At 42.8% G+C, this 72,089-nt stretch overlaps 1 protein-coding gene across 1 annotated transcript; it reads right to left on the bottom strand.

Moving 5' to 3' along the window:
* Nucleotides 1-52,645: 52,645 nt before the first annotated feature.
* Nucleotides 52,646-59,327, bottom strand: NPY4R2 (neuropeptide Y receptor Y4-2). Its single transcript, XM_037056657.1, has 2 exons — nt 59,205-59,327; nt 52,646-56,720 (listed from the first exon to the last, which is right to left on the bottom strand). The coding sequence occupies exon 2, from the start codon at nt 56,678-56,680 to the stop codon at nt 55,553-55,555; it is 1,128 nt and encodes a 375-aa protein (XP_036912552.1). The 5' UTR covers nt 56,681-56,720; nt 59,205-59,327; the 3' UTR covers nt 52,646-55,552.
* Between the last annotated feature and the right edge of the window lie 12,762 nt (nt 59,328-72,089).

The raw sequence follows: 72,089 nt of genomic DNA, 5'->3' as shown, positions 1-72,089 counted from the left end.
TCCTGTTCCCTGTCCTACCACCCTGGACTTTTCTTGGCTCTATTCCAGGGGGCTCGGTAGTGAGACTTGCCCTTTGCAAAATGATGTGTGAGGAGAGCTCATATTTTAAAGAAGAGCTTGGGAACCCCACCCCTTATTTTTAAAGGAGGAAACCGGTCTGGAAAGGGTGAGTGATTTGCCTAAGGTCACACAACTGACCAGGCATAGTCTTTTTGGGAATCTAAAATAATTTTTTCAGTGTTGTGGTTATATTTCCTCCTAGAGAGCTTGCAGAGACCCAATGGAATGTAACACTAATGGTGCAATTTCATGGAAGGTGGGAGTGAGGGATGTGTGTGGCATGGACAGAGTCTACCAATGGCATAATGTGTAAGCAGCACATGCCTAGTGCATGGTTAACCCTCTATGATTGCTTGTTTCCTTTCCCTTTTATCGCCTGATTTGGGACATGATGTCTAAGTTCAGGACCTTGCAGTTGTTGGTGCTCTACTAAAGTTTGCTGATTGACTTCATGAATGTTGAGGTGGGGAGGTATGTTCCATCTTACTTTCTCATCCTCAAAGAACACTCTTTATATACCTGGTTGAGGGGACAGCATAGAGGAAATAAAATTTTACCTATCCATTCTGATGCTATGATCCTACATGCGCAGGTGTACAGGCACACACACACACCTGACTTCTCAAACTTTTGGAGCCAGTGAGGAACTGAGGAACCTTGTGAGGCCTAAAATAATATATGCTGAATTTGTTTTTCTTTTTTCATTGTTCTTAAGTTTTAGTTGTCCCCATTTCTCCCCCATTACTCTCCCCTGCCCTGCCCTCCCCCACCTCCCACCATTGTCTTTGTTCATGGACCCTTTATACATGTTTCTTGACTTGAACCTTCCCCTTTCCTCCATTATGCCCCTTCCCCATCCCCTCTGGACACTGTCAGTTTGTTCTTTATTGTGCTTTAGCAGAAAAGAAAAATTCCTCCAAGCCCACAGTTGCAAAGATCTTCCTGAGCAGCCTTTAGCCTTTGGTCTTTCATCACATTGTGGAGGACAGGATGACCCGTGACTCAGGAATCTTCTTAGTTGATAACTCAGTTCTGCAGCTGGGCCACACTGTGCTATTTCCATAGGAAACCTCACGGAAACCCAGAATCCAATTAGGGGTATGGCTGCATCATTTCTCATCCCTCACTCTGCCTTCTACAGCTCTGGCCATCCATCTTTCTTGGCTGAAGGCTCCTTGAAGTCTGCAAGGCAAACTTCTGACTCATGCCTGGGATGTTCTCCTCATCTTTGCAAGCAGCGGTGGGTATTGGAATCAAAGCTTGAGGGAACAGGCTTCTCTTGGTTCCTATGACTGGGCTATTCCAGGCTTTACTTTCCTCATTTATGTCTAGTCTTGGACATCCTGGCTATTCTCAAAGCTCTCCCAGACAGAGAGCCATTAGTATGAAGCTGCATGGATTGCTAATTAGCAACAAATGTTGAAGCAGAGACTGTTAGATAATCAGACATGAGGGTTTTAACAATACAGAGAGCAAATCCCAAAGAGGTTCAGTCATCTTAATTTATACAAATTTCAAATGTGCATTTAAATAGTTTGAAATCGGGCCATAAGACCAGAACTTTCTGGATTCTTCTGAGAGTCATAGTCACCTCTAAAATTATAGAGTATTTTCTAAAAGATAGTCACCTCTAAAAATCCTGGACTATCCAGGATTTTTTTTTCTGGAAATTCTGGTGGATCATATTTGAGGGTTCAACCTCCTCATTTTATGAACTATTTAGATAAGGGACAGCACATATATCCCAACTTGCATGTCCGCTCCAATGGATTGATGGTGGCTGGTTTAAAAATTGGGTCTAGAAATATTCTGAGTCTGAACTGTGCGTGGAAGTGAAAAATGCCATATTTAATTCACGACAACTCCTGTGCCTGCCTGAGAATGAGAGGTGGCACAGGATTCTTTGCACTGGTTCAGTGCTTTCTTTGTATTGAACTATCCTAAGCTCTGAGAGGGGCCTTGTTAAAAAAGATAAATGGATCTGGTTTTTAAGTTGTTCTCGGTGTAGCAGGGGTGATGAGCTGGGAAGGGCTCCCAGGTCAGTGATTGAGGAAGATGCAAGCATCAGTATGCCCTACTGTCCAAGTGTGTGAACTTCAGAGTTGAAACTTCCTCAGTACAAGTCCTCCTTCTGACACTTAACTGCTGGGTGTCAGTGAACTAGTCACTGAAATGGTATGATCCACAGTATCTTCATCTATAAAATGAAAATAATAATACCTATCTCAATAGGTGGTGTAATCATTAAATATCAGATTTTGAAGCTTTATACACAACTTATAGTAATGGTTATTGTGATTACCATTTGGGTTGAACCACAGATGGGCCTCTAAACATTGTCTTGGATACAGAGAAGGCTTCACAGAGAAGGCCTGCTTTGAACTGGAAGCAGTACACAGGCAGGCTTCACTAGAAGGGACCAAGGCCACGCAACACAGAGGCAGAAGTTCTTCCCCATTGGTTAGGGAAATCTAAACTATGGAATAAGATGAAATATTAGGGTCAAAATTCAAAACAACTTTTCTGAAGTAGAGTATGACTTGAATTTACCAACTGGAAGGTAAATTGATACAAAGTAAATAACACCGAGAAATTTCCTAATAAATGAGTTTGACTTCAAAGTAAAAAATACTAAGGCTATCCAGTGGAAAAAAACCCCATCATTTCAACAAGTAAAACAAAACAAAAAGATACAAAAAAATCACAAACCTGGAGAATCACAAACCTCTAGAATGACAGAGTAAAGGACTTCCAAATACATGCTCTTCCATAAAAGCAATGAGAATACTGGGAGAAATGGTCAAAATCTAATTTTTCAGAGCTCTGGAAATTAACAAAAGGCTTTTAACAACCTGAGCATCATTTGTTCAAGAAAAATGACCGAGCCCTGGCTGGGTGGCTAATTTGGTTAGAGTGTCATCCTGTGTACCAAAACTTGGAGTTTCGATTCCTGATCAGGACATGTACCTAGGTTGTGGGTTCATTCCACGGTCAGGGTGTGTATGGGAGGCAACTAATTGCTGTTTTTTCCTCTCTCTCTTCCTCTCTAAAATCACTAAACATATTTAAATATATTTTTTAGAATGGCTGAATCTTGGTAAGAAAAGCAAATTTTATGGTGTTTTAACTTGCCTTATTCCTGTCCTCCTCTCAGGCCCCATGTCTGGAAAACCAGCAACCTAGAAGATGCTGGAGAGGCTGATCAAAACACTTACAAAAAAATAACTGGGGAATGAGATAATTCACAAGATCTTGGAAAAGCTCTGGCACATTCCTGAAATTCTAGAAGGCCACATGGGCCCATGGGCCATGAGCCATGGCAGGCACGCAGGTGTGCTGCAAAGAGTTTTAAAACATGCAATATCTGACTATTTAGTCAGGGGCACTGACCTTTTTCCCTTAGACTGCCAAATAGAAAATGACAACAGTCAACACAACAATAACTGTCCAGTGTGAATAAATCAAAATTACACCTGAAGTTTTGTCAGATTAGGAAAAAATATAATACATATTTTGTGTGCTTCAGAATTTTAATAATTAATTTATGTGTGCCATGAGATGAAAATCACTACTCTAAACTAACCAAAGAGAGACATCAGTAGTCACATGTGACCAAGAATACAGATGTTAGATAATGAGTCCAATGAAGTCACTAAAAAACCAAGGAGACACAGCAGGAGCAGCAACAACAAGAGTAACAAACAAAGAGAAAAAGCAACAAGAACAACCCTCAAAGAGGTTTGATTTGCAAAGTTAACTAATTTCCAGAGTTTCCACATTATTACTCAAAATGTCCAGTTTTCAAGAAAAATTGTGACAAATGCTAGATAAAATAAGTGAGAGAAAGGTGAATGCCATATGCTTTCACTACAAGATAGAATCTAAAAACAAAACAGGAAAAATGCTGTCAATAAAAACAAACCGAGGAAACCCAGACATTGAACTCACTATTAAAGGCTTTATTTTGGTAGGTCCAACATGGCTTCAGAGTAGCTGGAAACTCTGTCTGCTTGCCCCCAGACCTAGACTGAACTTGCAGCTAAATTACAGAGCAACCAACTCCAAAATCAAGCAGAGAGTGAGACTGTGTTTGAGTGAGTGCATACGTGAACAAGAGTGGGGAGTATGTGTGAGTCAGCAAGATACTATCCACCTGCAGGGCGCCCGGGAGCAGGCAGCCTGGGCTCACCAAATGGAGCAACTGCCACCACTGCTGCCCAGCCTGGCACTTCTGGCTGTGCAGATGTGGGGTGGCTGTGGATTGGCTCAGGATCCATGAACTCCGTGGAAGGAGAGAGATGGCTGGGGAAGTGCTCCAGAAACAGCTTGATGGGAGCAGGCCTACCTGCGGCTGAAAATCTCTGAAGGGAATGAGGACAGCAGCCCACCATAGCCCTCTGGTATAGCATCACCACAAGACTCTTCCCAAAGCCATCCAGGAGAGATACAGAGAGAAACTTTATCTAAAACTGTCAGAGACTCTGACAGGAGTTGGCCAGCCCTGACTGAGAGAGACTGATTTTGGGGGAAGGAGAGTGCATAGAACACAGGCCTCCCAGAGCTCAGTGCTGCAGTGTGGGGACCACCCAGGAACTCTTTTAAAAGAGGATCTGAATGTTGGGAACCACCCTGCCTGGTTTCAGAAGCTGTAATCCCCATGGCTAAGGTTGAGTGAGAGACCTTGGTACCATAAGCCACAAAAGAGAGAAAGCTTATCTCCCTGGCAGGGCTGCTCCTCTGCCTTCTTTACTCCACCCTGCCTGACCCCCAGTGCCTGACTGGTTAGCCAATGATGGATGAGATTCCTCAAGGGAGAGATGACCTAAGACAGGCATGGTCATGAGGGGCCCTCAGGGAAGGACTTGGGGAGCTATAGAAAAAGGGGGGGATGGACCCTCACCCCTCAGCTTTGACATAGCCTGAGTTCTCATTCTGTCTGCAAGAAGTCTCCTAATCTCTTGGCTCTCTTAATTCCCCTGCCTGACTTAATCCTGAAACAATGACAGAGGGTGGCACAGCACTGTGCTGGAAAGGGTGGGTTCCCTGGGGTAATCAAGCCTAATAAAGCATACCTAAAACCCTTTGAACCCTGCTTTGCTAAGAATGTTCTCAATTTTTTGATCAGGGTCTGAGCAGGAAATGAGTTTGTTTCCCAAAGTTTTATAGCCTTTTAGCTAACTGGTTCTGACTCAGAATAAGCCCTCGTAGTTCTTTGTATGTCATTTATTGTTTGATCCTTACCACCTAGCTGATTGATGAGCTTCAGTTAGATCCTGTATTCCTGTGCATATTGAACCCAATAAAAGACCATTGAGGAACAGGCTGTAGGCCCTTCTCCTTTGAGAAACTGGTCACCTTTCCCCCCCAAGAAGATGATGTCTTGGTAGACTTATTCTCATCTGTGGTGGTCTGGGTGGCGGTGGGGCCTGCAGGCAGAGCCCCCCTGAGGTGAGATTTGAGACTCCACAGGGACCCAGTGCTTGAGTGCTGGTGGGCGCATGCACAGTAGCTCTGCTAGCAAGGAACAGAATGATAGTCACACTGAAGGGACTGCAGCACCCAATCCAACACAGTTGGTGAGCAAAAGACTGTTTAGAGTGGAGAATTTGAGCCAAAGCTTCTTGGGAGGGAGTGATGGGATGGGGACTGGACAGTCAGGAGTGGAACACCTGAGATTTGTAGCAGCCAGCTAGATCCCTTCACAGACAGGTGAGCCCAGCCAACATCTATGGGATTACAGGCTCTGAAGATCAGTGAGGCCAGACTCAGGAAGCCCCCACTAGGTGCATTCCATGAGGGAAAGAAGAAAAATCTCTGAAAGAGCCCTTTATCAGACACTATAAGCTACACTGCTTCTTGGGCCCTGTGTCACTAAACCTGGCAAAGAAAATCACAAAAAGGGTCCCTCCCAACCTCAGCATCTACACAGAGCTGCCGACTGCACCAAGAAGGAAAGAGCTGCCCCTTGTACACAGATTGGTCCTTCACAGAAAATGGACAGCCAATTCACCAGAAACCATACATTATTGGAAAGAATCTGGGACAGACCAAGACATGTGATGAGAGGATGGGGAAATACTCCCACCATTTTCACTGAAGACTGAATAGTGCTCCCTGGACTGACTCAGGGTTCCCACTCTCTTGATCACACCAGAGATTCCATCTGGAGGCAGGTGAGGAAGGTGCTAGCAGTCCTTTTGGGTCATTAAAGGAATCACTCCAGGGTCCATCACTGTTGGAAGCCTGGCAGGGAAGAATAGTGGGATCCAGCTAAATCTGAAGGAGACAGCCAGACTGTGGATCGCTTATAGTCTCAAACAGGCTGCCTGGGGCCAGACTGGGACACTATCAGACATTACCAGGGGTGGATCCAGAAAGAGAAGAAAGTGGTAAACACTGGATTCTCCTGAGATGAATTCCACTGTGATCTTTTTCATGATTTGCATTATTTTCTCTCTTGCACAGCCATTTGACATTCATTTATTTTCCTTCAAGTTTGTGTCTATATGTGACTAGTTTGTATTAGTATCTTTCAAATCTCATATTTTGCCTCTCCATTCTCTTATTCCATTTTACTATTTTCCTTCCTCTTCTTATTTTTGTATTAAATTTTATTTTTTCTCTTGCTATGACTTGTTGTTCTTCTGCATTCTTACTATTTCTCCCCACTCTAGCCTCTCAAAACCATTTTTATTGTCACCAGCCATCTCACATTATTTTTCCCATTCTTAAAATACACTTACCCTCTTTCCACCTTTATCAATCTTTACTCATTGGCTGTGGATATGGTGATTGTTGTTGCATTTCTTCAATTTTATTTGTAGATCTTCACTATTTTAGTATTTCAAATCTCAAATTTTACCATTCCCCTCTTCTACTTCATTTTGTATTTTCCCCACCCTTTCTTTCTTTTTTTGTTTTAAATTACATTTTCTCCCTGTCTTAGCTGGTTTTTATACCTCACTCTCAGTATTCCTTCTCCCTCTGCCCTCTCAAAATCACTTCTCTTTCCTCTAGACATCTCTGAAAATTTTCTTTCCTTCTTTTTTCCTTTTATTCCCATCCGTGTATATTAATCTTTACTCATTTGTTGCTGATAGTGTTGTGATGGATTTTTTTAAAGTTGGTTTCTATTTTTTCACTATATATTATTAATTTTTTTGTTTAAACCTAATACTATATGCTTTCCTTCTCTTACTCCAATCTGCCCTCACCCTCCTTTTTTACTTTCAGTGTAAATTTCATTTTCTTTCTCTCTTCACCTTGTTTCACTTTCCTACTTTTATTATTTCTCCTCCCTCTACCTTATCAAAATTTTTTTCCTTCTGTTAGTCATCTCATATTCATTTTTACTTTCTTATAATAATCTTCATTTTTTTGCACCTTCATTAATGTTTTCTCATTCGCTGTTGATAGTGTGGTTTTGGGTGGGGGTTAGTTTTGAGGTGTGGATTTGTTTCCTGGGTTATGTGGTTTTGTTCAGGCAGCACCTGTACAACTGTTTATAAGACATGGTGGGCAGTGTAAGTCTCTGTCAACATCTGGAAGGAAGGATTCAACAAATATTGACCCAACAAAACCCCAAACCAATTACAACCAGAGATCCCACATAAATGGCATAAAGGGGCATCCCAAGAGCATCAAGTTCAGAAGATCATGGAGACTGCACCACTGAGCCTCACATTTCTCCTACCGCAGAAGGCCATACCATAAAGACAGTGGATGAAAAAAGATCAATTTTATATGCAGAACAAATCAGAAGAGTCACACAAAATGGGGAGACAAACAAACAACCCCCAATCAAAATGAAAAAAGGAATCCCCAGAAAGAGTGGTAAATGGAACTGAGGGAGAGGTTTTAAGATGGCGGCAGAGTAAGACAAAGGATTTTACTTCCCCCCACGTGCTGGAGAAACAAACCGGACTGATCTGTGGAGGAGCACAGCAGATAGCCAACAGGCACCCCGCATATAGGAAGGTAGGACTCCAGAAAGAGTAGTGGACACTGAATGACCAGAGGTTGAGGAAAGGAGATGACCGCAGGTCAACAAGGTAGGAGGGAACAGCACAGAGGCTGTAGGCCCTCCACTGGGCTGAGCCAGGGCCCTGGCTGGTCGACCTTGGTCCCTGGGAGCGGAGAGCAGGCAACAACAAGAGCCAGTCATCAGCACCCTTCCTATCCGGCAAGGCACAGATTGAAAAACACCAGGAGAGATCAGTTTGCCTGTAGTGGCAGAGAGAGGAGTGGACATTAGGAAGCAAACCAGAGAGCTCTGATAACCCGTGGAGTCAGGCTGTGGTTGCCGGCTTGGGAGAAATGAGAGTCGCCTGTGCATTCCCTGTAGCATGGGGCCTGAGCCAGGTTTGCCACAGACGCAGGAAGCCTTGGGCTGCTAGCAAGGTCCCTGGAAAAGAGCCAGTCATCAGCTCCCTTTCTACCCAGCCGGGCAAAGACTAAAAAACGCCAGGAGTCAGGATGTGGTTGCCCCTTGGGAGAATTGAGAGTTGCCCTGTGCATTCTGCCATAGCACTGGGAAAGGTCCATACCCAAGCCTGCGAGACCAGGGAAGCCTGGCTGGGAGTGCATGCCCTCACGCCAGGCCAGGACTGTGAATCCTGAGGGATAATCTGCTCTCAGTTGGGCGTTAGAGAGCAGCATCAGTCTGGATCTTGGGAGGGCACTGGCGAGACTGGTTGAGTTCACCAAGAAGCAAGGAAGGCCACACTAATAGCTCCTCAGGCTGCTGCAGCTGGAGAGACCAGAAGAAAAGGTTTGACCAGCTGGAAACCAACAAGAGGAGTAGGTGGAAGCAGAGAACACTAAGATACCTGCAGGAGACTGCACCACTGAATTTCACAGGTATCCTACAACAGAAGTTCACACCATAAACCTAGGGAGTTGGAACAGATCAATTTAAGAAGCTGAGGGTAAAAAGAAGAGTCTCACAAACAATGGGAAGACAAAGAAACAATCCCCAAAAGAAAGAAAAGGAGGAAGTCTCAGAAAGAATGTTTGATGAAATACTGGCAAGTCAACTATCAGATATTGAATTCAAAGCACTGGTTATCAGGAATTCAAAGCACTCACAACGATCTACCAGAAACTACAGGGGAGCTACAATGAACTTTCCGCAAACTGTATCAACATGAAAAAGGAAATAGAAACCATCAGCAAAGGCCAAGAGGAAATGAAGAATACAATTTCTGAACTGAAGAACACAGTAGAAGGTATGAAGAATAGGATCGATGAGGCGGAAGACCACATAGTGAGCTAGAGGAAAGAGTAGAAAGAATTTCCCAAATGGAATAAGTAAAGAAAAAGAGAATCAGAAAGAGAGAGGAGAGTTTAAGAGAAATGCAAGACAACATGAAATGTAATAATATCTGAATAATAGGAATACTAGAAGGAGAAGAAGAAGAACAAGGGATAGAAAATCTATTTGAAAGGGTAATAACGGAAAATATTCCTAATTTGATGAGAGAAAAAGTCACATGAATCCAGGATTCACAGAGAGTCCCAATCAGGTGGAACCCTAAGAGGCCTACTGCAAGACACATCATCATTAAAATGGCAGAACTCCAAGACGCACAGAGAATCTTAAAGGCAGCAAGGGAGAAAAAGGAAGTAACATACAAGGGAGCCCCAATAAGGTTGGCTACTGACTTCTCAATGGAAACATTCCAAGCAAGAAGAGAATGGCAAGAAATATTCCAAGTAATGAGAAACAGAGGCCTACAACCAAGGCTACTTTACCCAGCAAGGCTCTCAATCAAGATAGAAGGCCAACTAAAGAGCTTCCAAGACAAAAGAAGTCTAAAAGAATATGCCTCCACCATAACACCTCTACAAAAAATACTAAAAGGACTGCTTTAAGGAAAGGAAGAAAACGAGAGAGACAGAGAGGAACTCTGGTACAAAAATGGCAATGAATAAGTACCTATCAATAATAACCTTAAATGTAAATGGATTAAATGACCCAATTAAAGACATAGAATAGTTGAATGGATAAGAAAGCATGACCCACACATATGCTGCCTACAAGAGACCCACCTCAGGTCAAAAGACCACCACAGACTAAAAGTGAAAGGCTGGAAACAAATATTCCAAGCAAATGGACAAGAAAAGAAAGCCAGGGTAGCAATTCTCATACCGGACAAAATAGACTTCAAAAACCGGGCCATAAAGAGAGACCCAGAAGGTCACTTCATAATACTCAAGGGAAGAATCCACCAAGAAGACATTAACATTGTAAATATATATGCACCCAACATAGGAGCACCCAAATATATAAAGAAAATTCTAGAGGACCTCAAGAAAGATATTGACAGCAACACAATTATAGTAGGGGATTTTAACACCCCACTGTCAAAAATGGACAGATCTTCCAAACAAAGTATCAACAAAGATATTGCAGCATTAACTGACACTCTAGATGAAATGGACCTAACTGATATATATACAGAGCCCTTCATCCCAAAGAAGCTAAATACACATTCTTTTCAAATGCACATGGAATATTATAAAAGATAGACTACATGATAGGACACAAAACGAGTCTCAACAAATTCAGGAAAATAAAAATCATACCAAGCATTTTCTCTGATAACAAAAGACTGAAATTGAAAACCAACCCCACAGGAAAAAACCCAAAACACCCAAAAGCATGGAGAAGCATGGAGACTAAATGGTATGCTATTAAACAACGAATGAGTCAAGATTGAAATTAGGGAAGAAATCAAAAAGTTTCTGGAAACAAATGAAAATGAACCCTCAACAACCCAAAACTTATGGAAGACAGCAAAGGCGGTCCTGAGAAGGAAGTTCATAGCAATACAGGCTTACCTAAAGAAGATAGAAACATTTCAAACAAACAACCTAACCCAACGCCTGCAAGAACTGGAGGAACAACAACAAAGACAGACCAGAGCAAGTAGAAGGAAGGAAATAAGCAAGATCAGAGCAGAATTCAATGACATAGAGACTAAAACCACAATTCTTAGGATCAATGAATCCAAGAGTTGGTTTTTTGAAAAGACAAACAAAATACACAAGCCTTTAAGTAGGCTCATCAAGAAAAGAAGAGAGAGGACACAAATAAACACAATCAGAAATGAAAGAGGAGAGATTACAACTGACACCACAGAAATAGAAGAGACTGTAAGAAATTACTATGGAGAACTGTATGCCAAGAAATTTGAAAACCTAGGAGAAATGGACAAATTTCTAGAAAAATAAAAACTTCAAAAACTCAATGAAAAAGAAGCAGAAAACCTGAACACCAATAACAGCAGATGAAATTGAAGAAGTAATCAAAAAATTCCCATCACACAAAAGCCCTGGACCAGATGGTTTCACAGGAGAATTCTACAAAGCTTTCAAGGAAGAGCTAACTCCTATTCTTCACAGACTATTCCAAAAAATCCAAAAGGAGGGAAAACTCCCCAACTCTTTTTATGAAGCCAGCATCATCCTAATTCCAAAACCAGATAGAGACACAACAAAGAAAGAAAACTTCAGGCCAATATCGCTGATGAACATAGATGCTAAAATCTTCAATAAAATATTGGCAAATCGCATCTAAGAATACATCAAAAAGATCATACACCACGACCAAGTGGGATTCATCCCAGGGATGCAAGGATGGTTCAGTATTTGTAAATCAGTAAATGTAATACATCACATAAACAAAAGCAAAGACAAAAACCACATGATCATGTCAATAGACACAGAAAAAGCTTTTGATAAGGTACAACACCCATTTATGACAAAGGTACTCATACAAATGGGAATAGAGGGAGCATTCCTCCAGATAATAAAGGCCATATATGAAGGACCTACAGCCAACATCATACTCAATGGGCAAAAACTAAAAGATTTTCCACTAAGATGAAGAACAACACAAGCTTTTCCACTAAGATGAGGAACTTTCACCACTTCAATATAGTATTGGAAGTTCTAGCCAGAGCGATCAGACAAGAAAAGGAAATAAAAGGCATCCAAATCGGAAAGAGGGAAACAAAACTGGCATTCTTTGCAGATGACATGATAGTGTACATGGAAAAGCCTATAGCCTCTACCAAAAAACTGCTCGAACTAATAAATGAATTTGGCAAAACAGCTAGATACAAAGTCAATATCCAGAAATCAAAGGCATTTTTGTATACCAACAATGAAACAGCAGAAGCAGAAATCGAGAAAAAAATCCCATTTGATATAGCAAAAACAAAAATAAAATATCTGGGAATAAACCTAACCAAGGAGGTAAAAGACCTGTATGCAGAAAACTACACAACACTGAAGAAGAAATCAAGGAAGATACAAACAAATGGAAACATATACCGTGTTCATGGATTGAAAGAATTAACATCATCAAAATGTTTATACTACCCAAAGCAATTAACAGATTCAATGCAATATCTATTAAAGTACCAATGGCATATTTCACAGACATAAAACAAACATTCAAACTTCAAAAATTTATATGGAACCATAAAAGACCCCGAATAGCAGCTGCAATTTTGAGAAAGAAGAACAAAGTAGGAGGGATTACAATACCTGATATCAAACTGTATTACAAGGCCACTGTAATCAAAACAGCCTGGTACTGGCACAAAAACAGGCACATAGACCAATGGAATAGAACAGAGAGCCCAGAAATAAACCCAAATCGCTATGGTCAATTAATATTTGACAAAGGGGGCCATAACATAAAATGGAGTGAAGATAGCCTCTTCAACAAATGGTGTTAGGAGAACTGGACAGCTACATGCAAAAAAAAATGAAACTCGAACACCAACTTACGACATACACCAAAATTAATTCAAGGTGGATAAAAGACTTACATATAAGCTGTGAAACCATTAAAACCCTAGAGAAGAGCATTGGCAGGAAAATCTCAGATATTCCACGCAGCAAGATTTTTACTGATATGTCCTCTAGAGCAAGGTATACAAAGGAAAGAATAAACAATTGGGATGTCATCAAAATTAAAAGCTTCTGCATGGCTAAGGAAAACAATATCAAGATACAAAGAGAAGCAGTAGCTTGGGAAAACTGTTTGCCAATGATACCTCAGACAAAGGTTTAATCTCCAAAATATACAAAGAACTCACATGACTCCACTCAAAGAAGATGAGCAACGCAATTTAAAAATGGGCCAAGGACTTGAACAGACACTTCACCAAGGAGGACATACAGAGGATCCAGAGACACATGAAAAGATGCTTGATATCACTAGCTATCAGAGAGATGCAAATTAAAACCACAACGAGATACCTCTTTACAGCAGTCAAAATGGCTACCATAAACAAAGAAACAAACAACAAGTGTTGGAGAGGTTGTGGAGAAAAGGGGACTCTACTTCACTGTTGGTGGGATTGCAGACTGGTACAACCACTATGGAAAACAGTATGGAATTCTCTAAGAAAACTAAAAATGGACGTGCCTTTTGACCCAGCAATTCCACTCTTGGGAGTATATCCTAAGGACACTGAAACACCAATTTAAAAGAACCTATGCACCCCGATTTTTCATAGCAGCACAATATATGATAGCCAAGAGTTGGAAGCAATCTAGATGCCCATCAGTAAATGACTGGATCAAAAACTATGGTACATTTTCACAATGGAATTCTATGCTGCAGAAAGGAAGAAGGAGCTCCTACACTTTGCAACATCATGGAGGGAACTAGAAAGCATTATGCTACTTCCGCCAAGATGGAGGCACAGGTGGAAACACTGTGCCTTCTCCCACAACTAAGTTTGAATACAACAAAGGTTTGGAGAAACAAAGACACAACCAAAGGACAGAAAATTGAATTATACGGAAGTCTGACTACATCTAACCGTTCAAGGGGACGGTAAGAGGGGTGGAGCCAGCAGCAGGAGGGTCGGGCAGGACAGGGCCCCCGACCCAGGCACGCAGGCATACAGGAACAAGTTGGGGTGTGGGGCAGACTGACCACGGGCGCATATTCGTGCACAGTGAGACAGACCACGCAGGCCCCAGGGGGCGAGGGCTAACGGCGGTGGCACACTCGCGTGCAGTGGGACGAAACGCATGGGCCCGGTGATGGCAGCAACTGCGGCACCAGTGAGGGCTGTGGCGGCAGGCGGTGGACAGGACGCCATAGTCCCTCTTTGACCCCGCCCCCACATACAGCGTCACAACCCAGCAACTTAGTTGCCCTGCAATACCAGTGAGAGCCATTGTCCCTCTTTGACCCCGCCCCCACATACAATGTCACAACCCAGCGACTTAGTTGCCCTGTTCTAGTGAACACTTTAGGGCTCTGATCCTGCTACGGAACAGGCACAAACAACCCGAAAGATGGCACAAGAAGATCTCAAAGTCCCAGAGCCAATAACTCTAAGCGACCAAGAAATTGCCAGCCTCTCAGAAGCACAATTCAAGACACTATTTATCAGGATGCTCACAGAACTGGTAGATTATAGTCACAAATTAGAGGAACAAAGTCACAAATTAGAGGAACATATGAAGGCTAAACTAATTGAAATGAAGGGAGATGCACAGGAAACCAATAGTGATGGAAAGGAAACGGGGACACAAATCAATGGAATGGACCAGAAGGAAGAACAAAACATCCCACCAGAAAGGAATGAAGAAATGAGAATTCAAAAAAATGAGGAGAGGCTTAGGAACCTCCAGGACATCTTTAAATGTTCCAACATCCGGATTATAGGGGTACCAGAAGGGGGAAAGAAACAGCCACAAGTGGAAAACTTATTTGAACAAATAATAAAGGAGAACTTCCCCAGTCTGGCAAAGGAAATAGACTTCCAGGAAATCCAGGAAGCTCAGAGAGTCCCAAAGAAGTTGGACCCAAGAAGGAACACACCAAGGCACATCATAATTACATTAGCCAAGACTAAAATGAAGGAGAGAATCCTAGAAGCAGCAAGGGATAAGGGGACAGTCACCTACAAAGGAGTACCCATCAGACTGTCAGCGGATTTCTCAAAAGAGACCTTACAGGCAAGAAGGGGCTGGAAAGAAGTATTCCAAGTCATGAAATCCAAAGACCTACAGCCAAGATTGCTTTATCCAGCAAAACTTTCATTTAGAATGGAAGGACAGATAAAGTGCTTCTCAGATAAGGTCAAGTTCAAGGAGTTCATCATCACCAAGCCCTTATTATATGAAATGCTAAAGGGACTTATATAAGAAAAAGAAGATGAAAAATATGAACAGTGAAAGGACAGCAAACACACAGTTATTAACAACCACACCTAAAACAAAAGCAAACCAAGAGGACAGCTAGATCAGGAGTGGAACCATAGAAATGAAGAACACATGGAGGGTTAGAAATAGGGGGGTGGGAGGGGGAGAAGGGGGGAGAAGGCACAGAAAATAGCATAGATGGTAGGTAGAAAATAGATAGGGGGGAGGGTGAGAATAGTGGGGGAAATATAGAATCCAAAGAACTTGAGACACGTGGTTATAAACTAAGGGGGGGAGAATGGTGGGGGAGGGAGGGTGCGGGTGGAGGGGATTGAAGGGGAGGAATAGAACAACTGTAATGGTATAATCAATAAAATATATTTTAATAAAAAAAGAAGCTTGTAGGCAAGAAGGGGCTGGAAAGAAGTATTTGAAATCATGAAAGGCAAGGATCTACATCCGAGATTAATCTATCCAGCGAAGCTTTCATTTAGAATGGAAGAGCAGATAAAGCACTTCCCAGATAAGGTAAAGTTAAAGGAGTTCATCATCATCAAGCCATTATAATATGAAATGTTAAAGGGACTTATCTAAGAAAAATAAGATAAAAAATATGAACAAGAAAATGGCAACAAACTCACAATTATCACCAAATGAACCTAAAAGAAAGAAAAAACAACAAAAACAAAAACTAAACAAACAACTGGAACAGGAACAGAATCAGAGAAATGGACATCACATGGAGGGATTTCAGTGGGGAGGGGGAAGGAAGGAATAAGGGGGGAAAGGTACAGGGAAGAAGGAGCATTATTAGTAGGCATAAAATAGACAGGAAGAGATAAAAAATGGTATAGGAAATAGAGAACTCAAAGAACTTATATGTTCGATCCAAGGACATGAACTAAGGTGGGGAAGGCTAGAGGGTTGGAGGGTGCATGGCAGAGGGGGGATAAAGAGGAAAAAATTGGGAAAACTAATAGCATAATCAATAAAAATACTTGAAAATAAGAAATAAAAATAAACAAAGAGCTTAAAACAAACAAAAAAAATAGAAAGCATTATGCTGAGCAAAATAAGCCAGGCGGTGAAAGACAAATACCATATGATCTCACCTTTTTAACAGTAATCTCAACAACAAAACAAACAAGCAAGCAAAATATGACCAAAGACACTGAAATACAGAACGTGCTGACAGGGTCCAGAGGGGAGAGGGGAGAGAATCACAGGGGAAAAGGGGAAGGACCCACATGAACAAGTATAAGGGACACATAGACAATAACTAAGGTGGGGGGCGGAAATGGGAGGGAGGATTTACAATACCATGGATTCAAATTCTTTTGAAAGATGAGATAGGTGATCATGCACCAGCTGAAAGAAAGAAGGCCCTGGCTCTTTCAAAATCTCTGCTAATGTTTGCAACATGTCATAAATCACAATGTTCATTCATCACCCCCAAATTCCAGTTTGGCTTTGAATGCAGCCACTTTATCTGCCAATTTGAACACAGTTATCATTCTCCCCTGAAGTAACAGATTTGAGTTCATTGAGCAGATTGAATATGTCACACAAGAAACGAGTTTTGTGACCCATTCTCTGTCACTGAAATGTACTGCCAGTGGTGATTCTTTTTCTAAAAGAAACCTCTGGAGCAGCTCTCATAACTCAAAAAACTCTGGCCTATGATCTATATTTAGAAATCCATTTCACTTCTGTGTATGAGAGATGTGTGTGCTCTGCATCCATCTCCTCACAGAGCTGTGTGTGCAGATGTGAGTTAAGGGCATGTACTTTAATGTGGTTGATAATTTTACCCACATCCTATAAAACATTGTTAAGTTCAGGTGACATTTTTTGGCTAGCCAGCATCTCTCTATGGATAACACAATGCAGACTCACATTCAAGAGCGACCTCTTTGACCTGAGGAGTGAAACCAGAAAGCTGTCCAGTCTTGACAGCTGCTCTATTCATGCATATACCAACACAAAATAACCAATTTTGTTTTCCTGATATGTAATCATTCAGAGACTTGAACAGTTTAGCAGCTGTGGTGTTGGTTGGCAACAAGAATGCACGTAACATATCCTTGTGCACATCCACCTGAAAAATATATTGAACAAAAACAAGCAGTGTTGCCTCGTTGTCAACATTGGTAGATTCATCAACCTGAATTGCATACCATAGTGACTGGTTAATCCTCTCCAACAATTGTGCTTCAATATCCTTCTACTAGTTCATTAATTTGTCTAGTTATGGTGCTAGCCATAAAAGAAATTTGTGCCACTTTTTGACCTGAAGCCTCTCCTAAAAGTTCAAGACAAATGTCCTTAGCAGCAGGCAAGATCAACTCTTCACCAATAGTAAAAAAGTGTATTAGCTTCAGCAATGCAGTTAGCCATTAAGAAACATGTTCTCAGTGCAAACATATTTGATGAAGTGGTGGCCTTCAATAATCGTTTCTGTTCTTTGTGTTCATGTTTTTTTTTCTTTTGAAAAACTCCAAAGGCTTGTCTTTTAATGCAGGGTGTTTTGTCTCCACGTAGAAAAGCAGTTTTGAAGGTTTCATGGCTTCATTGGATAGCTGGTACCCACATACACAAAGTAGGCTTGAAGAATGTGAATCACCTGTTGCAATGAACCCAAAATTTAAGTAGGACATTTTCTTTTGGTTTGTAGACCAGCGCCTAATCCACTGAGCCACACCAGCCAGTAGGACATTTTCTTTTAAATGCAGCTTTCTTTTTGTTGGCAGTATTAGAGTCTTGTGCTGTCTCATCATTGGATCTCTGCCCCTTTTCAAAGAAGTTCTCCAGCAACATTTGTTTTTTACTCGTTTTGGCTAGGGTTAGCCTGTGGGTTTACTAAAAACCATGATTGAGACAAGTGTGCAGTGCAGTGCAGTGCAGTGCAAGAGGCATAAACAGAAGTAGTAAATAAAATAATGGGTGGGGCCACACAGAGACTAAAATAAGTGTCAGATTCTGACTTAAAACCTGCCACCAGATGCAACTTAATTGTCTCTTGCCACTCACTGATAGAGTTTTGATATTAATCTGCAAGCAATTGATTTACTATGGTCTCTGTGAAGTGAAACCTCTCTGCTAATGATGATCTGTATCTGCAGCCACTCCCCAGTGCTAGCATCACCACCTCAGCTCCAACTGATCATCAGGCACTAGATTCTCGGAAAGAGAAGGCACCTCAATCCCTCACATACACAGTTTATAGCACTGCTATGAGAATCTAACAGCTCTACTACTGACCCGACAGGAGGCAGAGCTCAGGCAGTAATGTGAGCAATGGAAGTGACTGTAAATACAGATGAAGCTTCACTCACTTGCACGCCACTTACTTCCTGCTGTATGGCCCAGTTCCTAATGGGTCATGGACCAGGAACCCAGTTTTATTCTTCTCCATGTGACTGTCCAGATTATGTTGGTTTTTTATTGTTGTCCAAATACAGTTGTCTCCATCTTCCCCCATCCCCAGTTTTAACAACACCATTTATTGAAGAGACTGTCTTTGCCCCCATTCTATGTTCTTACTTCTTTTGTCATTGATTAATTGACCGTATAGGCATGGGTTTATTTCTAGATTCCCTTTTTTTCCAATGGTCTATGTACTTGTTTTCATCCAGTACTATGCTGTTATGATTAGTATAGGCTTGTAGTATAGTTTTATACCAGGTAGTGTGATACCTCCAACACTGCATTTTTTTTCAATGTTGCTGTGGCTACTCAGGGTCTTCTGTGGATTTATATAAATTTCAGGATTATTTGTTCTAGTTCTGTGAAAAGGGCCATTGGTGTTTTGATAGGAAAGGCATTGAATATGGAGGCTGCTTTGGAAAGCGTGGATGCTTTAATGATGTTAATTCTTCTTATCTGTGAGCATAGTAGATTATTCCATTTATGTGTATCTTTTTCACGGTCCTTCTTCAGTGCCTTATAGTTTTCCAAGTACAGACCTCCTCAATTGATCCTTAGGTATTTGTATTTTATCTACTGTTGATTCTTCCTAATGTATTTTTCTTTTGAGTTATTGTATTCTTCATGACTTTTCTGACTTTTTAAATGTTTTTAATTTCCATTTCTGTTTTTTGTCTCTTTGTTGAAGTTCTCACTGAGTTGATCTATTCTTCCCCTAATTTTATTGAACAGCCTTTCATGCAGTGTTTTGAACTCTGCATCTGGGTGGTTGCTTATCTCCATTTTGTTTAGCTCTTTTTCTGGAGTGTTACTGTGCTCTTTCTTTTGGGACACGCTTGTTTATCTAGTCACTTTTTTTTTCTCCCTGTGTTGGTTCCTATGTATTAGGTAGATTTGTTACATCTTCCAGTCTTGACAGAATGTTCTTTTATAGTAGGTGTCCTGTGGGGTCCAGTGGTGCAGTCATTCTAGTCACCTGAGCTGATTTGTTTTAGGTTTGACCCTGTGTGAGTTGTATGTGCCCTTTTCTTGTAGTTGAATCTTGATTGTTGTCACAACATCAGTGGGTGACTTTGACCCTCAGGTTGATTGTCTGTGAGGACTGGCCTTGACTACAGCAAATGATCTGTTATTCAGGGGCTGAGCCCACCAAGCAGGATTCACTTTAATGGGGCTTTGATGACTCTCAAGTCTGCCCTTTTGGTGTGTCATTTATGGAGCTGATTAGCTGGTGATCTGGTGTTGTATGAAGCCAGCCTCTGGGTGTGTTTGTTCTGGTGCCTCTTGGGAGGGGCTCTGGTTTATGCTAAGGTCATCCACTGTCTGTGTCTAGACCATTGTCACCTGGAAGGAGCTGCAAGTAATCTGAAAATGGTTGCTGCCTATGATGGGCTTGGTGGTACCTGGGAGAGACTGAGCTGTGAACCAAGGCCACCTACCACTAGTTCCAGGTTTTAGGCTGCTTAGCAAGAAGAACAGGGCATGCCATGATCTGACTCTGCTTGTTTGGAGTCTGTTCAATTTTGAGAGCTTTTAGGAAAGTCTTTAATGTGATCTGGGGCAGGCCATTTATGTGGAAAAGTCACTGGAATAGGTTTGGGCCTGGCCTGAGAAGCGGACGGGTCTGGTCTACGGGAATCACCAGGTCAGTGCAAATGGTGTTGGCCAAGTTAATGATCAAATCTGAAAGGCAGAGGCATTCAGATTCATTTCATTCTTGTGCCTTTCAGCTGTGTGGTGGGGTGGGGAGCCTCAACAAAGGAACAGTAGCACCTGCTAACCCTTCTGTCCCCAAAGTGAGCTTCCCTGATGTTTGCCCCTCCAGTCCTCACTCTGAAGCTTGTCAGTTCAGCTCCTTCCCATGTGTCTCTGGTGCTTTTTCAGCTGCGACCCCAGTGTTATAGCTAAAAGTTAGTCCATGAGTGAATAACTCTGTTCACAGGGCCTTAAATAGAATTGCCTGTGACTCCATAAGCCTTCTGTCTCACTCCACCGCAATCCCCACTGGTTTTCACAACAAATGTTATGAGGACTTCTCTTCCTGTCACTGAAGTCCTCATCTGGGGAGCCCAGTGTGAAGCTGAGATCTCTTACTCCCCAAGAGGAAATTCTACTACTGAGATATCCCTCATCTTTGTTAACCACCACACATTGGTATGTGACCTGCCATTCTGAGTCTCCCCATCTCCTACCTGCATCAACATGACTTCTTCTTTTTATCCTTAATTATAGAAATTTTGTTCAGCTAGTCTTCAGGTGGTTCTCAATGATGATTATTCAGTAATTTAGTTGTGATTTTGATTTGCTCATAGGAGGAGGCAAGCACAGCATTTAACTGCTATGCCATCTTGACCAGAAGTCCTATATGACAATTTTAAAAAGGAAAAACTCTAGGGACAATTAGAGAGACTACAAGACAAGGAAATTTTTAGGTGATGAAACTGTTTTGTGTCCTGATTATGGTACATTAAAACTCTTAGAACTGCACTGGCTGTTGTGGCTCAGTAGATTGAGTGCCAGCCCATGAACCAAAGGGTCACAGATTTGATTCCTAGTCAGGGCACATGTCTGTGTTGAGGGCCAGGTCCCCAGTTGGGGTGTGTGAGAGGCAAGTACACATTGATCTTTCTCTTCTTTTCTTTCTCTGTCCCTTCTCCTCTTTCTAAAAATTAATATTTTAAAAAATCTTAAAAAAAACTTATAGAACTGTACACCACCCCAAAATAAACTTTACTATATGTGAACTAAAACATAAAGAAAATTATTTCAATTCTATTTTTAAAAAGTTAATTGTGTGCCTTCTGATGCGATACAACACAAATCCATAGAAAAATTATGAAGAAAAAAATTAACACATATACCTACCATATGATATAACCATTTCACTTACAGGTATTTTCTCAAGAGAGATGAATGTCTATGTCCACATAATTGGAAGAAGTCAATGTGCATCAAGAGCATTCCCCTTACACAAAACATTCACAATAAAAAAAATTATGCTATGTCTATACAAGGGAATATTACTCAACCATGAAAATAATGTACACAACAGCATAAATTAATCTCAAAGTAATGTGTTTAATAAAAAATCAAGAAAAACAGGAATGTATATGGTATGATTCCATTTGTATAAAATCTGAAAAAATTCCCTGGAAGGAGGGAAGCATCAGTTACAAATGGGTACAAGGGCATTTCTATTGGTAATGATTATGTTCACTATCTTAATTGTAGTGATGATTTTATGATGAATGTTAACATAAGTGATGAATACATACGTTAACATTCATCATATTGTATAGCAATTTCATACCTCAATCAGCCATTTAAATTTAAAAATAAAAGGAAGGATAAATGTGTAACTGATGGAATTGAGATATGTAATAGCATGTAAAATGTGGGGAGTTCTGGCCAAGATGGAAGTGTAGGTAGAAATGCTTTGCTTCCTCCCACAACCAAAAGAAGGATAACAACCAATCTAAAAACAGTACACAACTGGAAGAGCCATAAAATCAAACTGCATAAAACTCTGATAACCAAGGAGTTAAAGAAACGTTCACTGAGACTGGTAGGCAGAGGAGAGAGGATGCTTGGCAAGGCTAAAGACTGCATGGGCGAGGCGGGGCTGGCTGAGAGGACTCCCAGGGCAAGGCAGCAGACTGGGAAGGTAAGGCAGAGCTGGCTGAATGGGAAACTAAAGACTCAAAGCTAGCAGTAAACTACTGCAGGAATAGCCATGGTGGGAGAAACTCCCAGTGTCATAGGAGAAAGTTCTTTGGAAAGTGGGTCTAGAGCAGAACAAGCCAGCCAAATTGTTCCCTTTCTTGACACTTCCTCCACAGAGAGCACCACAGTGCAGCCAAGAGGATTGCCCCATCCTTGTGAGTACCTAAGGGTCTTTCCCCTTACAACATAACAGGTACACCAATACAAAGAAATATGGCCCAAATGAAAGGACAGATTAAAAACTCCAGAAAAAAGAGCTAAGTGACAAGGAGCTAGCCAACCTATCTGATGCAGAGTTCAAAACACTGGTAATCAGGGTGCTCACAGAACTGATTGAGCTTGGTCGCAAAATGAAGGAACAAATGAAGGCTACCCAAATAAAATAAAGTAAAATATACAGGGAACTAACAGTGAAAGGAAAGAAACCAGGATTCACACCAATGATTTGGAACAAAAGGAACAAATAAACATCCAACCAGAACAAAATGAAGAAACAAGAATTAAAAAAAAAAGTGAGGAGAGGCTCAGTAACCTCTAAGACCATTTTAAAGACCCTAACATCAGAATCATAGGGGTGCCAGAAGGAGAACAAGAGCAAGAAGTTGAAAACTTGTTTGAAAAAATAATAAAGGAAAACTTCCCCAATCTGGCAAAGGAAATTGACTTCCAGGAAGTCCAGGAAGCCCAGAGAGTCCCAAACAAATTTGACCCAAAAATAAACACACCAAAACATATCATCATTAAGTTTCCCAAGATTAAAAATAAAGAGAGAATCTTAAAAGTAGCAAGAGGAAAGGAGAGAGTTACCTACAAAGGAGTTCCCACTAGACTATCAGCTGATTTCTCAAAAGGAACCTTGCAAGCAAAAAGGGGCTGAAAAGAAGTATTCAAAGGCATGAAAGGCAAGGACCTACATCCAAGATTGCTTTATTTAACAAAGCTTTCATTTAGAATGAAAGGGCAGATAAAGTGTTTCCCAGATAAGGTAAAGTTAAAGGAGTTCATCAATATCAAGCTCTTATTACACAAAATGTTAAAGGGACTTATCTAAGATATAGAAGATGAAAAACTATGAACAGTAAAATGACAACAAACTCACAACTATCAACAACTGAATCTTAAAAAAAACAGGAAAACAAAAACTAAGCAAACAACTAAAATAAGAACACAATCAAAGAAAGGAATATCACATGGAGGGTTTTCATTTGGGAGCGGGGAGGGGAGGGGAAGAAAGGAGGGGAAAGGTACAGGGAATAAGAAGCATAACTGGTAGGCATAATATAGACAGGGAGAGGTAAAGATTGGTATAGGAAACAGAGAAATCAAAGAACTTATATGTACAACCCATGTACGTGAACTAAAGAGGGGGAATGCTGGAGGGTTGGGAGCATACAGGGAACAAGGGGGATAAAAGTTAAAAACTGAGAAAACTGTAATACCATAATGAATAAAATATACTTAAAAAATAAAAAAGAAAACTGAATTGTTTTCAAAAATAAAATAAAATGTGAAGAGAAGAATAATATGCATAATAATAGCCACCCCACAGCTGCCGCACCTGTGGGGGCTGTGGCAGGAGACGGCAGATGGGACGCCATTGCTCCTCTTTGACCCTGCCCCCACATACAGTGGCACAACCCAGTGACTGAGTTGCCCCGCTCTGGTGAACACCTAGGGCTCCGATCCTGATACATAACAGGCATGAACAGCCCAAAGAATGGCACAAGAAGAACTCAAAGTCCCAGAGCCAATAACTCTCAGCAACCAACAGATTGCCAGCCTCTCAGAAGCACAATTCAAGACACTGTTTATCAGGATGCTCACAGAACTGGTTGATTATAGTCACAAGTTAGAGGAACATATGAAGGCCAAACTAATTGAAATGAAGGGAGATGTCGAGGAAACCAATAGTGATGGAAAGGAAACTGGGACTCACATCAATGGAATGGACCAGAAGGAAGAACGCATCCAACCAGAAAGGAAGGAAGAAATGAGAATTCAAAAAAATGAGGAGAGGCTTAGGAACCTCCAGGACATCTTTAAACGTTCCAACATCTGGATTATAGGGGTACCAGAAGGGGGGAAGAAACAGCCATGAGTGGAAAACGTATTTGAACAAATAATAAAGGAGAACTTCCCCAGTCTGGCAAAGGAAATAGACTTCCAGGAAATCCAGGAAGCTCAGAGAGTGCCAAAGAAGTTGGACCCAAGAAGGAACACACCAAGGCACATCATAATTACATTAGCCAAGATTAAAATGAAGGAGAGAATCCTAGAAGCAGCAAGAGATAAGGGGACAGTCACCTACAAAGGAGTACCCATCAGACTGTCAGCGGATTTCTCAAAAGAGACCTTACAGGCAAGAAGGGGCTGGAAAGAAGTATTCCAAGTCATGAAATCCAAAGACCTACAGCCAAGATTGCTTTATCCAGCAAAACTTTCATTTAGAATGGAAGGACAGATAAAGTGCTTCTCAGATAAGGTCAAGTTCAAGGAGTTCATCATCACCAAGCCCTTATTATATGAAATGCTAAAGGGACTTATATAAGAAAAAGAAGACGAAAAATATGAACAGTGAAAGGACAGCAATCTCACAGTTATTAACAACCGCACCTAAAACAAAAGCAAACCTAGAGGACAGCTAGATCAGGAGTGGAACCATAGAAATGAAGAACACATGGAGGGTTAGCAACAGGGGAGTGGGAGGAGAAGAAGCGGGGAGAAGGTACAGAAAATAGCATAGATGGTAGGTAGAAAATAGATAAGGGAGAGGGCAAGAATAGTGGGGGAAATATAGAATCCAAAGAACTTGAGACACGTGGTTATAAACTAAGGGGGGGAGAATGGTGGGGGAGGGAGTGTGTGGGTGGAGGGGAATGAAGGGGGGAATAGAACAACTGTAATGGTATAATCAATAAAATATATTTTTAAAAAAGAAAAATAATAATAATAGCCACCCCAAAGATGTATATGTCTTAGTCCCTGGAACCAGTGAATAAGTAGATAATATGGCTGTGGTATAATTTTTAAAATATATTAATATTCTCCCTGGTTTCTGGCACTGAACTTTTAAAATCTTTGGAATTTCCTGAGTGATAATAGTATCTTCTATTATTCATAATATGCCTCTCTCAACCTTACTTAAATTAAGTTTATGCAATGAATTTTGGAGGGCCACTAGATAGCTTGAAGGATGATATTGGTTACTGGAGGAACCAATGTGATTAGATTAAAACTCTTTTTTGTTTGTTTGTTTGTTTGGTGGAGGAGGGAGCTGAAGATTCAGTTCAATTACTTGTGATAAATATTTTAATCAAGCATGCCTACTTAATAAAACCTCTATAAAAACCCCTAAACCAAGGTGTTCAGAGAGATTCCAAATTGGTGAACACATCAAAGTGCTGAGAAACTGGCACATCCCAAATCCATGGGGACAAAGACCCAGGACCTTTTTAGACCCCACCTTATCTATCTATCTATTTATCTGGCTGTTCATCAGCATCCATTGTAATAAACTTTAATAGTATGCTGAGTTCTGTGAGTTGTTCTAACAAATTATCAATTTACAGGTGGGTGACAAACCCAAAATTTGTAGCCAAGTTGTAGGGACATTTGGGTAACATGAGGCCCTGATAGTTTTGACTGCCATTGGAAATGAGGACAATCTTGTGGGACTCAGCCCTCAAACTCTGGGGTCTAATGCTAACTCCAGATTGTTGGTGTGAGAATTGAATTGAATTGAATTGTGGGACACTCAGTTTGTGTCAGGGAATTAGAGACTTGGTGTAGATATTAGATAACTGGAGAACTGATTAGTATTGGAAAAGACACCAGTGGGCATCAGAAGTGTTAGAAAAAAAAAACATCACAATGGCAAAAGCAGACTAATTTCAAATGGAATTAATTTGCTAATGAACTGACTTTAAAAGAAAAAAAGTATCCTGGATTATTCAGGTGGGTCCAATGTAATCCCAAGGCTCCTTAAATGGGAATAAGGAGGCAGAAAGGAGGTCAGAGTCACACCATGTGAGAAGTCCTCAATCCACTATCGCTAGCTGTAGAGATGGAGGAAGAAGTTCACAGGCCAAGGAAGGCAGGCAGCCTCTAAAAGAACCAAGAAAACAGATTCTTTACTAGAGCCTCCAAGAACAAAGCCCTGCAGAGACCTCAATTTTAGCCCAGTGAAACCTATTTATAACTTCTGACCTCTGGAACTGTAATATTTGTCATATTTTAAGCCATTCAGCTTTTCGTAATTTGTTACCATAGCCATAGGAAAATAATACAGGAAGCAGAGTCATTAAGTCTCATCTTCTATGTAGTAGGGTATTCCATATGTCATAATTAGCCCTGTAATCATCAGAAAGCTAATATTGGGTTGGCCAAAAAGTCCGTTTGGTTTTTCCTGTAAAAATAAAAGATGCATGTTTAATTTTCATCAATAACTTGATTGATTTGCATATTTTGAGAATATAGACTATCTCCCACATGGTACAATGTTAATTGTTCTCATTTAATGTCTTGATTTGATCAGTATCAACTTCAACTGGTCTACCTGACCATGGAACATCATCCAATGACAAATCTCCAGCACAAAACTTTGCAAACCAATTTTGACACATTCAATCAATCACACCACCTTCTCCATACACTGCACAAATCTTTTTTTTTTTTTTTGCATTTCAGTAGCATTTTTACCTTTCTTGAAATAATAAAGTGTAATATGCCAAAAATATTTAGTATTTTCTTCTATCTCTAACGGAAACCATTTTCAATATTAAAATGGCTACACAAAAATTCACCAATTTTGATAAGTTTATTAAATGTATGCTGATATGACAGCTATCACAACACAATCTATCAAAAGTGTTCTGAATGAAGTTAAAAACAACTAAGCTCTACTAGAGCTGTCTTATGGGGAAAAAAACCAAATGAACATTTTGCCCAACCCAATACAATTTGTTGAAGCTAATAATGAATTGTTTAGCCTCCTGTAGCTATGAAGGTCAAGAGGCAAATTAGGGTCCAGGTGAAGCGGATCCATCAGTTTTTCCCATCACCAGAACTCAGTTTCTCTCTCATTAGCTCCTCCCTATTGGCCTCTGAGCAATCATCTCAGGTGGGGTCTCTCCATATGGTGGCCCAGAGAGACCCTATAAGAGCAAAGGTTCCATTTTCCTCCTAGAGATAATCCCAGAGAAAAAGAGAGCAGTTTTATTAGTGAAAGTTCTGGGAAGGATGCTTAATGGCCTTGATTGGGAAACATGCCCAGTAGTCAGACAGCTGCCATGGCTACAGAGATGGAGTGCACTGACTGACCAGGTAGGATCTTGCTATTGCTCATCATAGGAAAGAAGAGAAGAGTCTTCAAAAGAGGGGTGGGAAGTATGGGAACAGAACAAAACTGGCTGCCATGGTCCATTAACTTGACTGAAGTTGAAAAAATGCAGAATCAAGGCATAATTACACAGTGTAAATTTATAAAAGTATTACATAACAGAAGAACTAAAAATAATTATGGGAAAACTATAAAACTTTGGGAGAATGAAAGGAGGAAGGAGAGTCATATATGTAGATCAATTTCTTAATTTCCATTGTAACAGGTCAAGAAATCTCTACAGATGATGATCAACCAAGAACTAAAACTTTGTATACATTCTATTTAGAGTTATGGAGACCCCTCCCCCAGAAGTATTAAAAGTGGAAATGTTTAAAAGAAGTTGCCTCTGGAGAGTGAGACCAGGACTGGGGAAAGGTGAGGTTGGAAATTGTTTTCTTTCACCATAAACCCTTCTCTTTTATTTTACTTGTTTCTATTTAAGTTCACTATGTTGATAAAAAGACATACTGTGATAGTAAAAGATTTTTAAATATTTCAATGAATGGCTGAGGCCTTGAAAGAGATATGATCAATATCTAGTGTGTGACTCCATTTGGGATGATATCATAGGATGAGGAGGAAAATATATATAATTTTAAATGATCTTTACTAATATTTGAGTTATGCTTTTTAAAAAATAAATGACCTTATTTCTTACCTGCTACAGTTTGACCTCCCAATGTCACAGGTTTCAATAAAAGACACATAATCCAAGGACATTTAAAGAATAAAACCTCACCTGCTCTAATTTTTAAAAAGCAATTATGGATGGAAGAAGGAATAAATGAATGGACCTCTTTAAGACAGAATAAGTTGCCTTAGTTCTCACCAGAAGATCTGACTCCTCCCCTTTATCTGTTTTCTAGGCACATGGATCTTCTGTTTTCAGTATCAGTTTGGAACACTGACCATACCCTGCTTGTTCCCTAGCTCTGGCCCTGGGAGATGACTAGTGCTACCTGAGGGCAGCTGGGCAGCTGGGCAGCTGGGAAGCTGTCCAGGATTCCATTTGCCTTTGCTTCTCTGGAACCTGACTTGGTGCTCAGACCCTTGGCCTAGATCCCCACCTCCATTTGTCCAGAATTTGGGCCTGACTTTATTTTCCCTGCCTTTCCTATTTACTCACAGGTCACAGCCTCCTGAGGTCAACTGCATCCTTTCTTCATCACTCTCAGGCTTCCAGACACTCTTGAGCACCCATCCCTCCCTGGTAGCTGCTCCTACTCCAGGAAAGCCCATGATCATCCCCAGGCTCTCCTCCAATCCAAGCAACAGCACTAGGACCAAAACGTGGGAGCTACTGAGGCAGAACTTGGCCTGACCCAAACGAAAGCTGCCAGGCCATGGCCCTAGAATGCTGATACACCACTATCCAGGCTTGACGCTGACTTCCAGTTGTCCTCCAGGTCCCAGCTCACTCACACAGCTCCTGGACCGGGCACTGAGTGGAATTCGCTACCCTCCTCCATGGCCCAGGTTGCTTACTTACATGGAAGCTGGGAACATAAATAAGGCGAGAGCCATAAATAACCATAATAGATCCTACCATTGTAATTTTTGGTCACCACTCCAATGGCAAGTCACCATCTCCCTCTCTCTCCCTCTGTCCTGCTCTGGGACTCATCTCCTTCCAGCTCTTCCCCCATGGCTGATTCACTGTACCTTTGGGAGCCCCATTCCAGAGCAAATAAACCCTCCACCATTTGCCTCTGTGCAGAGCTCCCTCTGTCCTGGGGCTCTCTGAGGACACAGGCCATTTGCCCTCAGTCAGGAGCTTCTCACTAACTGGATCAAGGATGGAGCAGAGCTGGGAGCCTTTTTTCTTTCCTTTGCTCTTCTGCAGCATCATCTGCTCTCTATGGTCCAGGAGAGACTGCCACCCCCAGGTCCCACCTCCAGATTCTCTGCAGCCACTGCCTCCCTAGCGTGCTCTCCAGTTGAGGATAGAAACAGCCTCTCCTATGGTCTGCTGAGAAGCTCCCAGGCTTCTCTGGTTTCATACCAATTTCCCAAACCAGGACCCTCCTGCTTTATCTCAGCTGTAGTCCTTGTCCTTGCCCTCCATAATGAACCTCAATCAAAAAGTGGATTTAGCATCTGCATTATTTGGGATCATGGTGGGAAACAGAATTCATCCCAGATGGTTCAAATGATAAGGCTTTAATGGCAGTATTTCATCGAGAAGTGTGGTAAGGGTACAGAAAACAAATAAGAGATGTTTAGGATGTTGAGGACCATGAAGACAGCAACTGTGGGACACTATTTACCACTTGAAGGTTAGAGGCAAAGAAGCGGTAATAGCACCATTGCAGGAAAAGCTGAAGACCTGCAGAAGGACTACTGGCAGGAGTGGGATCTTGAAGGGACACAACCCTGGGGAAGATGGGGTATATTCACCTCTATCTTCTCTTCTTTTGCCCTCCAGCTGGAGTCTCCCACTGGCTGGATCCAACCTATGACAACAGGAAATCCCTGGAGAAGCAGCCTGAAGAAATCAGGTTCCCCAGACAAATGAGCCAAAGAATAATGGTGGGAGGTGGAATGGAGGGTGGGTGGACAGGTGAGAACAAAAGAAGCATAGCAGCACAGAATCCAGGGCCATCAAAACAGTTCTTGGAGTTTAACTGGTGATTTATCCCAGTCACACAGAGTCTGTGGCCTGGCGGAGCCCAGACCTCAATCACCATGTCCCCTGCTGCCTGTCACAGGACAAAGTCCATGACTCCAACACTCCCTTCTATGTAGTCTCCTGAAGTGTTTTTGCACTAAAAATAATTTTAAACCATTTTAATTGGGCACACTGCTTTGAATCTCTTCCTCAACAGGAAATATGCTGGCTTGCAGGCAGGAGGCTTGGCAGCTGGCCTTGCAGTCCCTTGACCTCTTCAAACCCAAGCTGAGGTTTTCCATCTAGCACTATTGCCTGAGTCCACACTGGAGTCAAAGACTGGACTTCAACAATAATAGACCTTTCCAAATATTGCTCTTCTGTGACCAACAGCTGGGTTAATATTCAGGGAGGACTAGAGGAGAAATCTAATTGAATTTAAAACATAATAAATTGAAACCAACTCCTTCAACTTATTGCAGTGTCCTCTGGCATCTTTTAATTTTGCATCACATTCATTTGAGCCAATCAAATTAGGGTGCTCATCAAGCAACTAGGGTGGGCAAGGCTGGAGCCATGCTCATTGCTCCAGGCATAATGAGATGTGTACAGCATAATTTAGGATGTGAGCGGGCACCATATGGGCACAGTGGTCACCACCTCATTTTCAGGAAAATTGACTTGGTGAGGGACAAGTGCAGACTCCAGACCTGACTACTTGCTTATAAGGAGGACCTGGCCTTCGACTCCTGCAGCCTCAGTCTCCTCATTGAGATAAGAGCAGCAGTACCTACCTCTGAAAACTGAGTGAGGGAAATGGGATAATGATGTAATAAGCATCTCCTCCTCCAGCTGCTCAGAGTCTGACCACTGCTCTGTCCTCCTGCCATGCTGCACAGCCCCATTGACTTTTCAGTGCCTGATTCTCCCCCATGACCACCTTGGATTCATCCCCACCCCTTACACAGAGCACTATCAAAGATTTTTGTGGCCATTTTTAATCCTCCACAAGACACACTACTCAGAGCAAACTTATTGGCTCACCTAATTGGAAAACTCACTTGACCAGGACTTTGAGGTGTGGTTGAGCCCAGGAGTTCAAGCAAGTTCCTTGGACTTTTTATTTTCATCTCTAGACTCTGCAGGTCTCTGCCTGGCTTCAGATTCAGACATATTTTCTCCTTTATAAACAGTAAGACAGTAAGTGTGCAGAAGCCCCAAGTTCACATAGCCCTCATAGTACATATAGAGGGAGAGACTATTCCCTCCCAGGATTCCTTCTCCGTTCCTAGAAATAGATCTTGTTGTATCACATGTTAACCCCTGAGCTAATAAGCACCTTCAGTGTCATGAGACACTCATTGGCCAGTGTGAGTCAATTGACCCCCTCTGGTAGGACAGGAGGAGTCCTTTAATTGTTACCCCCATGAGAGCAACAGAATGTTGGTAAGGAGGAGCCCTTTTCTTAAAGCAGGGCACCACAGAGGTAAAACTACCAGAAGTCCCTGTAAGGCCATATAAAAGGCTACACAACCAGCACCTATGTGCCAAAAAAAAAAAAATTGCCTCTGGAATTTCCTAGGTCCCCTTTTACAGCCTCTACCCCTAGATATCCAGATTTCACTCCACCGTGAGGTTTTCTCCCCTGTTGTCCGAGGTATCCCAGGCCATCTGCCTTCTCCGGCCTCTCTTGCCTCCATTTCCAGAAGACTATAAACGTTTGCTCTGGCACCCTAGAACCTCTCACTGTTTTCCTTCTGAAACCCCTGCTCTTCTTCCTGACAAACTTAACTCTCAGCCCTCTGGCAACTTACCCCTCCCTGGCTTTCTGAGAGGATAAACAAACACCAGGAGGGCTGGCTCCTCCCCCCTGACTTCTATAAAAAACAAAAGGAACACACCTGGCACACATCAGGAACCACATAAATTCTCTGACACCTGATGGGCTTATTATAGAAAGATGGGAAGCTTCCAGTGGGAGGCACAAAAAGGATCAGAGTTCTCTTCCTCCTTGACTCAATGTGGTATGGAGAGACCATAATTGACACAATACCCCTGTAAAAGGACTCCTCAGAGTAAAGATAGCCTTTTAAACAAATGGTGTTGGGAGAACTGGACAGCTACATGCAAAAAAATGAAACTCAAGCACCAACTTACACCATACACCAAAATAAATTCAAGGTGGATAAAAGACTTAAATATAAGCTGTGAAACCATTAAAGCCCTAGAGGAGAGCATTGGCAGGAAAATCTCAGATATTCCACGCAGCAAGATTTTTACTGATATGTCCCCTAGAGCAAGGGACATAAAGGAAAGAATAAACAAATGGGATCTCATCAAAATTAAAAGCTTCTGCATGGCTAAGGAAAACAGTATCAAGATAAAAAGAGAAGCAACAGTTTGGGAAAACATATTTGCCAATGATACCTCAGACAAAGGTTTAATCTCCAAAATATACAAAGAACTTACACAACTCCACTCTAGGAAGACAGGAAACCCAACTGAAAAGTGGGCAAAGGACTTGAGCAGACACTGCTCCAAGGAGGACATACAGAGGATCCAGAGACACATGAAAAGATGCTCGATATCGCTAGCTATCAGAGAGATGCAAATTAAAACCACAATGAGATACCACTTTACACCAGTCAGAATGGCTATGATAAACAAAGAAACAAACAACAAGTGCTGGAGAGGTTGTGAGGAAAAGGGGACCCTAGTTCGCTGTTGGTGGGATTGCAAACTGGTACAACCACTATGGAAAATAGTATGGAATTCTCTAAGAAAACTAAAAATGAACATGCCTTTTGACCCAGCAATTCCACTATTAGGAGTATATCCTAAGAACCCTGAAACACCAATCCTATGCACCCTGATGTTCATAGCAGCACAATTCACAATAGCCAAGAGTTGGAAGCAACCTAGATGCCCATCGGTAAATGACTGGATCAAAAAGCTATGGTACATTTTCACAATGGAATTCTATGCTGCAGAAAGGAAGAAGGAGCTCCTACCCTTTGCAACATCATGGATGGAACTGGAAAGCATTATGCTGAGTGAAATAAGCCAGGCGGTGAAAGTCAAATACCATATGATCTCACCTTTTTAACAGGAATCTAAACAACAAAACAAACAAGCAAGCAAAATATGACCAATGACACTCAAATACGGAACAGGCTGACAGGGTCCAGAGGGGAGAGGGGAAAGAATCATAGGGGAACAGGGGATGGACTCACATGAACAAGTATAAAGGACACATGGACAATAACTAAGGTAGGGGGCGGAAATGGGAGGGAGGTGGGGAGCACTTGGGGGGAGCAGGGCTGGGAATATAAGACAGAAAACTGTACTTGAACAAGAATTAAATAAAAATTAAAATTAAAAAAATAAAAATAAAAATAAATAAAAGGACTCCTCAGGTTTGGAAGGAGACCAAACCTGGACCAGATCCTGGCCTACCATGAGGAAGCACAGAAAGGTAGAGAGGAGAGGGTGCTTCTGTGCATGCTATGGAGGAAAAAGGCAGTGCCCTCACATAAGGTAAACTCAGAGTCTTCATTCTAGGTGACCATATGCCCTAGTTTGCTGGAGGTAATCCTGGTATTATGTCTTTTTTCTTGGTATAATTATTAGTAAAATCCTTTAGTGGGCTGAATTATTTTCTCCCCCAAAAGATGCATCCATGCACCCATAACCTATAAACATTCCCCCATTTGGGAAATGAGGTCTTTGAAGATGTAATTAAGGATTCAAAATGAGATTATCCTGGATTACCCAGTGGGCCCTAAATCCATTGACAAGTGCCCCTATAAGAGACAGAGAGAAGACACAGAAAAGAGAAGGCCATATGAGGATAGGGGCAGAGAGTGGAATGAGGTAGTGTAGTGTAAGTGGAGGCAGTCTGGCTTCCTCACCCGGGTGTCTGGGTAACTAAGAGGAGGAGTGTTCCCATAGCCTTGGAGGGGCCTGATAACTAGTGTTCTCATAGCCTTGAGGCTGGGTCTGATAAACTGTTTCCATAACATGAAGTGAGCTCACATGTGCAGAGTTGTTATGTTATGTTATGTTATGTTATGTTATGTTATGTTATGGCAGTTTTCCAGCTTTGTTCCCCTCTAGTACTTAAACAGGTAGGGACTCCCTGCTGGGGGCAATGATGATGAGAGACACACAAGGGGACAGGTGCCATGATGGAGAGCAGGGACCACAACATGAGACATGCAGATAGACATGCAGCTTGCAGTGTGCATGGCTCTCCCACCCATGAATTAAGGCATGCCAGACATCCCACTGGCTCCATAAATATTTTTCTGTTTGCAAATACCATGAACCTGCCTGGCCTTGAAGTGTGGCAACATGAGCAGCCATAAGCTGGAAGAGTAAAGGAAAGATTCTGCTCTAGAGACCTTGGAGAAAACACAGTCCTGCCCGCATTTTGTTTCCAGACTTCCAGTCTCCAGGCCTGTGAGAGAATAAGTATCTGTTGTTTAAAGCCACCAAGAGATAATATGTTTTATAACCCTAGAAAACTAATAAAAATCCCCTTTCACTTTTAAAAAGTATCCTTGTTTGCATAATAATAATATATTCTCCCACCACACCCTTTCTACACACAACACACAACAGACACACACATACACACACCCCTTAAGAGGAGTCCAGAAAAAGGAAACCAGAAGAAGCCTTCTAGGCTTGTGAATATCGTATGCTTAGAACCAGAGGTTCTGAAGGCTAACAGGGTACCTAAACCAGGACTCTAACACGTGACTTGGTAAGAAATAAAGGAATATGTGTCTGATTCACACTTGCTGATTTCAAACCTTTATACAAAGCTATACTAACCAAAACAGTATATGCTAGTGGCCCTAGCATAGAGAGACACATATAGACCATGGAAATGGAATTGAGAATCCAGAAATAAGCTCAGATATTTATGGTCACTTGATTGTTGACCAGGCTGCTAAGTCCATTTAATGGGGAAAGAACAATCTCTTCAACAAAGGGTGCTGGGAAAACTGGATATTTTCATGAAAAAGAAAGAAGATGGAGCCCTACTTCACACAATATATAGAAATTAACTCAAAATTGATCAAAAACCAAAATGTAAAAGCTAAAAGTATAAAACTCTTAGAAGAAAACAGAGAGGTAAATCCTTCTGACCTTAGAGTTAGTAATGGATTCTTAAATATGGCACCAAAAACATGAACCACAAAAGAAAAAATTAATAAATGGACTTCATCAAACTTTTAAAACTTTGGTGAATCAAAAGACATTACCAAGAAAATAAAAAGATGATCTATAGAATAGAATAAATATTTAAAATCATATATATAACTAGGGCTTTTAAAAAAGATTTTATTTATTTATCTTTAGAGGGGAAGGGAAGGAGAGAGAGAGAGAAATATCAATGTAAGGTTGCCTCTGGTGAGTCCCCTAATGGGAACTGGCCTGCAATCCAGGCATGTGCCCTGACTGGGAATCGAACCATGATCATCTGGTTCGAAGGCCCGCACTCAATCCACTGAGCTACACCAACCAGGGCTATATATAACTAGGGTTTAATGTCCAAAATACATAACGAATTTCTAAAACTTAACAACAGAAAGGCAACCCAATTTTTCAATGAAGAAAGAACTTGAATAGATATTTCTTTAAAGAAATTATATACTAATGGCCAATAGGCATGAGAAAAGATGCTCCACATTTTAGTCATTAGGGCAATACAAATAAATCAAAACAACCATGAGACACTGTTTTATACTTATTAGGATGGCCATATTTTTAAAAATGGAAAATAACAAGTGTTTGCAAGTATGTGAAGAAATGAAAGCCCTCATACATTACTCATGTGATTGTAAAATTGTAGAGCTGCTGTGGAAAACAGTTAACAATTACTCAAAAAGTTAAACATAGAATGTTCTCTAACTAAAATCTGAGACTTGAACATGTACTTGTATGCCAGTGTTCACTGCAGAAAAATAGAGTTCACAAATAGCCAAACATGGGAACAACCCAAGTATCCAACAACAGATGAACAGATAGACAAAATGTGGTATATATTATACAATGAAATATCATTCAGCCATAAAAAAGAATGAAGTTTTGATACATGCTACATCACAAATGAACCTTGAAAACATTCTGTTAAGTGAAATAAGCCAGCTAAAAAGGAAAATTGCCATATATTTCTATTTACATGAAATATCTAAAATACAAAAAATTATAAAGATAGAAAGTATATTAGAGGTCCACTGGGGGAGAGAGGATTGGGAAATTAGTGTTTAATGGTTATAGAGTTTCTGTTTGGGATGATGAAAAAATTTGTGAACAGATAGTGATGGATAGTGCACTACAATGTGAATGTACTCAATGCTACTAAATTGTACACATAAAATGGTTAGAATAGTGAATGCTTCGTGTGTGTGTGTGTGTGTGTGAGAGAGAGAGAGAGAGAGAGGGAGAGAGAAAGAGAGAGAGAGAGAGAGAGAGAGAAAAGATATGCCGCATGGTCCTCAGACACAGGGCAACATTCAGCAGCTAGTTGGGATCTTGGGTCCCAGCCATCTCTCATCTTCAGAGGCCCAACTGACGGCCATGTCAGACCAACCTCAGGCTGACAGCCCTAAAATTCCCTTTTTCTGAGAAAAGAAATAAAGTTCATGTAGGAATTATAGTAGAAAAATACTCATAAATATACACAAGATGATGTCAATGGCCCACTCATCAAAAACATTGCTCCTCTGAATACCACCAGATGGTAAGCCATGTAAAACCCATAAATATGCATTGAGGGCACATCTACAGCCCAGGGTGCTGGGTTTCACATCCACAGCATGCCTTTCTGGGGACAGTTGCTAAGACACCAAGGAGGAATGGAGTTGGAAAACTTTGGGAGGACAGAAGAGTAAAAACGTTTTCCCTATTCATTCTTTTGCAGACTACACCTGTATCTGGGATGTACAGGTGAGTTACATCACCAAGGCATATATGCATGGTGCCCAAACACAAGCCCCAGATGTGGGCACCCACTCCAGGAAAGAGCATCAGGCACTAGGCTGTGTAAGGAAACCTGACTGATGCACAAGTTGATGCACAAGAAGGGCTTAGCTAGCAGAGGGATTCTTGACCACAATGGGGATGGGAAGAAATTCTCTAGCTTGAAAAGTAAGTGACAAATAGCAGAAATTAGAAGTAAATCACAGTTGAGAATAAGCTATTTCCCCATACCACTCTGTATGAATCAGGTTCTCCAGAGAAACAGGACCTAGAGGAAATATATAGATAGTTTGATATAGCTGTAAATGTAGAGATAAGTAGATGATAGATAATAGACAGATAGATAGATGATATAGATAGATAGATAGATAGATAGATAGATAGATAGATAGATGATAGATAGATAGATAGATATTGATGGGTTTATTTTAAGGATTTGGCTCATGAGATTATGGAGGCTGGCAAGATAAAAAATCTGGAGGGTAGGCCTGGTCAGGAAGCTGAAGACCCAGGAGAGCTGATAGTGTAGTTCAAATCTAAATGTTGTCTACTGGAAGAATTTCTTCTTGCTCAGGAAATGTCAATCTCTTTTCTATTTAGGTCTTCAACTGATTGAATGGAGCTCAGCCACCAACATTATGGAGGGCAATGTGCCTTATTGAAAGTCCACTGATTTTTAAATGTTAATCACATCCAAAAATACCCTCAGAGAAGCATCCATAACATACAGAATGACTGAATGTTTAAATAGAAAGAACATTAGAATGTATGTCATAGATGAGGAGGCTATGGCCCAAGATGGGGCAATCACCTGCCTTGGGTCCACATGTTGCAAACTCATGTCATTGTCCTGGAGATGACAGATCATTCAGACAGACTCCAACACTTCCGACTGAGGTGGAGGAAGGTCCATAGTGACAGCAGGACTCATTTTCTCTAGGAGATAGTACTGCTGAGGGCTGATTGAAGTGTGCTCCAGTCTTTTATCAAAGTATATCTATTCCTGATCTTTTAACCAGACCTGGATGTTTGGAGATAAGATGGGATATGAGTAGAGCCTTGGTGACTAGACCAGCAAGTGCCCTGCAAGAGGAAAGTGGGTCTGCCACTAAATGTCACCAGACAGGATACCCATGCCCACAAACTTTTTAGAGTGGACACCTAGTTCACTCACCTGGGCTGTTGGAAGAGAAGGTGAACCAGCACAGCCTCACTCGAAAGTAGTTATGCAAAATGCATCAGAAGCTTAGAAATATGTGTTGACCTGGAGAAGAAAGATATCTGCAAAAAAGAACTCTTTGTGATTAACTGGGCCCAAGATTCATAATCAGAGTCTAGCAGTCACTGTTCATAGAAGCCTCTGATCCACACTGCATTTCAGGGAAAAAACAGACTGGGCTGCCAAATCTTCTACCAGCTGAGCCAATCCTTTTAAGAGAGCTCTTAGGATTGAAGTTTGAACAATAGGACTATGGCATTTTCTATTCAATCAGAGCTACATAGATATATCTTCATTTTCATCTTTACCAACCAATCAGAGTGCCTCCATTCTGACCAACAGGAAGTGTTCTGAGGCCATTTAAACTGTGAGGATTTGAAGTCTTCATTTGGGTGAGAATGGATCAATATGGAACCCCTAGTAGGACCTCTTCCCTACACAAGGCAGACTCCCCTCTGCCTCAAAGAGTGGGCACTTTCAGTTTCTATCAAATCCAAGCAGTAGCATTAAGTGTTGGAGGTGGGGGTGGGTGGAGGGGAGGAAAGTGGTGGTGGGAAAATGGAGACAACTGTACTTGAACAACAATAAATTTTTTAATTAAAAAAAAAACTGTGTTTCTCTGTACAAAACTGTAACACTGAACCTGCAGCACCAGAACTGGAGCTGCGACACCTGAACTGCCTCCCCCAGCTGTCTCACAGCCTAGCTGTGAAAATATTCAGGTGTTTTCACGAAATAAAGTCTCCTCCTTTCACCACACCCCAAACTGGGGAATCCTGGTGGCATTCAGTTGGTGACACTGACCATCAGTTCATGTGTGCATATCCCATTTCCCCTTTGCTTCACTTTTAAGCAGTTCTCCTAAAAGAATTATTACAATCAGGCCCTCCTGACAAGAGAACAGAACCCAGGGGAGCCTGAGAGTCTTTGTGAACAGTCTTTTCCACCCAGACATGAAGACTTTTCAAAAATAATTTTTTATGACTTCCGCCAAGATGGAGGCATAGGTGGAAACACTATACCTTCTCCCACAACCAAGTTTGAATACAACAAAGGTTTGGAGAACAAAGACATGACCAAAGAACAGAAAATTGAATTATATGGAAGTCCGACAACAGCGAACCGTTCAACAGGGATGGTAAAAGGGAAGGAGCCAGCAGTGGAGCAGGGTGGGGCAGGAAAGATCCCCCAACCTAGGCGCGCAGGCAGCCCAGACCCAGTCAGGGTGTGGGGCAGACTGACCATGGTCGCACATTCACGCACAGTGAAACGGACCACGCAGGCCCCAACGGGCAAACCCAGTGGTGGAGGGCTGACGGCACTGGCACACTCACATACAGTGGGAAAAAACGCGCAGGCCCCAGTGACGGTGGCAGCTGCAGCACCTGTGGCGGCAGCGGCGGGAGGCAGCAGATGAGACCGCCATTGCTCCTCTTTAAGCCTGTCCCCACATACAGTGGCACAACCCAGTGACTGAGTTGCCCTGCTCTGGTGAACACCTAGGGCTCCAATCCTGATACATAACAGGCATGAACAGTTCAAAAGATGGCTCAAGAAGAACTCAAAGCCCCAGAGCCCATAACTCTCAGCGACCAACAGATTGCCAGCCTCTCAGAAGCACAATTCAAGACACTATTTATCAGGATGCTCACAGAACTGGTTGATTATAGTCACAAGTTAGAGGAACATATGAAGGCCAAACTAATTAAAATGAAGGGAGATGTTGAGGAAACCAATAGTGATGGAAAGGAAACTGGGACTCAAATCAATGGAATGGACCAGAAGGAAGAATGAAACATCCAACCAGAAAGGAAGGAAGAAATGAGAATTCAAAAAAATGAGGAGAGGCTTAGGAACCTCCAGGACATCTTTAAACGTTCCAACATCCAAATCATAGGGGTACCAGAAGGGGGAAAGGAATAGCCATGAGTGGAAAATGTATTTGAACAAATAATAAAGGAGAACTTCCCCAGTCTGGCAAAGGAAATAGACTTCCAGGAAATCCAGGAAGCTCAGAGGGTCCCAAAGAAGTTGGACCCAAGGAGGAACACACCAAGGCACATCATAATTACATTAGCCAAGATTAAAATGAAGGAGAGAATCCTAGAAGCAGCAAAAGATAAGGGGACAGTCACCTACAAAGGAGTACCCATCAGACTGTCAGGTGATTTCTCAAAAAGAGACCTTACAGGCAAGAAGAGGCTGGAAAGAAGTATTCCAAGTCATGAAATCCAAAGACCTACAGCCAAGATTGCTTTATCCAGCAAAGCTTTTATTTAGAATGGAAGGACAGATAAAGTGCTTTTCAGATAAGGTCAAGTTCAAGGAGTTCATCATCACCAAGCCCTTATTATATGAAATGCTAAAGGGACTTATATAAGAAAAAGAAGATGAAAAATATGAACAGTGAAAGGACAGAAAACTCACAGTTATTAACAACCACACCTAAAACAAAAGCAAACCTAGAGGACAGCTAGATCAGGAGTGGAACCATAGAAATGAAGAACACATGGAGGGTTAGCAACAGGGGAGTGGGAGGAGGAGAAGGCGGGAGAAGGCACAGAAAATAGCATAGACAGTAGGTAGAAAATAGATAGGGGGGAGGGCAAGAATAGTAGGGGAAATATAGAATCTAAAGAACTTGAGACACGTGGTTATAAACTAAGGGGGGGAGAATGGTGGGGGAGGGAGTGTGTGGGTGGAGGGGAATGAAGGGGGGAAATAGAACAACTGTAATGGTATAATCAATAAAATATATATTTAAAAAATAACTATTTATGATTATAAATGTAGTATGTGCTTATTTTAGAAAATTTGGGAAATGTGAATAATATAAAGAGAACAAAAAATATAATCCCATTGTCACTGGATTATTTACTTCCAGGGTTGTTGCATTGTGGTTTTCTTTCCATAAATATGTAAGTGTACTCACAAATAGTGGGAAGTTTATGGTTTAACATCCAGATTTTAAAATATGTATTTAACAGATCACAGGCATTCTCAATGCTACTAAAGGTCTTCAATAGCACTGTAATAGGCCATCATACCATGTCATTTAGCCTGTTTTGATTATTGGACATTTGCTTGTTCCCTATATTTCATACAATACAGCACACAGAAAACTATTTTTGTACATAAATCTTTCCATCAAATGTAGGTCTCTCTTTTAAGCTCCTACAGGCTGCCTTATATAATATACAATTGCCTTCTATAGCTCCAAGGCCTAGCATGTGCCTACCACCTGGTACATGTAGGTGTTTTATGGTTGACCAATGGCCATCATTCACTGATGACTTGCACATAGTCCATTCCTTTTCACTGTTAAGTGACAGAGTACAGGAATCTTGCACACTTACTAAAGGACATATCGCCTTCAATGAAGCAAAGGACAGTGACCATGAAATGTTCAGACACAGCAAGGTAGACTGATACTAAGAGATGGGTCCAGGAATCTGGCCACTAAGAGGAGTGTGCAGCAGCCCACTTTTCATCTGGACCTGCATTTGTTAAATATTTCTAAACACCAAATATTTCTAAGTCAAATATCTGCTTGCCCCTGTCTGCATAAGGAAGTTTGCATATTTACACAGGAACACAAGCATTTCTTCATTGGTTTCTGTGTTGATGTATAAAGATGTTGTAGATTTCTGTGTCAACAGTTCTGCCTGGGGAAAAATGCAGAAAGTATGACCAAGTGATAAAGTACTGAGCCCAAGACAGAGAACTTAAGTCCATCATGTCTAAGGAACTTACAGAAGTCAGTGCTCCCCACAGTTCCCCCATTTCTCCCACTCATGATCCTACCCTCCACCCTCTCTCCCTTCTCTCTTTCTGTCTCTGGCTGTCTGTCTCTCTCTCTCTCTCTCCTTTCCTCACTCTCCCTCTCTTTCTCTCTCCCCCTCCCTCTTGAGCTTAATTTATATTATATTGTTCCACTTTCTTAAATATGAAAAACAGGACCCGTCCCCTTAGACTCCAAAGTTTAGTTTAAATGATCTGTATGAGATATTTTGTGCATGCTGTTGCTGAAAACCACTATAGCCTTAATTAGCTGCATTATAAGGAAGAAGAGATTGCCAGCCTGACTCTTCCCAGCCCAGCTCACCTCCAAACTTCAAAGTTCACTTGTCTGTTCTTCAAAGTGAATACCAGCATACTGTCCTTGCACAGGGTGTTACACAGGGCCAGGCACTGTGCTGCCTGCCCAGAAAATAAAAGCCCAGTACTTTTACTTGAGGGGGCTATGTCAGATGGAAAGAGAGACACCCTTTCTTCTTTTCAGTTTTAAAACTCATAAGTGCCCAACAGAGCCATTGCAAAGCAATCTGGGTATGTAGAAAATGAGACAAGGGAGCCAGGGGAAGTTTTCAGAGAAGTAAGCTTAGAACATGCACAGGGATTCAGTAGGAATCAATCTAGGCAAAGTGTGGCATGTTTAAGAAAATAAGTTGTCTTGTGGACTAGAACATGGTGTTGGGGAAGGGTGGCTAGGACAAACATACAATGGAAGGGCCAGCTAAAGGTGAACCATGAATGGCCCAAGGACCATGTAAAAGCACTGGGACTCCAACCTGTAGATGGTGAGAACTGCCAAATGAGAGTCAAGGTCAATTTGTGACTAAAGTAGAGAAGGAACTACTGGACAACAAGAATGGAGATGGGATACCACAGAGGGAGGTTCTTACAATAGTCCAGGGAAATAAGAATGAATCAGATGCTGCAAATTAGGCAACCAGGTATTCAGTGGTAGGAGAAAATATAATAAAAAATCCAGCAGGAATCTAAGACAAAGGCTCACATTTTGCTTTAGACGTCCACTTCAGGAATGTATACAACACCCAGGGGGTGATGTCCAATGGAAAGTACTTAAAGTTTGGAAGAAGTGTAATTTGGGAATTGTCAACTTGTAAATGGCAGCTGAAGGCACAGGAACAATGCAACTGCTCATTGAAAGCATGTCAGGAAGGATACAAAAGCTAAGGTGGAACCAAGAAAAACCTAATATTTGAGGGACAAAGGAGCCTGAGAAGGAGCAGCCAGTGTTAGGAGAATGAAGCTGTGGTTGTGTCTTAGAAGCTAACAGAAGACCATAGTTCAGGGACATGATGCCAAGAATTAAATGCTGAAAATGTCAAGTAGGAGGAGACCTTGACCCATAGGGATTAGCATGCCATTTATGATTTTATGGAAAACAAGTTCAGCAGCTGTGGATATCAAAACATCCATCAACTGAGAAGCAAAGAGAGGTGAGAAGGTGGTTGCCAAGAATGCATAATACTCTCAGAGGAGCTTGGCTTTGAAGGGAAGAGGATAAAAAAGAAGTGTTGGGACTGCCCTGACTGGTGTGGCTCGGTGGGCTGTGTGCCAACTTGTGAACTGAAAGGTCACCATTTCAATTCCTGGTCAGGGTATATACCTGGGTTGTGGGCCAGGTCCGCAGTCGGGAGCATGCAAGAGGCAACCAATCAATGTTTCTCTCACACATCATGTCTTTCTCCATCCCTTCCCCCTCTAAAAATAAATAGCATCATTTTTTTTAAAAGGTTGACAAAGTCATGGGAAGGATTATTTCCAATGTTAGGCTTCCCCAAGTTTAAATATTTGAACGACAAAGACTGTAGAGAAACAGAACATGAAGATAACTTTGAGTATGCTAATTTGGAAGACTAAAGAATTGAGATGTTATTAATTATGGGACAAACTTCCTCAACATAATAATCCCCAAATGCTTTGGATGGGTCACCCTCCCACAGGCTGATACTTTGACACTCCCCAGTTCTGAGCTTCCAGCCAGTTCAACAGAGGCAGAAGGGAGGACGAGGCATGAGGCCTCATAGAGAAGTTGCCTGGCAAAGCTCAGGCACTGACATTCCAAGTCAGGGGAGTATTGGAGAATGCAATGTTGGACACCAGCCCAAGTGCTATAGACATACATGGAAAGCTGGTAAGAGTGAACATGAGTGTCCAACATTTACTTGACATTTTGGACATTTATAGCTTGTTATCTAGCATCATGTGTCCATCAGTGCTCAGTAATAATTCCTATTGATGAGGCTATGGCCTGGCTTTTCATAGTGAGTTGCATCACTCTGACATGTCTAAGGCTAACTTAAATGACTAAATTAACGAACTGAACCATGGAATCAAGCTCTGACTGGGGAATGCCAGGCCAGAAAAATCAAGACAGTCCTTGTGAAAACAAGGCAGTAAATTTAACAAGAGTCCGGGAACACCTATCACATACTGAGAATTCTACTCATTGGTCTGGACACTGGCTCTGCCAGGCAGGGCCTCTGCTCCATTTCATGAAGAGGTCAGAAGGCTACAAAATTACTCTGTTTCCTACAGAGAAATAAATCACAAACCCTTCCAAATGATCACAGAATCCCGAAAATATCCTGGTTCAAACCCACCATTTGACTACTACTGAAACTGAGACTCAGAGTTGGTGATTCCAGACTTTCCCCAGGGAGTTGGTGATATAGAATCCATTGAACAATGAGAAGACAGTTACCAAGGCCTCTGGGATATACAATCACCCTTTCTGTGCCACAAACCATAACCTCTGGGGCTCAGAACTGGACCCAGAGCCCTCATAACTTCTGGGCTAATGTGTGGGCCTAGGTTATGTGTTATGGAGAGGGGATCTGGGCAGGAGAGAGGAGGCCTGAGGATGAGATGGGTGGGCATGGCACTAAATGACTCTATCCTCAAGATGCCCTAGACAGCCACATTATGCTCCAAGTACCTGCATTCATCAGGATGCCTGCTAGTAAGAGCAGCCTCCCTTTAGCAAGCTCAAATAAAAGATTGTGGAAATGACCTTAGAGCCCCAAACTCCTTAAGCAAACAAGGGAAAATTACCTGGCTACACACACACTGCCTGCTGGAGCCTGGTTCAGTGGGGAGAACCCACAGAGATAAGCTTAAGAATACATTGACCCATTCCAGGGCAATGTATAGGGATCTAGCTGGGCTGCTGTCATACTCCAGAAGAGGGACCCAAAACTGGGGCTTGTGTGATTAGGGAAGCACCAGCCCCTCTCCTGGTGGGATCTGCACCCAGGATCTGATTATTTGTTGTGGCAGAAGTATGGCCATCTCCCCTACCCTTCTAACTCATATTACATAGCTGGGGAGCAACAGCCCCACTCTGGCATGGTCAGGGCTAGGGTTCCAGCCTATGACATGGCAGTGTTTTCCCAAGATTTATCGTCTTCAGGATTCAGCTGGAACCAGCCTACTGGATCTCTGCAGGAGAACAGTTTCCCTGTGAAGCCAGACTGCAGAGAATAGCTAAAGCAGGAATTAACTGAATACATTAATTATCACCACCAACTTCTTCTCCACATTGCAGCCTAAGGCAGCTTTTCTAACCTCAAACCTACTCATGAAACTCCCCACTAAGAGACCTTAGTGACTTTGAGACACAGGTCTCATACAGTCAAACAGCTCAGCCTAGGACTAGCAGCCTTCTACACCCATCTCACCTCTCCATTCAGGCTTGCCCTCAGCACCTCCAACCCCAGATGCACTGGACCTGATACCTCTTGCCACTGCTCATTACAACATGAGCCTTTTCCCATCCTGCCCACCTGGTAAACTCACAGACACATTCTTTTAAATGCCCTCATGCAGAATGACTGGCACTTCCTCTGTGCCCTGACTCTACAATTGTACTTACCATTGCACATGGTAGTAGTTTTTATACCTGCCCATCTGGATGTATCTCTGTCATACCACCTGCAGAGAAGGTGCCAATGAATAAGGATGAAGTGCACAGCTGCATAGAACCTCTCCCCTGAGCTCAGGCTCCAGACCTTTCCTCCCTGGCCACAGCCATAGATCCCAGATTTATATCATAGATGGTGAAAACTCACTACCTTATATAAGCCATGTTACATTTAACTGTCCTAAAGCTACACACTGGACAAAAGAGGGTGCTGATCATTATCTCTGAATAGTTAAACATACTGATAAGAAACTTCAGTATTCCCACCAGGATGTGATCAATTGGCAGCACACTCTGACAGCGAGCACCCAGGAACCTGGAGAAAAGACTTGTGCTCATAGCTGCCCAGTTAAGGCACAAGTATCCATTTTTGTTCCAGGTATGTGGGTTTAATAGTTGTCTGTATAAAAGAAAATGTCTCTCTTTGGGAAATCCTTTGTAGATCCACCACCCACCCACTTCCCACACCCTACACCTCAAAGTCATAAAACACAGCAGGGACTGCAAATGACATTTACAAGGTGGCAACAGACTGCTGGCCATCACAGAGCACACTATCTGGTGAGGGAGATATGGTTATCAGAGGGTTTTCAACAGTGAGTTGAAGTTCTTTGTTCTGAATGCATGCCCTATTTTCAGTATGGTTTCTTTGTCAGTTTAAAGAATGACTAACCAAATGCCCCATTACCAGCATTATGAGTGAAAGGAAATGTATTTTAAGAGAGCTTTGTGTTGCTACCCAATTGCACTGATAAACTGTTTTCAGAGTCTGATGAGAATCATTTTCAAATAAACGGTGACATTTAAACAACTAAAAATCTCAAAGGCTATGATTACACAGCCACATTCACAAGCACCCTCTTGCTCTGTAGTTCACTGGCAAGTTCACCCTCTAGGTGCCTGCTCAGATGCCCAAGTAGGAAATGCCTGGCAGCTAAGGAGGCACTTTACAGTGCCCTTCGAATCCTTTCCTGGGTCTTTTCAGGACCCAGGATCCCCAATCTGGTCTACATCTGTGCATTTTTAGCAGATGGAAGATATATCAGAACTTTGAAGAGATACTCTGGGGAGAATCCCCACCACCAGACCAGGCCAGGCCAAGGAATTGTCGCTAAAGGTTATCTATCCCAGTCAGCATGACAGAGATGAAACCTGTGCTTACTCCTCCACTGGCAGACTATCTCTCAGTAAGAATCAACGATTTCTTGTTTAAGGAACTTTCAGGTCTTTTCAACATTTTTTTCAGTCATCATTGCAACTCTGCAAAATAGCAAATCACAGCAACATCTACCAACTTTGAACCAAGAAGCTTGATCTTAAAGGGGTTCTTAACTCTCTGAAGAAGTGAGGTCATAGAACACAGTTGAAGGAAACTTTCCTGGTGTTATCTCTGGGCTCAGCTCTGGGGAAATAGTTTCTGTGCCTGTCTTACTCTGCCCTGTCCACCAGGACCTCTATGCTGGACACTGTGCTACCCATGTCCAACTTGTTTGTTGACATCAGTGTCTGACCATCAGATTCAACTCTGAGAAACTGGAATTCCTTTGACCCATACCCAGCTCTAGATCAGTCTACCCCCAAATTAGCCACCTCCCATGCCCACCCCTCAGCATGGCTTTATCAGGCCATGGCCAAGCTCTACCTATAGCTCCAGACTCAAATATCTGACCATCTACTGACTGACCAAGACTGCCCTAAACACAATATGGCCCAAGATAAACTAACCACCCCCTCCACAAAGAAGATCATGCTCCATCTAATTAAATGGACCAGATATCCACTCAGTTTCTGAAGTTTGGAACCTGGGAATCATCCTTCTCCCTCTAATGCCCAAAGAACCCTATCCATTCAACATTTAAATATCTTTCCAATCCATTCTCTTCTCTCTCCATCCACTTCTGCTTTTGTGTTTTTGCCTGTGTGCTACCACTTCCTCTGGGGACATCCTCTATTTCCTGCTATGACATCCTGTCACATTCATGTGATTCTAGTGGGGCTAACCATACCACCCTGATCCAAGAACCCAGGCTGGACTAAAGAATGTGTTCTACCAACTTGGCCTAGGTCATCAGTTCAGGCCTGAACTATCAGAATCCTCCCCAGAGTTCTGACTGGACATAGAGAGAAAGCTATGCTGCTCCCTAAGCTTGTGAGGACCAAGGTAAGGAAAGAGCTGAGGGGCCTCTTACTGTTATTGTGTAGAGAGTGCATAGCCATGAAGAAACCATGAGAATCAAGGGATTAGAGTGGGGGTTAGAGAAAGGAGAACAAGGAAAGGAGAGCCCTGATATCATTGTCTGAATCCCTGAATCCAGTCTAGACCCCAAGAATTTCCCATGGACAACCAAGTTATATGAGCCTATAAATTTCTTATTTCCTGTTTCCAACCCAGTTTGAGTTGGGTCTATCTCTAACAACAGAACACCTGACTGTTACACAGTTTACATGGACAGGTCCTTCTGCTTTTAATCTTATCTCCTATGTTAGTCTGCTAGGGATGCATAACAAAGTATCACCAACTTAAGGACAGAAATTTATTGTCTCAAATTTCTGGACGCTAGAAGTCCAAAATCAATGTGTCGGCAGGGTTGGTTCCTTCTGAGGGCTGTGAAGGATAATCTGTCCATGCCTCTCCCCTAGCTTCTAGCGGTTTTCTGGTGATCTTTGGCCTTCCTTGGCTTATAGAAGCATCAACTTCTGCCTTTATCTTCACATTGTGTTCTGCATGTGTGTCCAAATTTCCTCTTTTTATAAGGACAACTAATCATATTAGATTAGGAGGCCATCTGACTCCAGTATGATCTCATCATAACTAATTATGTCTGTAGTTCCATTATTTCCAAATAAGGTCACATTCTGAGGCACTGGGAATAAGGATTTCAACATATGAATTTGTTTTTGTAAGAGGCACAATTCACCCTGTAACACCTGCCATCCCACTCTAGCTCTGCCCCACACCAGAGGGTGTTTATGTCCTACTTCAGATTCTCTCTCATTTCACCTGTCTCTTGATTTAGTGGCCACTGTAGCATTCAACTCAGCAAGGCTCCAACCAGCCTTCCACAGCTACAACCTGATGCCACCTCACCTTATGCCCTCACATCTTCTTGCCTCTCCTCAGAGCTGCTCTGTTCACAAAGGTATGTTTCAGTATCTATAAATGCACAAGTCCATGGGACAAACTTTTGATGGGTAGAATACAGGGGCTAATGGATAAATTCTTACTTCTTTCTCCCTCTAGACAGAGGGATAAAAATGATTTATAACAATAAATCATTATAAAAATGATTGAGCAACGAACTGCTTCCTAAAAGCATCCAGCTCAGCCCTGGCTGGTGTGGCTCAGTGGGTTGAGTGCCAACCTACCTGTGAATCAAATGGTCACCAGTTCAATTCCCAGTCTAGGACACATGACTGACTGGGTTGTAGACCAGGTCCCCAGTAGAGGGAGTGAGAGATGCAACCACACATTGATGTTTCTCTTTATCCCTCCTTTCTCCTCTCTAAAAATAAACAAATAAAATCTTTTTTAAAGAAACATTCAGCTTCATAACCCATCTTCAAATTTTCTCTCTCTCCTTCCCTGTCTCATTTCCCTGAGTTCTTCAATTTGTTCCCTGGGATTGCATTCTCTAATAAAGGAAAAGCCCATAAGTCTCTCCCTTTGGCTTTTAGGGAAACCCAAGCCAATTCAGTTATACTATCTCTCTAAATGCAACCCAACTATCCAATTCCCCTCCTTAAAGCCTTCCGTTGCCCATAAAGTTCAAATGCTCTAGCTAAAAGCTGGAAGACAGCTCAAAGGTTATCTGGTCAAACTTCTTTTATGCTACAACAGTCCAAGTCCAAGACTTTGGAATCCATCATGTAGGGTTTCAACTCTTGCTCTTTTTGAAAACTTGGGTAGTTTTCCACCTTTCTAAGCTTCATGTCTTCATCTGCCACATCTCAGGGTTGAAAGGAGGCAATGTTTACGAAGTGTCTGGCGCAGAGTTTGAGATACTAAATACAGTGCGGTAAGTATTACTACAGGTGAGGAATCAGAAACCAAGATGCAAAGGGGGCTCTCAGAGTCACACACTCAGCAAACAACAGCTGTGAAGCCAGGGACCCAGATTCTACAAAACCAAAATGCCAGCACTTCACAAATAAGAGGTTGAAATATTATTCCTCAATGATCAATCATAAAAGTTAAATACATTCATTCTATAGATAATGCAAGCTCTATTTTGAGAGCTAAATGGTGAATAAAACATAGAATCCCTGCCTTCATTCAGTTTACCTTTTAACAAGGGAGTGAGACACTCAACAGTAAAGTAAGTTAGTGTGTGTGAGAAGATGTGTGCTAAGTCCTATGGCATAAAGTAAAAATGCAGAATGGAGCAGGGGAGGGTGGTCTATTATTATAGCATGGGTGAGGAAGTAATCATTTGATAAAGGCTCATGTATGGTGAAGAGAGCAAGGGAATAAACATACTGATGGCAGGAGTAGTATTTTAAGCAACCAGAGCGAGAAATACAAAGGGATGAGGTAGGAACAGTTTTAGAGTGTTAGAGAGACAGCAGAGAAAGCAGCACTGCTAAAGGGGGTGGGCAAGGGAAAGGATGGTAGAAAATGAGGTCAGAGAAAAGAAGACAACCCCAGCTGTGGATATGAATTTGGCTCTAAATGTCAGAAAGCAAATGATAGGTTTTGACCAAAGGTGTGGAAGGATCTGATTTAGACTTCAAAGGTTCCCTCTGACTGCGACTGCAGAGAAGAGGTCACTGCAATAATCCTTGTAGAGATGAGATGTAGAGATGAGATGAGATGTAGAGATGGTTTGGGCCAGGTGGCAGAGCCAGGAGATGTGAGAAGTAGTCATCCTGAACACAGTTTGAAAGCGGAGTTTACAGAACTCACCGATGAATTGGATGTGGGTTGTGAACAGAAGGTTGATCCCAAAGACTGTGGCCCCAGCAGATAAAAAGAGAGCCATTTAATGAAAGAGGGGGCTACTGAGAAAGAAGAGGTGGAGATGTAAATCAGGAGTCTGCTTTTGAAATTGCCAAGTTGGAGATGTCAACTAGATAGATGTCCAGTAAACACAAAGCAGAGGCTGGGTGTACAAATGTGGAGAGTAGGGGAAAGTTCAGACTGCAGATTCACATTTGGGAGCATTAGACAGTTAATCCTTCAATTGTGGTAAAGCCAGGAGATTGGGTAAGCCCACATACAGAATGAAAGCTGATGGGACTTCACAGCTCCTGGGGGACTTGCCAATGCTCCAAGGTGAGGGAGACAAGTGTCCAGGAAAGAAGACTGAGAAGATGGCAGGGGAGAACAATGAGTGTGGTGTCCTGAAAAAGCCACAAGCAGAAAGAGTTTAGAGGGGAAAAGATTGGCTAACTGGTGGATGGTTGGTCACATAAGACAAGACTGAGAATTGACCATGAGGTCTGGCAACATGAAGGTCACTGGAGACCTTGAGAAGAACTATTTGGATGAACAGGTGAGTACAAGGGAGCTTGAAAGGAAGGAAAGCAGAGATTGCAAGATTAGACAAGCTTTGGGGAAAGTTTTATGTAAAAAAGACCCCAGAAAACTGATGATGCAGGAGTGACTTTCATTAGTAGATGAGCAGGGATGTAACCAGTGAACAATGGAGGTTTTCTCATCAAAGGTAATTCCTCAGCAGTGGTCAGGGCATGCAAAACCAGCACTAATCAGGTACAAACCAGGTACAAACCATCCCAGCTACTTTGGAAATATTTAGCAGCATGCATCAAGAGCCTTGAAAAATGCCCATGCCCTTTGACCCATTAGTTCCACTTCTGACCTCTTCAGGAAATGATTCCAAATACAGAAGTTTTCTGCATAGAAGCTTATAACAGAAATATATATAATAGGCCTAGGAACATCTAAATATGCCACAATAGATGATGATTAAGGACACAAGATGGATCTATCAGCTCCATGAGGATGAGGACAGTGTTCATTTTATCTACCACTCTCTCTTAAGTACCTACTATGTGTCTGACATATTTATTAAATTAATGAACAAAATTCTTACAAGGTTAAGCAAAAAAAGATATAAAACAATCCTTAAATATTATATATAACTAGGCATACATTCACAGTATGATCTCAACCACGTTAAAAAAATAATAAAATGTAATACTAGATATATAAAAACTAAAGCAATTACTCCATAGAATATAAATAATGATTATCTCTATGTGATGGAACATAATTTCCTCTTTCATTTTATTTTTGTATATTTTACATATTTTCATGAATGAATATGATTAGTTTTATAATGAATAAAACAAGTCAGTCTTTTCTTTAAAAAGGAAGGGCTAGAGTTCAACAAAATTCAAGCTCACGCCATCAGAATTTGATAAGGCTTTGCACCTGCTGAGAGTTCCCAAGCACTTTTTGTGGGTGTGAGTTTCCACTTCCAGCCATGGTGGTCTTCTGAAGATGGACTCCTCTCATTACCATCAGGAGCAGGTCCTTAGTTGGGCTAGTGAAGGTCCTTCTTGGAGCTTAGAGAGATTCTGTTCAGAGGAACCAGCTTTCACTACAGCATTTTCTAAACTCTTAATCAGTTGTCAAAAATAATGTCCATCAGGACAAAAAAAAAACTTGATACAGTTATAAGTGAGATAGAACAGATACAGAGGGGCATGTTCATAAGAATATAACTATGCAAACTGTTCATTTGGCAAATATTTATTAAAGGGATGAAAAGACTTCAGAAGAAATATATCCACATACGGCCAGAAAAGAGACAAACAACCAAAACTGAATTCACCTTTTTGGCAATATTATTTTAAAACCATACCTCCAGAACTAGGATTCTTAAAGGTCTACCCCAGATCCCACAGTGGGTGTCTTTGGGTGCTCCAGAACAATCTGTTTTTTAGAGCAGAGCTTCTCCAATGTAAATGTGTGGATAGCTAACTTGGAGATCCTGATAAAATGCAGATTCTGATTCAAAGGTCTGGGGTGGGAACAGAGATTCTGCATGTCTAACAAGCTCTAGTTGATGCTAAGGCTGTGGAACTCCTTATGAGTTCCCTGGGTGCTAGGTAACCAGGCAATTCTAAGGATCATTAGGAACCAGGAGCAGGAGACAGCCACCTAGGCAGGCCATGTCAGCTAAAGCAAGGCGAGGAGAGCACAGAAGATAGCCAATGAGTCTTCACACAGCAGCTCAACTCCTAATGCCCAGCACCTTCTCCAGATACATAGCTTGGTCCCCAAATCCTCAAGCATGCTGGCACCCTAATGCACCCATGTCCTCAAGCATTCTGCCTGACACCACTGAGAGGAGTGATGTGAAGTAAACTCCAGGAAATTTCATATGATGTGGAGGGGCCTGAGACTTCCAGTTCCTTGGGGACTTTTTCAATGACATCTTCCTGGGATGGGTCCCCAAGGCCTTTTCTGGCAGCTGGTTGCCTGGAGCAGCCAGCAACAGATGGCACCAGAGGACAAGAACAAGCTGTGTTCAAGAAAGCAGCTAAGCAGTCTATCCTAAAAAACAGGATAAAATTGAACAAAGGAACAAAATGGGAGATGTGAGCAAAACCTGGGACAAAGCAAACACCTCCTGGAAGGGAGCTGATGATTCGAAGTGCACTTATCTTGGGTGTTGGCTGTACAGGTTCTTGGTTAGGGGCAAGGCCAGAAAGACAGTCAGATATGGCTGTTCAATTTCCTGCTACCTCGTCCTTTGCCAGATCCCCTGTGTAGAGCCAGCCCCAGGAACCTTACAGTGAGGCCCTTGGGGATTCTGGGCACCTAAACACCCTGCCCTGGGAAGCCATAATAGGTCCATCCACTGTTCACTCTGCTGGAGGGTGGGTGGGTCTCAGCCTATAGGCCAGGTCTGGACATCCCACCCAAAGTGGTCCCTGAGCAATCTTCACATATTTTTCCCTGCAAGGATGAGCTGTTTGGTCCACACACAGATGAAACCTTGGATCTGGCTCAGCATCCAGAAGACTGCTCCATGACCTCTATGGTGAGATATTCATACTTACCATAGCCTTTTCTCCATTTTCCCTGGCTGGCTGGAGGAAGGAGGACCCCCTACTCCTTTCAGCCAGTGCTCCATTAAGCCAGACTCCAAGAACTCCCTGCTCCTTCCACAACTGAAGGTCACTGAGAGGTCCAAAGATGTGAGGAGGCTTTGAAAGAATCATGACACATCACCTAGAGCAAGTCAGCTCAATGGTCAGAATGTGAAATGAAGGGGGCTGGAGTCATGCCCTTGAGTACTATAGGCCTCGGCAATGGGTCAACACTAAGGATGATTGCAGAGTCCCTGGCCAGCTGCCTCATTAAGAGAGATCCTGGGAGGCAAGGGACGGCAAATGATAAAGTGTGGATGCAGCAACTGCAGCTCTTCCCATCCTGGAGCATGACACAGGGCACCTGTCCTTGGCTAAGCAGACACCTTTTTCATCAGCCTACCAGAGTAAAACTTTCTGGAGCTCTCTCCTGTGCCAAGGCCTATCTAAGGTATGGGGGATACAGCTCTATGACAAACGTCACATTCAAGGTCCTAACCATCTTTTCAAGGGGAGATACTTAAAGGCGTATTTCCATACAAGATGGCAGAAATAGTGAAAGAGAAAAAGGCTGAAGTAGAATGTGAGTCCTGAACTTCCTGCTGCTTACTGTTGAGGAGTGTGAGGACTCAAAGCTGCCAAGATCTGCTCTCTGCCATTGGGTGTGTTAATCAGGTAATAGTAACCACACTTTCTTGCTTCCAAAGAATTCTTTACAACTTAAAAAGGCCATTGACAAAGACTATCTCTCACAGATTTTAGGGGCTGACCAAGGTCCAGAGCTCAGACTCCACATGCTCCTTCCCTCACCCCACAGGAGCCTTGCAGTCTCATGAGTAGACATGAAACTCCAGGGTTCCTCGGACAGGCATCTGTTGCTGAGTTACCAGAATGAACCCTGTGTGCTACTTGCAGTCCATCTCTGGCTCTGACATCTGCTTAATCTGTAACCTAAAGAATCTAGACTCAGAAGTCCCCCAGGAATAAATAACTGAACCATTTGAATGTTGGGCTTCACAATGCAAATAGAGGCAAAAATGGGCTTTTCCAACCTATCTGAGCCCCAGAAAGCCAGTAATAATAAAGTACCACCCTCAGCTTTCAGAGTGCCCACTTAGCTAAATGAAGGAGGCTGGCAATGAATATGACAAGGAGAAGCTCTGTACCTGGCTACATAGGGTTGGACCTGCCACTGAGCCTCAGAGACCCTTTGGAGACTTCTGTGTGTACTGTGGACAGGGGCAGATGCTCAGACTCCTCCACAGGGGTGTGGTGCTGGCAAGTCAGCACCAGGACCTTGACCTCCTTCTTGAAGTTAGTGTTAAGAAAGCCATAGATGAAGGGATTAACACAAGCAGAGGCCATGGCAAGCAGGTGGCACACCAGGAAGATGAGGTCGCCATGACAAATGGGGATGGCCTCGTGGTACCAGTCCTCTAGGCTGTTGAACACATGCAGGGGCAGCCAGAGCAGGGCAAAGGCAGCCACCATTGCCAAAAGGATCCTGTTGATCCGCTTCACCTTCCAAGCCTGTGAATTGTAGGTGCCCTTGTAGAACAACTGCTTCCGCTGCCTCAGGCGCTGGTAGATGCGGATGTAGCAGACCAGGATGAAGGCCAGTGGGATGCAGTACTGGAAGAGCAGCAGGAAGGTGGTGTAGATGATGCGGTGGTAGTTCAGTGGCCATGACTCAGTACAGACCACCTTATCTGCCAAAAATTCCAAAGCCTTGGAATGATTCTTGTGAAAGACATTCTCCAGGACGCTGTTGGCCAGAAAAGGCAAGGAGAGTATGCAGGCAATGAGCCAGATGACTACAATCCCCAGGTAGGCCTGGAAGACACTGGGCTTCCAACCTGTTGGGTTGATGATAAGCTGATGCCTCTCCAGCGCCACAAGGACAAGCGAGAGGATGGAGACTGTCACTGACATACATTGGATGAAGGCTGACATCTTGCAAAGGACCTCGCCAAAGACCCAGTAGTCCATGATGGTATAGATGACAGTGAGTGGCTGGCAGATGAGGCACATAAGAAAGTCAGAGAAGGCCAGGTTGGCTATGAGCAGGTTGGTTACATTGGCCTTCTCCTTCTGCCTAATGGTCACACATATCAGGCAGAGGTTGCCTAGGATCCCCACAATGGTCTCAATGCTGTAGGAGGTGACAATGAAGACCATCAGGTCTACAGAATCCTGGCAGTGGTCAGAGAAGTTGTACAGGATGCCCTTTGATTTACTCCTGTTTTGAACATGTGGGGATCCTGGGAGCAGCATGGACAGAAAGTGAGAGATATTCATGGTGCATGTGAGAAGGTTCCAGAAGATTCAGTGATGATACCTGCAAAGCAAAGAAACAAATGGTACTCACGGATTGGCCCCTTTGTGAAATCCAGGAAGGAGCAGGGTGCAGGTAGACATGTTCACAGTTGCTTTGACCCAAAGGCTGGTACTCAGGGTACCTGAGACTCAGAGACATAAAGCAACTTGCCTACAGTCACACAACTAGTAAGCAGTAGGGCCCAACTTCAAACCAGGTCTGTCTGATGCCAAAACTTGTTCCAAAAATTCACCATGACCCCAGGCCTTGGGGTAGTTTTGATGATTAAAAAAAAGTTGGACTGTTGTATGCAAAGTTTAGGGAGAGAATTACTCAGGGGTTTTGATGATTAAAAAAAAGTTGGACTGTTGTATGCAAAGTTTAGGGAGAGAATTACTCAGGGCATATGAGTAGAATTCCCTTGTCACATTTTATTCAAATAAAGAAAACATTAATGTCACCATGTGCTCAGGTCCTTCCATGGCATACCATGTCCTTAAGGATAGAACCAGAATCTCAGGGTTGACACACAGCACCATCCTGGCCTCAACCACTACTTGTCCTACCAGACTTATTTTTCAAATGACACATAGCAAAGTTGAAGACTGCCTGATATGCAAAAATTGAGTCATCAACACACTGACTCTCTCTTCCTGCCTACCATGTGTACACACATGCTTATTCAAGTTCATGGGATGCCCATTACTCTCCATAGGGACTCCCTCCATACCTATGCTCAAGTTTCCTGAAGCAGTTTTCAGTTCCCAAATGCACCAGCCAGGTCCACATCTCCATGCCCTGGCATAGCCTGTCCCTTTTTCTCTGGTGCCTCCTCAACACAAAGGATCCTCTGCCAAGTCTAAATTTGGACTACAGAACCTACAAGTGGCAATGCCAGTGACAGATGTTTGGAGATAGAGCTACCACATCATTACACACACCACTGTGACTCACCTTTGTCATTAGTCCCCTAGGCATCATTAATCCTACAAGCAGTTCTCAGCCTTCAGGAAATATCAGAATCATTCCAGGAGCATATTGAAAGTGCAGATTCCAGAGCCCCTTACCAGGATGTGCATTTAAAGGAGTCTGGGATGGGGCTCAAGAACCACTGTTTTAACAAGTGGCCCACATGATTCTGATGCACATGGTCCTGAGAACTCATTTTGATAAATACTGTTCACAAAGGAATATCCTATTTCAGATATACTTTAAGTCTCATATAATGGTCATGTCTATTATTGAACAAATATCTGTTCTTCATGATCAAGTGCTAAGTTAGAAGCTGTTATTACAGAGTAAGGGCAAAATTAACCAGAGATCTGTAAAATCTATTTGTCAGTTGACATAAATGTCACTTACCTTGCATTTGATCTGGCTTATAAAAATGAGTCCCTTTTAACCATTACAAGATCAAGGCATGGATTCTGCCCACAGTTCACAGTATGGTTATTTTAATTAACAAATCTCATAGGTAGGAAGTTTTTTCTGGCACCAGAGTCATCTGATAAAAATGGGCATTTGGACTAAACATGACAAAATGAAACATACCAGAGTCAAATGTAAGGTCCAGTATCTGAGTCAAAAACATCCACAGGTGCCTGAAACTGTACCAGACACACGACGGTGCTTTGTCTGAGCAGCAAATGGGGTGAAAATCCAAGGCTATGGATGACCATCAGCCAAGACTGAGTCAATGGTGGGGACCCACACCAATGATTCCAAACTGGTCAAGCGCAGGATGATTAGAGTGGAGTTACCACACAGGGAAAACTCCAGAAAGTTCCCCTGCTTCATTCACTCACCCTCTCAGGGGACATGTGCCAAGTCCCATGCTACAAATAGGGCTGCAAGATAACACATACAGCCATGTCCCTCCCAGATCAGCGGTACTGACAACCAGGAAAGCAGATACATCTCAAAGCCACATTGCCATTGCCAAAGATAGTATAAATGGAATGTCTGTGAGCTCTGGATTTAGTTTCCAGGTGGCCCTCAAGACAAGGTGGGAACACCTGCAATCCTGGGGAAGGCCTCCCCTGCAACCTGCTTCCTGTCATCTTCATCAGTCAGATGAAAACTAACAAATAATAAAAACACTATCAATCTCCCATGAGGTAAGAATGGAGACGGACGTCTGCTTTGTTTCCTGAAATGTCAGTGAATAGCTCCTGTCCCCTAATAATATACTCAAGGTACCCAGACACTTTCCATGCATCCCTTACCTCCTCTACTGGCAGCTCACAGGTGAGGTGGCGTGCCATTCACTGTTCAGGTGAGGACACTGAGGTTGTGGGAGCCCAAGTCCACAGGAAGGGCTAGGTGCTCCTGCTAGCCCCAGTTGTGTGGCTCTGAGCCCCGGACTCTGTGAAGCCCCCTTCCCAGTCACCTGTCAGCAGGCAGTGAGCGAGACTTCCCTGGTAGGCCCCTCGAACCCTGGCCCAAGCCCCTCCGACCCTGGGACCCGTGGGGGAGCGCAGCGTGAACCCCCCTGGCCAGCCTCACCGACTCTGGTGGATGGTCCAGAAGCCTTCTGCGTCAAGGGCGGAGCCGTCCTGCCTGTCTGACATCTGCCGGCTGTCTGCTGGACTATCTCCTGTGCCGCTACGCCCACGTCTGCCCACGAGAACGCTCAGGCTTCCAAGGACCCAGGCGCTTGCCCGGAAAACCGCGCCTCCCGTCCGTGCCCACACTCCCGGAGCTGCAGGCCAGCAACCAGGAATGGTGATCTCTCTCTCTCTCTCTCTCTCTCTCTCTCTCTCTCTCTCTCTCTCTCTCCCCCNTCTCTCCACCCCCCGCTCTCGCTCTCTCTTTCCCTCTCCCTCCTCCTCCCCCTCCTCTCCTTCCTTCTACTCCTCCTTCGTTCGCCTCCTTCTTCCTTCTTTCTTCTTCACCGCCCCCCCACCCCCACCCCCCGCCCCATCCTCTCTTTCCACAGGACCTGGCCCAGACCTCCCAGCCACTCCCCACACACACCAAGTAACCCCAGAGGCGCCATTCATGGGGCTGCCTATGGGAATGGCCCTGGTTGTGAGCAGCTGCCATTTATAGGATGTGTGGACTCTACAGACATTACCCAATTTGATCATCACCACAGCTCCAAGAGGTGGGCATTTTTCTTCCTGTTTTACTGTTGAAGCCAAATGAGACTCAAAGGTTGAGCAACTTCCCCAAAGTCACCCAGTTAAGAAATGCGCAGATCCAGGCTGCCACACGCCTAGGTCTTTGCTCACTGGCTCCTGGGGTTGCACTTGCTGTTCCTTCTTTCAGGACAACTCCTCTCCCTGACTTGACTGCCTGGAATACTGCTGGAATACTTCCTTCGTATCCTAGGTCATGTCCCCTAAGCAGTGACAAGTTCCTTCAGCCCTCCATGCTCTGTAGCAGAAGCAGGTAGTGTAGCCTGCTTGGATGTTTGCACAAGCAGTCTTGTCTCCCATGTCTAGGCACCGTTCATTTCTTTGCCCCCAGAGACCAGCGTGAATCCACACATAGCACAACATCTGACAAAGGAAGGAAGAAATGCATTAGCAGGCTCTAATTGTAATGATGGCTTCCTGTAGTCTAAAGTGCAGTGTTTCCTGCACAGAAACTACTCAATGAAACACCTGTTCTCTGTACAGGCAAGAACTGACACTGTCACCTGCTCCTCTTGGGGCAGCTGTGTAGGGTCTGAGCTGTCTGCAGCATCTGGGGTCTTGCTGATGAGCCCTGTGAGGCAAGCTGTCACATGGACGTGTTTGAGAACCACTGTCCTGGGTGCACAGGCCTGAGCTCTAGCCCACATGGGTCAGAACACAGTGGAGGAGCTGAGAGGGCAGTGAAAGTAGTGAAGGTGGAAGCATATACTCTAATTCCATCCTCACAACCACTTGGTAAAGGATGATGATCTCATTTCTCAGGTGAGAAAACTGAGGCTCAAAGGAGGGACTTTTCTCAGTCAACCAATTTATAGGTGGGGGAGCTGATATTTGAACCCAAGTCCAGGCTCTTTCTCCAGAACTTAGTGTCCCTAATAGAGGGAGGGAGCTGCTCACAGACCTTCCTAGTTCAAGCAACACCACGGAAGCTGGCTATAAGACCCTTTCTGTTTGCTGGGGAAGGAATCAGCACCCCCTGGCGGCAGCAGAGTGTTGTGCAGAGCACAACTGGCGCCTGGGAGCTCCCCAGGAAAGCAAAGCCCACAAACAAGAAGCTGGGATTTGTGCTTCCCTACTCACTGAAATGGGGCCAAACCGCAGTTTGGAAAATCCTACCAACTAGCCAGGCTATATTCTGCAGTCTCTGGTAAACAGGCTCAGTAGGGGTTTACCTGTAACATAAAAGTGGGGCTTTGTCTGACTTAGACATTGACCCTCAATAGCTTAATGATGGACTTCACTTCCCACCCCCTTGGGAATGTTCTACTTGAATCACCTTGGAGTCAAATGGGAGCACTAATTCCTCAGGTATATTTGGCCCTTCCTGTGTGCTTGTTCACCTCCCTAAGTTTCCACCTTCGCCTCCTACCCCTGCTTCCCTGCTAATGAGCAGCCCCTATCAATTCCAGTGTGAAACTCTCCAGCCTCATGGCACCCACACCTCTCACCTAAGTCAGTCTAACCCGGTCCTAATAGGCCCCACATATTCATCCATGGTGAGCTTCTGAAATCAGTCTGCCTCTCTCTCCTTAAGCACTTCTAGGATACTCAGACTTCTCCTTCACTTAATCTCTTTAATTTTAGGGAATACCATTGCCTTTCACATATCCAAGCTTGTGTGGATGTTGTTTCCACTGCCTGGACTCTGAGCTCATTTTCCACTTGGAAAACTCCTGCTCGTTCCTCGAGACCCAGCTCCATATAACCAACCCTCTGTGAAATGTTCCAAATCCTCCATCTGCTCATCCTGAGGGATATGGACAACTTTGCTTTACACAGAGAGCTCCCAGCCAGCTGTCTTGCTTTTTTCCTGGAAGACCCATAGCATAGGAAAGCCTCATCAGCTACCCAGAAAAATCCACTCAGTTTCCCACTCTTATGAACAGAGAACAAAGGAATCCCATATGGTTAGGAAATCTACAGCACAAAAGAGATGATAGGTCAAGATAGATAAATAATTTACCTCTAAAGAGACTGAAATAACTCAGGGAATAGAAAAGAACTTTAAGAGATCAAAAACTTTCGTTAATTCTTAGAGAGATTAACAAAGTTGTTGATTCCATAAAACACAGCTGATTGCTAGGAAATAAGAAACCAAGAAAGCAAAAAGGGCCCTTGAAAATTAAACACATGAGATACCACTTTACGCCCGTGAGAATGGCTATCATAAACAAAGCAATAAACAACATATGTTGGAGAGGGTGTGGGGAAAAGGGGACTCTGGTTCACTGTTGGTGGGAATGCAGACTGGTACAACCATTATGGAAAATAGTATGGAATTTTCTCAGAAAACTAAAATTGGACTTGCCTTTTGACCCAGCAATTCCAATGCTAGGATTGTATCCTAAGAACCCTAAAACACCAATCCCAAAGAACCTACGCACCCCAATGTTCATAGCAGCACAATTTACAATAGCCAAGAGTTGGAAGCAACCTAGGTGCCTGTCAATAAATGAATGGATCAAAAAACTATGGTACATATACACAATGGAATTTTATGCTGCAGAAAGAAAGAAGGAGCTCCTACCTTTTGCAACATCATGGGTGGAACTGGAAAGCATTATGCTGAGTGAAATAAGCCAGGTGTTCAAGGACAAATACCATATGATCTCACCTTTAACAGGAAGCGAAACAACAAAACAAACAAGCAAGCAAAATATAACCAAAGACACTGAAATAGAGAACAGGCTGACAGTGACCAGAGGGGAGAGGGGAGGGAATTTCAGGGGAAATAAGGGAGGGATTTAGAGGAACCTATATAAAGGATACATGGACAACAACTGAGAAGGGTGGAAATGGGAGGGAGGGGGGAGCATGGGGGTGGGATGGGAGGGGAGTAATAGACAGAAAACTGTACTTGAAAAATAATTAAATTAAAAAATTGGGGGGGGGAGGGAATAAATAAATAAATAAATAAATAATAAAAATTAAAAAATTAAACACATGATTGCTAAAATTGAAAAAATGTTTTACAGGAAGGGATGGGAGGACAAGGAAATGCCTCATAATGTAGAGCAAGCACACAAAAAGATGAAAAACCTAGGAGCAAAAATAATAGATGTGATAATTAATGTAAGTGATCCATCATCCAATTAATGAAATTTCCAGGAAGGAAGAACCAAGAAAATGAAAGGTAGCATATCAGTTATAGTCTAAGCGGGGAACAGAATTTGGCCCCAGATAGTCAAATGAAGAATTGTTAATGGGAAAGTAATGTACAGGGTTAAGGGAAAACTCAAAAAATGCTGAGGCACCCAGAGACTAGCAGAAGAAGTTACCACCCTATAGCTAAAGGAACCAGGGGGAAAATCATGTCATCAGAACCAGAGAACTATGGAGGAAGGGCCACCCTGTGAGCTGCTTTAGTCTGGAGGCATCACCAGAGACTCAACACTGAAACAGAGAAGTAGGAAAGCAGCATGTCACCCTCTTCCACTTCAGTCTCTTGTGATATGTAGATCCCCAGATATGTAAATTGAAAGGACCCTCTGTGTGCTGCTCTATACCTAGACATGTCACCAAAATTTCAGAATACCAAGAAGAAAGGAAATATTCTAGAATGATCCACAGGAGGAAAAAGGGTGTTTTTTTTAACACTTTATTTATTTATCTTAGAGGGGAAGGGAAGGAGAGAAGGAGAGAAATATCAATGTATGGTTGCCTCTCATGAGTCCCCTGCTGGGAAGTGGCCTGCAACCCAGGCATGTGCCCTCACTGGGAATCGAACTGCGATCGTATGCTTCACAGGCCCGCGCTCAATCCACTGAGCTACACCAGCCAGGGCAGGAAAAAGGGTTTTGTTAAAAAAAGAAAAAGATGAGGTTTGTCAGCAACACATGATAGAAGACTATGATATGATGAAAAATATACTTTTAAAACTCAGGGAAATAAAGTTTGAACCTAAAACTCTAGTCTCAGCCATAACATTATCCAGTTTAGGGGCAAAATAATAATATCTCCAGGTTTGCAATAACTCTTTCCATGAACCCTCTCTAAGGAAGTTAAGTTAGTTTTAAAAACCCTCCAGCATAAAGCAAGAAAGGAGACATGAGATGAAAGAAATGGTGAACCAACCAAGGAACCTGGAACTTTCTCTATCCATATAATAAACTAGCATTACTTCATCCTAGGATTAATTCAGAGATCTATGACATCATTAAGACCTCAAAGAGGCAGGGATGGGGTGCCTATCATATTCCTACTTGACTCACCTGTTTAGCCTGTGAAAAAGTTGGTAAATCTTGGAGAATGATTGTGGATTACTATCAATTTAATCAGGTGTTGACTCCTTTTAGCCACTTATCCACAGGTGATATAGAACAATTCAACCACTCTGGCACTTAGTACACAGCTATTTATCTGGCTTATGCTTTTCCCCCCTCTATATCAATTAGAAAGGACCATCAGAAGTTTGCTTTCACATGGCAAGTATAACAGTTCCAATTCAGTGTCCAATCTCAGGCTTCATCTGTTCTCCAGCTTTTGTCATAGTATAGTTTACAAAGACCTTGATCATCAAAACATCTACAGATACTAAGTTTCCAGAAATGGATCACACAACCTGAGCTGTCCACCATAATGTAGGTGTCATCTGGCTGTCATAATAAAGTTGGGCATGCAAGCAGCACTCCATTGCCAGGTGAAAGTGGTAAAGATGAGATCAGGCCTAAGCAGATTCTGAAGGCACAAGAAACTTCAGACTCTCACAGCCTCTCCCTGGCCTATTGCTGCCCCTCCCTCACCCTGTACCTGTGACTACAGATAAAACACACAGGCCTGGTGACACGAGGGTGTGCTGAGACCAACTAGGGACAGGCTGCTGCAGCCTCCAGTCCCACTCAAGAGTCTCCCTAAAAGACAATGGAGAAGGAAAATGCTCCAGAAGGTAGAACTGTCCACTGCACATCTGGTGTCTACGTGGTTCATTCTAGTTTTCTTCCTTTCAATATTTGTAAGTGTTCTTTCCGTGAGTGAGAAAACTATCTACCATTACTCTTAATGTAGTTGTTTTGCTCGTTTGATATGCCTGCATGGAACTGTTCTCCCATAACAGAACAGTGCCTCCCACCAGCACCTCACTGTGCTTGGCTCTGGCACTCCACTGGATCTGTTCCCTCCTCTCGTCTAGATACCCTCTTCACTGAATTCGGGTTCTAACTCTCTGTATTAGGCCACGAATTCCCCACCCCCCACCTCACATGGACATTCTTTGTTCTGTTCCAGCTCTGAAACAAGAACCCTCCAAATATGGCCATACAGTAAATGTGACTTTTGCCTAACACTTTTCTTCTAACTTGTTTTTTCTTTTCATTTTATTTGGGGAATATTTCATTTCTGCCTACTCATACATTTACTAATATCTGTTGTCTCTTCTGAACCTCAGTATTTCATTCTAAAATGATTCTCCTTCAGTTCTTTAATTACCTCAATTTGTCTCTGAAAAATCATTTTTATTTTCACTGCTCTTTGAATAAATTTTGAAAACTATTTAATTCTGTGCTTCAGGTTTTTATCTTTCTTTTGGTTTTTCTTGAATTGCAATTCAGTATATCTGTAGGTGGATTTTTTAAATACATATTTTTTATTTTTAGAGAGAGAGGAAGGGAGGGAGAAAGAGAGTGAGAGAAACATCTGTGTGAGAGAGAAACATCGGCTGGTTGTCTCTTGCACATGCTTCCACCAGGGATGGAACCCACAACCCAGGCATGTGCCCTGACCAGGAATCAAACCAACAATGCTTTGCTTTGTGGGAAGAACTCCCAACCAACTGAGCCATACTAGTTAGGGCTATAAGTGGATTTTTAAATTTGTTGATAGTCCATGGTTTTCATCCTGTCTCCTAAGGCTGAGAAATCATATATCTTTATCAAATCTAAGAAGTTCTTGACTACAATTAATTCAAATGTTTTATCTCCTCCATTCCCTCCATTTCCTCCTTAGAATAAAATTAGATTATCAGACCTTCTAATTCTGTGTTTCACCTTATTCAACAGTTTTCTTTGAATATTCTACTTCTTTGTATATCTGAACTGGGAAAATATGTCAGCTCCACCTTCCATTCCTATGCTTCTTTCTTTATCTATCTATAATCTGGTATAACTTATTAAATGACTTTTTAATTTTAATTTTTATATTTGTTTCTTGTGGTCCTAATAGATTCCTATACATTCCATCCTTTAAAAATTCAGGACATTTTTTATAGTCTATGATTCTTTGACTTTGTTTTTAATTCTATGTTAGTTTTTAAAATATTTAGAAGACATTTATTATTATGACAATTATAGAATATCAAGTATTGCATATCTAATGTGGCAGAAAAATACAGGTGAATTTCTATTTATCTGAACATCCATGAACTCTTCTCCATTTTCCTGTGTCTTATATTTAGTGGGTTGCAAACCTCATTTCCTTCCTTTTATTACTCTTGCTTTATAAAATAAAGTGCATTACAAATGTACATTTCGTAAAAGTGAGATTTGACTCCTATTTGGACACGTTTCTATGAAGGGAAAAGCAAACTAATTATTTGCTCTTGATATCATCATAAATGACTGAATTAACCATAGGTTGTGGAGTCAATGAACATGGCCCTTCCCCTTTCCCATGACTGAGGGCTGGTCAGATGGCCACTGGCCAGAAGGAATGTGTTTTGTTTTGGGAATGGATTGCAACTCCCTCCTTATCTTCTTTGGGGAGTGGCTTCTTGTCCTGTGACTGCTTCTTGCTGCACGTACACGCTGAGGTGATGTAGTTTATAGTCACAGGTAGGACTCCTTTGTCTGGGACCCCTTATAACCGAGCCTCAGACTGGAGGAGGTGCGGTCTCTCTCTCACCCACCTGCCACCCCTCAGTTCATGCTCCTGTAATGTATTAAACAGCATGTCCTAATCTGCTAGTCCACTGGATAGTTCTTTTCAGAATATCACAAACATGTAAGCAGCTCCCTGGTTTGGGGATCCTGTACTACATAGATATTAGTAAACATAGTTATGTATTAGCACTTAATTCAGATGATCATATCACTGTTCTAAAATAAAATTAGGATCTTCTTATTAAGGAACAAGAGGAAATGGAGGAAGGGGTAAGCTACCAGTATAACCTCCACCACTATATTAGTGAGTTCTCATTTTCTGTATACATAAAGATTCCTGAAAAGGGCAGTACACAGGCATACAATATGCTAATAAATGTAGATAAAATCATGGAGACTTAAAGTCTAACAGGTGAATAAAAGATTTGACAATAAAATCTAATGTGTGGTGGTGGTTGTTGTTTTCAATACCCCAAGGGTTATGCTTTTCACATACTTAGGAGATTTTCCTGTCTGTACCTAACTAAGGATTCAGAATGAGTGCTAGAACATGCTGCCTTGGGCTGTCCTGGCCATGCGGTTCAGTGAGTGTGAATATTAGGAGGATTCTGCAGCAATGTCGGGATTTTTGGTGTTGTGAAATAGTGACTCTAAAAGTCCTAGTGTAATGGCTGCACTTGGGTATAGAAATTGATTTGGTTTTGTGATAGATTACTCAGCTGCCCCATCTGCAACCATGAGTCAATGCTGAGATTTTTGTAACAGGTTTGAAATGTAGCATTTGTTTCTTTTAATTGAAGCAATAGATATGTACAGAAAAATCTTTAATATCATGATCAAACACCTCAATAAATTTTCATAAACTGTGTAGTCATCTTCTAGGTGAAAAAAAAAGACAAACATCAAAATATATTACTGACATCCAACCCCAGTTCCAGACCAGAAAAATGCCCAGACAGGTGAGAAGGTACACACTTGCTACCTGCTGCCCCAGTAGCCTCCTCCAGCCTGGACAGCAGAGCAGCCCCTCTGAGAGCTGGAGCAGTGTCTGGCTCATTAGTGTCATCCCCATTAGTGTCATCAAGTTGCTGAGGATGTCAAGGAGGCTGCTGCCAAGAAGCAGGACCTGCAGTGTCCATTCATGCCTCCCCCAGCAAGCTCAAGGTGATGAAGAGGGATGTGGAAGAGTGTTGGACCAAAGCTTCCTGGAGGCCTGACCTTGGGCCTCCCTTGCCCTCCCGGAAGAGGCTGAGGGCTAAGTTGGTACTGAGCAGGAACTCATACCTGTCTACCAGCACAGCCTCCCAGGGTGAGCCTGAGGACCCCCAGAGGCAGAAGGGCTGAGCCAGCAGGAAGTCATATAGGTTATCCAGGAAGAGGAAAAAGAAGAGGCTATAGCCTCTGTGCCCTCTGTCAATGCCAATAACCTACTGATAAAGCTTGCTGGCATTGAGGAAGAAAAACTGACACCATCATGTGGCAGACTGGGTTGTGGGGAAAGGTGAGCACCAGCATCACTGGCTTTAAGGGTGTATACGAGGGCATAGTCATCTCTTGGGTGACTGAGGAGGGCACCCACAGCCCAGGCCTTGAACACCAACCACCACCAGGTGGAAGAGGTGCTACAGGGGGCCAGTGCCACCACACAGATGAGGCTGTGGTGGGAGCCCATAGTGGAGCTGAAGAACATAGTTGCTGTCAGGACTCTGTGGCCCGAGGATGGCTACAGCACCCCCCCCCCCCACTGAAAGTGGAAGTTTGGTGGCTTTTGCCTGCCCCTGACCCAGCTTGAGATCCTCTGGACCCTTCTGCAGTACTACATGGGCTGTCTTGTGCATAGTAAGAAGGGGCCAGCCTTCAATGTCTCAGGCAGGAAAAGCTCCATACCCTACTGAGCTGGCAAATGGGGCAGGCATTATCCAGGCCCCAAAACCACATAAATACACTACAAAGAAAAAATAATAGGCCAATATCCCTGATGAATTGTAGTGTTATTTGTTAAGTATGCCTCCTCCCCCCACCTGCAGTAGCTATTGTCACTTCAGGTGTCACCTCAGGAGAAATGAGTGGTATGGGTACTTTTAATCTTAGGGGCTCAGCTCTCCCCCTCCCTGTCCAGTGTCCCCAGGGGAAAGGGCAGGAGGACTCACAGGTACTGACACCAAAGCTGCCACTTGTGTATGAGCAGCTCTGCTCCCCAGAGCTTCTTCTCATTTTGATAGAACCCCTCACCTCTTTATGCCTACACAGTTATATCCTCTAGAGCTGTAGGGCCAACCAGGTAAGCAGGGGCCTGCCTGTCAATACGCTCACGGCCCTCAAGCCAACACTGCCAATCCTCAGCAGATATGGAAGCACCTGAAGGTCCCTGGTGGATCTGCATGTCTTCTGGCCCTGGTCCTTGCAACCCTCCCACTAGAACTATGGCGCACTGGCAGAACTATGGCGCACTGGCGTACTACACCACCCCTGCACCACTGGCAGCTCCAAGTGTATCCTAGCAACAGGCCCAATAGTCAGCTTTTGACTTTCAACAGTGTTGACAGCTAAAGGAGCTCACTGGGCTCTCTCTCTTTGTTCAAGAACAGACCTAACCCAAGTGCCCAATGGATCACCACCCGGGCAGACTCCACCTCTGCCCCTCAAACTGGGTACCCAGGGGCCAGAACCATGATCCCCCTTTTTTTGCCATTTTTCCTTATTCTACCCCAAAGCAGCAGGACCCAGCTGTCCATTTGCCACCATCTACTCAAAGGCAATTGTAGGGTAAATAGAGGCAGTCTGGCTTCCTCACCCCAGTGTCTGGGGAACTAAGGGAAGCAGTTTCCCATAACCTTGAGATGGTCTTGATAAGTAGTGTTCTCATAACCTTGAGACTGGGTCTGATAAACCTCCCATAGCCTAGAGTAGGATCCCATGTATAGTATGAATCTCTGCTACATAATATCTGTTGTCAACCTGCTGGCTTTGTCTATATTCTAGTACTTAAGGGGGTGAGGCTCCCCACTGGGTGCCACATAGGAAGACAGATGACACGTAACAGGGACATGCAGGGGGACACACAGCTTGCAGCATGCGTGCATTGCCCACCCTTGAATAAAGGCATGTCAGACATCCCAATGGTTCCATGAATATTTTTCTGTCTGTCCAAATCCAGAGTGAACCTGTCTGGCCTCGACTGGTCACAACAAAGCCATCCCGTAACTAACTATCTGCTGGCTTAGCCATGTGGAGTCACAAGGTTTCTGCGATTATGTTTCAGGATCCCACAGGCCCTGAGTTTTTTCCTGAGGACTGTTACCTCAATATGCAGGCATTGCCATCAGAGGGCCTGTGGAGAAAGTAAGCAGGAGATGGATGAGTGGGTAGGATACTGCTCTTAGAGAGGCAGGCCAATCAGGGAAGGGGCCCTGATGGCTCTGGGGAAGCACAGTCTGCCATTATGCCCCTGGAGGTCCAGAAAAGCCTATCTTCCTTTGTGCCTAGGCCTGTGCCTCTGCAGAAAGTCATCCATGCCCAGAGCCCAGAACACACATGCCTCAGACAACCCCAGGCCTCTGTGATGAGCCTCTGAAGAAATGCCATCAGAAGCTCTTATAGCTCCACTCCAGGCTTCCCACCAGTGGGGAGGCTGAGGCATACCAGGCTGCCCCAGAGGTCCTCAGAGACAGTGCTCCCAGAGGGCCCATAGTCTCCCTCCTCAGCTTCTGTTTTTGCAGAGGAAGAGCCAGCCTGAAAAGAACCAAGATGGCACCAGAGGGCAGAAAAAATCCTGGAGGAGGTGCTTACCTACCAGTGACAGTTCCAGACCCCACAAGGTTCCTCTACTGCCCCACAGGTGCAGGAAACCTCTGAGGCTGCCCCTGCCTCCTCAGCTGCAGTTCAGAGTCATGGTGGAAGACATCAAAGCAGAGAAGAAAGCACCATTTCAGCACATCAGTAGGGCTTTGCAGGGAGAGGCTGAGGCCATCTCTGGCTCCAGAGCCTCTCTGATCTTCCCCCTTGCCTGAGGCAAGGACTGCTCCTGTTGCTATTTTTAGTACCTCTCCCACCAACCTGCCAATCACCTCCACAGTAAGTGCAGGGCTCCTCAACAGGCATATCCATGGGCTCCCCATCCAGCCTCTGATGTTGACATCATCCCCATGGATACCAACCCAACCCACCTATCTACCTCTCATCTCTCTGGCTCCTCTGTGGCTCTAGTGGGAAGAGCCTTGCTGTCAGGGCCCTACCATGGCTTTGCCACAAAATTGTTGGACCATCAACTGGGTCCTTGTGGAAACAATGAGCCCTTTGTTTGAGCCCAAAACAGGGTCTTTTGTTTGTGAGGTGTCGTGAAGACAAACATGAAACCCCAGAGACTGTCACATACAAGCTTTGTTCAGTTGCCAGAGAATAGAGAAAAGGAAATTGAAACTCTGAAATCTACTTCTCATTTTGCTTCTTGGCTGAGAAGTTGTATATACAATAGGAAGCTAGAAGTGAAGGGGTTGTCCAGGCAAATGAGAAGGTGGAATCTTCATGGTCTTTCTTAGAAGAGGGAAGCTGGCAACTGCAGAAATGAAGAGAAACAGAATTGGTAAGGATCTGGATCAATGTGGTAGCCTATTTTCTCCTCTTACATTTTTTACTACATTTTGCATGACTTGAAGGAAAAAGAAAGTAAACCATGGTCTTGCAGGTGCTGATGCCAAACCTGCCACCTGTGTGTGGGCAGCTGGGTCAGGACCTCTGTTCCCCAGAATTCCCTCTCAGTTCCACCGAACTCCTCCCCTCTCTAGTGCTCAAAGTTACTTCTGCTTGGGCTGCAGAGCCTGGCAGGGAAACAGGAGCACAGGTACTTGTTTAGAATTGATAATTTAGAAGAACTCAGAATAATTTAAGATTCATTCATAGTGCTTGAATCAATAGTATGTTACTTTTTATTGTTTAATAGTATTCCATTTATGACTACACCACAGTTTGTTTATTCACATGCCACAAAAGATTCAACAATTTACAACTGTTTTTTATGCTAACCATTCTAATAAGTAATTATTGGTATTTCATTGGGGTATTAATTTGTAGTTTTCTAATGACTAACAACATGGAGCACTTATTTCATATGCTTATTACTATATATATTTCTTTGGGGCCAAATATTCAAATCCCTTGTTCCCTTCAAAAAATGTAGTTGTTTGGTCTTTCATTTTTTAATTTAAGAGTTTTAAACATATTTTGGATACATATCCCTTATCAGCAGTGTGAGTTCTCCAATATTTTTTTCAACATTGTTTTTGGCTCTTTTGGACTCTTTGCAATTCCATGTCAATTTAATGAGTAGCTTTTTTATTTATGTAAAAAAGGGGGATGAAATTTTTTATTGAAATCACATTGAAGATCGGGGAAGATGGCAGCAGAGTAGGACAAAGGATTTCGCTTCTCTCCACGCACCG

Source organism: Sturnira hondurensis, unplaced genomic scaffold, assembly GCF_014824575.4.
Source record: "Sturnira hondurensis isolate 20B ecotype Veracruz unplaced genomic scaffold, ASM1482457v3 Scaffold0009125, whole genome shotgun sequence".
Taxonomy (NCBI): domain Eukaryota; kingdom Metazoa; phylum Chordata; class Mammalia; order Chiroptera; family Phyllostomidae; genus Sturnira; species Sturnira hondurensis.
This window is presented reverse-complemented; position numbering and strand designations above follow the sequence as displayed.

Bases quoted from the DNA above. Each gene is read 5' to 3' on its own strand.
- NPY4R2 (XM_037056657.1), bottom strand. From the start codon at position 56,680: ATGAATATCTCTCACTTTCTGTCCATGCTGCTCCCAGGATCCCCACAT.